Genomic DNA, 60,948 nt, shown 5'->3' with positions numbered 1-60,948 from the left:
CAATGATGTCCACTTACGCTAGTAAGAAATAATTGAATTTTGTTGGAAAAACTTGACTGTCTTTTGTATTTAAGTCAGAACTAAAACATGACAGGTGTTGTGTAATCAAAAAGAGAACACCCCTTCACAGTCTATACCACTTTATCCTGCATATAGAATCTGATCTGCAAGCTTTTGGATTGTGGGAGGAAACCCGGAGAAAACCTACCAAGCACGGAGAGAAAATGCAAACCTTACACACACTGCAGGAATCGAACCCGAACCCTAAACGTGCAAGTCGACACTAAGCCGTCATGCCACTTCAAGTCACGTCAAGTAAAGTAGGCTTTTATTGTCACTTTAACCATATACAGTTCAGGACAAGATGAAACAAAACAACGTTCCTCCAGGACCAAGGTGATTCTCACAACATCAATCCTAACTAAGAATCCTAATTATCTGACTAGCTGAGACAAAACAGATTACCTTTATAAATGAACAAAAACTATCTAAGTCCTATACAGAAAAAGACAACATAAAGTGCAAATGTGCAAACAAGAGCGAAAAGATAATATGTTTCAAAAAGAATACTGCAAAATAATAGGCGTTATTTTTGTTTTATTTTCTTTTTATGTATTTATTTGTGTTTATATATGTGAAAATTGAATGTGAAAAAGACATTTAATTCTGGTATCTTTTGGTCATTTTTTGTCATTTAAACTTTATTGTCACAATAAGTGTCACAGCGCCCTCTAGTGCCCGAGATGTTAAATAATAAAATAATAATAATATTAATAATGAAAACTCTAAATCATAAAACGTGCGTAATTTTCTAAACTAAAATTTAGTGTAGGTCTTATAAGCTCTTTAAAGTCATAAAACATTATTATGCCGTTAATTTAATTTGCTTGTTAGATAAATGCGTTTACACGTATGTAGTTATAACGGTGAGGCAAATGTTTCTCTTCAGAAAAAGAAAAATAAAAGTTCACGACACAAATACAGAACGTACACTTGTCTTAATAGAAGTGAAATTCAAAGTGTTTTTTTTGTTTTGTTTTGTTCAACAACATCCTTTTTTTCTCTCTTTTTCTTCGACATCCTCCCTGTGGTTATCTGTTTAAAACCACCAGCGTTCCGTCGGGCTGTGTTTCAAGATATCGGGTTAGGGCACTACATAGGGCGCGTGCACACTGACCTCCCCCGCGCTACGCAGGGCGCTTAGATGCGACGCGGACCCCGGATTGAGACCCCGCCCCCTGACTTCCGGCTCCTGAGTCGGTTCCGTCAGTGTTTGTTTCAGAGTGATGCTCAGCGCGCGCGTCGGCTCGGAAGAAAGAAATGAATGTTTCCGGAGACGACTGATCAAAGTGTTCCTTTATTTTATTTATTTATGTATTTATTAACTTGCACATTATAGAGTCCGTACATTCATATTTATATATTTATATAGATTGATTTTTGGGGGAGGGATCATCGTGCAACACATTGTTTAAATGAATCTTGTAAGGTAAGAGGCTGATTAATGCGAGTCGCACCCTCATCATGTCCATTCAACATCTGGGCAGCTTTTATTTATGTTTATTTTATTTTATTTATTTTTCATATACATTTGCGACAGGTTTGTAAACAAAGCGTCTGTTTTCTCCCAAACGTTCAATGCAAATGGTAAAGATGCATGACGCACGTGCGTTGTTATTTAATTAAAGGATTAATTAGTAATCAGGATATCCATCAATCCAGATGTGCATTCTCGTGCATTGCTATCTGGATTACATAACTCGTGCAAAGGTTGACTCGTCTGGAATTGCTTTACTGAAGTCAGTTTGTCTGTGAAATTTTATGTAATCACATCATGATTTATTCCTGCAGCTGTGCACATCTGGATTTCTTCATCCAGACATATAAGAAATAAATTAATATCTTTATATTATCATCTGTACGGCTGCAGATCTAGATCACCTACATCTGGTTAGAATTATCCGATCGATCAATTCATTCACATATGTACTGGATCTTATTATGGATTTTACACATCTGCATTCCCTTATTATAAATGTTTGATCTGTTGTGCTGTGCACATTTGGACTGGTTTATGCACACATATCCAGATTGCCTGAAGCGTCTAGATTATACAAGGATCTCTTTAGTCTTACACATCTGTATTCCTTTATCCCGATATCTTGATCTGTTTAACTCTGCACATCTGGAGTTCTTCATCCAGATTTATATTGAAAAATAATGTCTATACTGTGATCTGTATGGCTGTAGATCTAGATCTCTGCTTCCACACTTACATCTGGTTGGCATTATCTGATCGATCTATTCACAATACATATCGGATCTTATTCCGTACACGTCTGCAATTCTTCATTATAAAAGTTTGACCTGTTTTGTTGTGCACATCTGGACTGATTGGTCCACACATACCTAGATAGCTTAATGTGTCTAGATTAAGTCACCGTTTCTACATATACAGAATCTGGATCTCTTTAGTTGTACACATCTCTATTCCTTTATCCTTGTATCTTAATCTGTTTAACTGTGCACATCTGGAGTTATTCATCCAGACATTTATTGAATTAAACAAGTATCTGGATATTATGATCTGTACGGCTGTAGATCTAGATCACCTGCATCTGGTTGGCATTATCTGATCAATTTATTACATATGTACTGGATCTTATTCTGGATCTTACACATCAGCATTTCCTTATTATAAATGTTTGATCTGTTTTGCTTTGCACATCTGGACTGGTTTATCCACTTGTATCTAGATGGCTTGACACATCTAGATTAAGTCCCTTTTCCCACATATATCCAAATCTCTTACACATCTGTTACACAGACTGTCTTACACATCTGTTTTCCTTTATTCCTATATGTAGATCTGTTTAACTATGCACATCTGGATGAAATCATAGCCTTGTATCTAAATTTCTTTATATTCATAAGTATTAGTGCTTGGATCCTTTTATGCACATACATCTGGATTAGTTCATTCACATATATCTAAATTGCTTTATTCTTACACACCTGGAACGTTTTTCTTATCCACATATATGTGTATCTCAGTATATTTGTAACATCAGGATTGTCAGATCTACAGTATATATAGATAAATATATTATCTTTGCACATCTGGGTTGCTTTAGCCACCTATATGACTTTCTTACTGTTCAGGTCTACACTTTGCACATCTGGTCTCATTATTATTATTATTATTATTATTGTTATTATTATTGAGGTGCACATCTGGACAATTTTATCTATATATTTATGCGTCCATTGACCCTCATGTGTAAATTGCATTTTTAAAAACAAGAGCGTTCATTTTATATATGCACGTCTGGATGATAGCAGCTTATAAACTGTACAGTCTCTTTAATTAGACACACCTGGATTTATATTTTTAAAGAAATCCCACATGTTATTTTACCTGTGCACATCTGGATAACTTTAGCCACAAGTATAAAAGATCATGTTCTCTATTCTAACCATGTCTTTCCATCCGTAACACACCTGGATTGATTCGCTAGTACACACATTGGGCTTTTTATCCACACCTTTATACACTGCAGCTGGATTATTCAGACAGGTCCTACACATCTGTACTCATTTTCTCCAGAGCCTAGGCATCTGGATTGTGTTGTCTCTACAAATCCAGCTGACTATTCATTTATCCATGTGGATTGAATATTTTACCCCATGGTGTAACGCGAGGCCTGTTTACTGTAACAGCACCTTGAGGTTGTCTTCACCAGGCCGTTTATTTAGGTTGCTGTATTGGGTCACTATGAATAGAAATTAGAGCGCGTGTAGGATGTGAGAGCTGGGTAACTGGGATGTGGGAGTTGTTTACGGCACTTTTGTTCTTATCGTCCTTATGAGACGTCTTATTATACTTGTTCTGATTCCTGAGTGTGTGTTTGTGTGCATGCGTATACCTGTGTGTGTGCGCATGAAAACCACTTAAATAAAAGGTAAGTCAGTTAGAGCCTCTCAAATGACAGAAGCCAAGAGACAAAATGGAGCCAAAGCGGTGTACGAGGAGAGTAACGTGATGCCGCTGTCTGTATCCGCATCAGTCTAGTGCTCCGTATATGTGAGGTGAGTTAATCTAGAAATGGGTGTGATCTAAATCAACGGGTTTTTTTGGTCACTCAGTTCCTGTTGTCACTGATAACACAAGTGCAAAGATCTCCACATCATTTTTTCAATTTCTTTCAAAGACTTTCTTGTATTTTTAAAGTAGCTTGAGGATTAGTTGGTGATTAGTTCCTGCTGATACTGAATGCTGAGTGGGTGGAACAGACGAGAGGGGAAATGAGGTCGCTGCTCAGGCTGTTATGTACGCAAACAACACGTTTTTTAAAATCCATCCTCAGGCACTTTGCAGCTCATATTATTTTTTTATACTACTCATATTATTTGCAGTTCATCAATTACAGGAAAAAAGCCACTAAGAGACACCATCGCCCATCCCTCCCCCTCCCCCCCCAACCCCCACCAAAGTCTAAAAACTTCAGTTTAGAGATATAGATTTTATTGCCTGCTTCTCCTTTTGAAAATGTTTAAGATCTCTGGCGTGTTGCCAGTTTCACACCGCATACCACAGTGATGATGTGGTCCGGCTGTCGTGCACTCTCACCCTGTATGAGTTTACACTGCAGCGAGCCGTACGTGCAATCTGCTTTCATTGTTAAAAAAAAAAAAGAAAAAGGAAAAAAAGGAAGGAAGATTTGCACAATACACAATACACACGATACATTACCGAAAAGGATCACGGGAAACAGTTCACGTCCAGTGTTCTCAACAAACTCTGCGTTGCTGCCCGAGTGTCTGAAAGTCCCATGTTTCCATGGCAACCCTGACATCATGTCCACATAAAAAGAAAAAAGAAAAAAAAACAGTAGAAATCCTCAGTCATCCTTCACCATGGTTACCAGCTGTTGCCTAGCAACTGTCAGACCTGGCACTGAGCAGCAGCCTCAGCGTAACTCGACTGGTGATCGGTCATGTGACCAGCCGGTTCAGCGATCACATGCCGTGCACACACACACACACAAAAGGTTGTACAGAGAAAGATCTTCGCAGTTTATTAGCATCATAAATAAATTAAAAAGAAACTTTCATTTCATGTTTAAACTGATTTTATGGATCACCGGTGATGTTACAGTAAGTCTCCATTGTGATTGACAGATCTGGCTAAAAATGTGATATTAATGTGCTCGTCCTAATCCAGTATGTTAGCATTTCTGAATTAGTAGCTCATTAGCAGGAATTAATTAGTAGTTACTGCGGTGAAGTTTTTATAGAAATATTCGTTTATGGACGGAGTGTCTAGTGTGGCAGCACGGTGGCGTAGTGGTTTGGACTTTCACGGTGCACCTCCAGGGTCCGGGTTCGATTCCCACCTCAGGTCTGTGTCGAGTTTCCATGTTCTCCCTGTTCTTGGTGGGTTTCCTCCGGGTGCTCCGGTTTCTTCCCAAAGACAGATTAGGCCAAGTGGTGTTCCCAAATTGCCAATACTGTGTGTGTCCCTACAGTAAGTTGGCCCCCTGTCCAGGGTGTACCCCGTCTCGTACCCTTAGCCTCCTGGGATAGGCTCCAGGACCCCTTCACAACCCTGAATACAGGATAAGGTGGTATAGACAATGATAAGTGAGTGAGAGTCTCCTGAGTGGTTTATACTTTTATGGTGTTTAAGATAGAGATTTAAATGGTTAAGATAGAGATTAAATGACGCGGGTGAGGAAATTGCTGTAATGTAAGGCTGCACAATGAATCACATTTTAATGTAATGTTTTCTTTCCTTCTAGATTTATGAACAGCCGGGCACCAGCGAATAAGAGGTATCAACCGACGGAATATGAGCACGCAGCTAACTGTGCTACACACGCGGTGAGCCACTAGCATGCGCTCAAAACTTTTAAACTGCTCCGGTCCAGACTACAGACGGTCTCAGTTTATTTTTATTTTCCACCTATAATTGAAATAAAAAAGGATCATTATCATGTAAACACTGCAGTCGGAACAGTCTAAACCAATCTACAGCGCCTTGCAAACGTATTCACACCCCTTGAACGTTTACACATTTTGAAGAGGAAAAAAAACAGGTGGAAGAAGGTGGTCTGGCCAGATGACACCAAAATTGAACTTTTTTGAAAAACCCAAGACTGCACATCACCCTGAACACAACCATCCTCGCTGTGAAACATGGTGGTGGCAGCATCATGTTGTTAGCACAAGGAAGCTGGTCAGAGTTGATGGGAAGACAGATAGAGAAAGGAAGACTTTACTTTAGAGGATTGAAGCAACGGTTTACCTTCCCGCAGGAAAATTACTGTACACCCAGGTGTATTTTTATTTTGTGTTTTTATTTTGTGTTTTATTTTAGGATCATTTTCTTTCCACTTCACAATTCCGTGCCACTTTGTGTTGGTCCATCACATAAAATCCCAATAAAATACATTTAAATTTGTAGTTGTAGTAACCTGACAAAATGTGGAAAAGTTCAGGGGGTGTGAATACTTTTGCAAGGCGCTGTATCCCGAAACTCCAACCTCAGAGTTGGAGAGAATGACTTTGTGTTCTTCTGTTATATTTGCAGCAGTTTAACAACTCTGTGCCTGTCGAGGACTTTTATTCTGAAAAATAAAAAACCTTTTATTTAGAAATAAAGACTATTATACAGAAACTACCTTAGAAATAATGTAATGTTTAGGTTAGGGTTATCAAAGATTTATTGCTAATGCAGAAAAAAGAACACATCAACAGTTTTTTTGAATGAATTTGTTTAAATGTACATTAAAGCAGATATAAAATAAATATAAACTGGAAAATAAATCATTAACTGTCTAAATCGGTTGTTTTGGAAAGAGACGCGGTTACAGATCAAAACTTGTTGCTTATTAATCAAGAGTTAGAAATTGTTATTTATGACTTTTTTTTTTTTTAACTCAATCGATTTTAATTTAGGACACTTTTCTCTTTACCGGCCGTATGCCTGACCCCTGGTCTAATATCTAATTTAATATCTGTATGTGTTTTCCGTAGCTCTGGATTATCCCCAGTATTGTGGGCGGACTTTTGCTCTATTTCCACTCGGATGATCACTGGGAGGAGATCTCGGCGTGGCTCTATGGCGCCGGCTTGTCCAGCCTATTTATCATCTCCACCGCCTTCCACACCATCACCTGGAAGAAGAGCCATATGCGGTACACACACACACACACACACACACACACAGACAGACAGTCTAAACCAACTAGTCTATAGCATCAAATAGGGGTTAGCTCAATCTAAACTTAAGGATAAACTATAATAATAATAATAATAATAACGTCCTGCACTGTGATCCATGTAAAGGTCAACAATTTCTCGTAACAAAAATTAGCATTAAAATTTAGCAGAATTAAACTTTATTAACTTTATCGACAAAGTTTGTTCTGCGTAATACTTACAGTATCTGACATACACCGATTAGCCATAACATTATGACCACCTGCATGAATCATTTTTGGTTTGTCCTGACCACTGTGGACCTGGAACAGTTCTGGAGTTGCTTCGTCCAAGTCGTCTAGCCGTCACAATTTGGCCCTCGTTACAGTAACTAAAGTACAAATAACTTGTACGAATGGCACCGGGAAGTGGGTGACTCAACTCAACTCAACTCATCTTTATTTGTATAGCACTTTAACAACATGAATGCCCATGAAGTGCTTCACATAAATAATAAAATAACATTGTAATCTAATAATAATAATAATAATAATAATAATAATAATAAAAAAAAAATAATAATAATAAAATGAATAAAAATAAAATAAAATAAAATAATACAAAAATAAAAGATTTTTTGTAATAAATTGTAAAACAATATGTAAAATCAACATGTCATGTTGGTTTAAATGCCAGGGAAAACATGTGAGTTTTATGATGGGACTTAAACACCCTCAATGATGTGGCCTCACGAATGGTCAATGGTAAATCATTCCATAATTTGGGAGCCCCCACAGAGAACGCCTGATCACCCCTGAGCTTGCATTTGGTCTTGGGTACCATCAGCAAACGTTTATCTGATGATCTGAGAGACCGGGGTGGGGCATAGGGCTGGAGCAGTTCTGAGAGGTAGGGCGGGGCAAGGCCGTGTAAACATTTAAACGTGACCAAGAGAATTTATTCAGTACTGTACCGGGAGCCAATGAAGAGAAGCCAGAACTGGAGAGATATGTTCTCTTTTATGCGTAGACGTTAATAGTCGAGCAGCAGAGTTTTGGATCAGCTGTAGCCGATGTAATGCTGTCTGAGAAACCCCAAAATACAGAGCATTACAATAATCAATGCGAGTGGTGATGAAGGCGTGGATGGCTATTTCGAACGGCCTAAAGGACAAAACAGGTTTAAGTTTTGCCAATTGCCTTAACTGAAAGTAACTGGACCGAACCACAGCACTAATCTGTTTGTCAAATTTAAGGCCATGATAAAAAATATAACCCCTAGATTCGGCGCTGTAGGTTTAACATACTGCTCCAAACCACCTAAATCCAGAGGTGGAACTTTACCCCTGGCACCAGGACCAAATACCAAAGCCTCTGTCTTTTTATCATTAAAATAAATAAAAAATTGGGCTAACCATGCCTATATATTGTCTAGACATGTTAATAACGCTTTGACAGAGTAGCCTTCCTTCTGTTTTAACGGGAGATAAATTTGACTGTCATCTGCATAGCAGTGAAAGGAGATACCATGATTTCTCAGGATATAGCCGAGCGGCAACAAATATAACGAGAAAAGAAGGGGTCCAAGGATAGACCCCTGTGGGACCCCATATGTAAGAGGAGCTGTTGATGACTCAAGATCTCCAAGGCTAACAGAAAAAGTTCTATCAATAAGATAGGACCTAAACCAGTCTAGAGCTGTCCCCCTAATTCCCACCCAGTGTTCTAAGCGTGACAGAGGAATGTCATGGTCTACTGTATCAAAGGCAGCTGTTAAATCAAGCAGCAGAAGAATCACACAATTACCAGAATCGGTAATAAAATAAATATCATTTAAGACTCTTAACAGAGCTGTTTCAGTACTGTGAAGAGCCTTGAAACCAGACTGAAAAACTTCAAGCATTCCATGCTCACCAAGATAACTTATTAGTTGTGTGTAAACTAATTCTCCAGAATCTTAGACAGAAATGGTAGCTTAGAGATTGGTCTGTAATTAGACAACACAGACGGATAAAGATTAGGTTTTTTTTAATGTGAGATACTGTATATCAGGCAGCAAGTCAACATTTTGTCCCTGAAGTTGATGTGTTGGAAACATAATAATAGACAGACCTAAGAATTCAAGTGACTTTGACAAGAGCTAAATGGTGACGGCTAGACGACTGGGTCAGGGCAACGCCAAAGCTGCAGCTCTTGTGGGATGCTCTATGGTTGCAGTGGTCAGGAAGTATCAGAAGTGGTGCAAGGAATTAAAACCGGTGAACCGGCGTCAGGGTCGTGGGCGGCCAAGGCTTACTGATGCGTGTGGGGAGTGAAGGCTGGCCCGTGTAGTCTAATCCACGGGGAGAGCTACTGTAGATCAGATTGATGAAAAGGTTAACGCTGGTTGTGATAGAAACGTGTCAGAACACACAGAGCATCGCTGTTATGGTTGCAGAATGGAGACCCACTCGATACGGCCATGAAGATTGTAAATACACATAACTCACGTAGAGATTAATCCGGACACCACAAGAGGGCAGACTTACAATTTACAAAAACCCTACAGATTAGTTTTTCATTTTTAATTTGCTGTCCTGTTTTTGCACTTTTTTGTTCTTCCAGTTCTGTCGAGCAGTGTTTCCACATGTGTGACAGGATGGTGATTTACTTCTTCATTGCTGCATCTTACACACCCTGGTGAGAGCTTTATATACACACTCCACTCAATCGTTATTATTATTATTTTTTTTCTGTTAATTAAAGAAATTTTTCTGATTGATAAATTAGAAGGTTTTTTTTTATCTCTGGAGTGACTTTTTTTCGTGTGTGTGTGTGTGTGTGTGTGTGTTTAACAGGTTAACTTTAAGGGAACTTGGTCCATGGGCCGCTCACATGCGCTGGGTTGTCTGGGTGATGGCCTCCGGAGGAACGGCATACGTCTTCTTCTTTCATGAGAGGTGTGTGTGTGTGTGTGTGTGTGTGTGTGAGAGAGAGAGAGCGAGAGAAAGAAATTGTCCCTGTTTAATCATTATGCAAAAGCTGTGCTGTGGACCTTCACCATTTGTTTTGTGTTAACAGCGGGCATTTAAAGTTCTTAAAGCACTCAGAAAATCCAGCCTGTGGTTCCTGTAGAGAGATTCGTAATCAAAATTAAATACAACCTGCAGAATTATTACGGGGTAAAAAAAAAACAGAAGTATGCATTACAGAAACGAAAGTCTAAGTTAAACTTACATAACTGCTCGAGCACTTTAAGACATTTCGACATTTAATAGGAGGAATAAAATCAGATTAATGTTGATCCATTTATCATTAAACCTGCTACTGCTCTCGCCTCTATATTAAGAGGATGTTCACATTGACGTGTACGTGGACGCAGGATCTACATTAAAAACATGAAATGTGAACTCCCTAATACGGCCAGGTTTCTTTATAAGATGTATAGAAGGAGTCTCCAGTGCAACGCCTGAGCTCCTCTGGTCTAAGGGTGTGAGAAAGCTTTACAGGAAATGCTCGTGCTCATCTTTAGCCCTGTATGTGCCGTATGTACAGTATGAAGTAAATCTATAAACGATCATGTATCACGAGAATGCTTGAAAGCTTTTAGTCAACTTCCTGTACGCTCTCTTCCTGGACAGGTATAAAGTGGTGGAGTTGGTGTGCTACACGGCGATGGGTGTGTTTCCGGCCATGGTGGTTCTGTCTATGGTAAGAAAGTATCCGGTCACATGGCTGAAAATTATCCAGTTTCTTTGCAGGAATATAAACTTTTGCATTCTCTCTATCTGTCTCTCTCTGTCTCTCTGTCCCTCTCAGGCGGACAGGTCGGGTGTGTGCGAGCTGTTGGTTGGTGGCGGGTGTTACGTGTTGGGGATGGTGTTCTTTAAAAGTGATGGAGTGGTGCCCTTTGCGCACGCCATATGGCACCTGTTTGTTGCCATGGGGGCGGGAATCCATTACTACGCCATCTGGAAGTACTTGTACACACCTGGCAATCAACAGACCAGCACCGCCCGGTGACACACACACACACACACACACACACTAATACACTGATACACACTTAGACACACACTATCACTTCTGCTCTCTCTCAGTTTAGTATATATAAAAGTTTAAAAACTGAACAAATTTAATTGAGGAAGGGAAAAATATTTCATTCCGAATTGGTTTACACGGTGCTGGCGGGAAGCACAGCTACACTCGTTGTTCTTATTGATCAATCAGGGACTAATCAGTGGCGGCTATTTAAAGATCAGCCATTTAACAGATCTTCATAACGTCCTCATGAACACCTCCATAACGATGACCTCTTTAGTTTGATGTATTTAACAAATGTAACTCCATGGAGTTATTACTGCACCTAGTGTTCAGAAATGGGAACTGCAACAAGTGTTAATAGAGGTCCAACGGGGCAGGAATCACGCTGCCCCATGCTCGAGGAGGAGCAGCGAACAAGACAGTTAATAACAGGGTTGCCAAGGTGTTTTCTTATTGTAAAGCAAATTAATTTAATTCATTTCTGCAGACAAAGCAGAAATATGAAATTGATTATTTGATTAGTTAGAAATGCATAGTGACACAAAAACTGAGAAAATGTGTCTCAATGCTTGCTTATTTATTTATTTATTTATTTATTTGTCTGTTTGTTTGTTTATTTATTTATTATACTTTTTTTTCTCTGGAAATTCTGCTAAAACCTGGCAACCCTGGTTACAAATATTTTGCACGCCACTCACTGATGACTTGAATGAAGACAGACCTGCTCCATGGAACACAATTAAACTGAAGAACATCTACATCCATTCAACACAAGCTACTAGATTGATATCCACATGTGCTCGAATCTCAACTGCCTGTTAAAGGGTTAAAAAATTTATTCATTAATAACGTCACATTATAAAGCCTTTCAACTTAAGGCTATGACGTTATTAATCTACACTCACAAGCCATACTCATGCCATAAAACTGTAATTGGCTCCTGTGAACATGTGCGAGTTATAACATGAGGCTTTTCAGATTCTGGACGAGGTCTGCGTTTCTATACTGTTTCTGACCTGCCCTTGCTGCCCTCGATCGCAGTGTACTCAGGGGAACCACAGTAGGCGAGGTTGTAGATATCACTCTCAAAAAAAGAAACACTTAGATCTTAAAATGATAAAATAATAACATTTTTCTTTTCAGGACAAGTTAAATAACAGGTTGAACTTTTCTATTCATTAGGGGCGTAACAGTCTGTTTAGTGCTCCAAATAATAATAACTGAACCTATTTACAGTGGTACCTTAGCATAGAAATGTAATCGGCTCTGGAGGCGAGTTCTTAGGTGAAATGTTATATTGTGAAACGCATTGTCCCATATGAAATAATGTAAATGCAGATAATCCGTTCCAGCCGCCCAAAAATATTACCAATATTACCAATTTTCAACACTTTTAGAGAAAAATATAAAATTATTAAATATTAAACCTCAGTTAGCCTTAATTTATGACGTCTCTTGGCACTGGCTGCTTAAAAAATTAAACTTAAAGCGGCTCCATTTTTTTTTTGCTACTGTACCGTCTTTGATACTATTCCTGTTACTCATGGTGTTACGTCCTCACGAAATCTTGCACAAAATGCAAAACAACTCAAAAAAGAAATATGAAAACTCACCTTACTTGGCTTTCCACTGATGCAAAACCAGTTTTGAACGGCTCCCGGATGTACGCGCAACTTAGCCAGCGGTCGGTTCGGTTTGCTCACTCGTACGCTGAAAATGCTTCATATGCGGAGACAAATTTTGTGCACAAGATTTTTTTAGCCTTTCCTTAAGGCTAAAATTCATGAGTCGGGGCGTTCGTATGCCAAGGTACCACTGTATGTAAATTTCTTAACTATATTGCTTTCAGTAAAAGCTTGTACTTTACGATTTCTGACCTCTGACTAGGAAAAGCCAAAGAAATCCTCTTCCGAAAATGAAATTCCTACTTGGAAAGCTGAGAAGGTGTCCTCAAACGTCAACAAATTCAATTTATATCAATAACTTTACAGTTGCTGTTTTGAGGCCGAAATACATCATAAAAATATGATCGATAATATAAGCTAGGTATATAATATAGCATGTTTTCATGGAGGCGGCCATGTTTTTACTCCAAACCTCGTTGAAGGTTGGAAATGCTAACGCTAGCTACAGTATGTGGTGTTTCTGGATGTGAGCAGTCCATCAACGTCGGCTGCATCAATCCAGCTTGTAGTTCATCTCTACTCGAATGCAATCTTCATCTTTGATTGATTTCTATTACACATGGAAACTGAAAACGCTTATATAAAACTTAGAAACATGAGATGTTTGTCTCTCTGTGTAAACTGGGTGCTAGGTAACGAACAAAATCCTTAGGCAATCTTTTCAGGTAGGACGTGAACAAACGTTAAGGGCGTGGTCAAATGCAGTATCGAAAACATGCACAGTCCAGAATCAACCCCACCAGGAACAAACACCGATGCGTGAAAAAGATACAGTTTAAGAGTTTATGTGTGACGGCCTGAGAACAAAAAGAACGAAAAAACTTGAAATGAAACACATCATAAACCTTTAGACTTCACTGATCCAAGGTATGACCACGTCTCTACGGTATGTAGCTCTCCAGGGTGGCATGAAGTCACATGACTTATTGCCCTGATCGCTTTTTGGGTGCTCAAACATCTGTTACACAACATTATTTTTACTAGGCAAGGTCAGAAATTAGACAAAGTGAGAACATTTCCTTGGTAATTAAGTGTGAGCCGTGTATATTGTCCTCTTTGAGACGATACAACACTAATTCGAGTCAATCTAATATGCTTTGGTTTAGGTGTGATACAACCTGATTAGCAAAATATCTACCATGAGGTCAGAAACAGTTGCAGTTATCGGACAGTCTGTAACTTACAGTATATCTAGCTAACAACAACTAGCTGATGCTAACCAAATGCCGTTGTAGTTTCTTTTTCATTTGTGGATTTTAACCTGTTAATGTTATTTTCCAAACAGCAAATGACTTTTAGTCAAGTTATTTGTTTCCGCAGACCGCCACAGAAATATTAAATATGCCATAAATAAATAAAATAATAATAATAATGCAAATTACAAAAATACAGTGCAGTAAAAAGTACAACAGATGAAGAAAGATACTTGAAATATCTAATCACTCTTCCTGCCGCTGCCAAAAAAGAAAGAAAAGGGATTTCTCTTGTATTACAGTTTACTGTTTGCGGTTTGAACGCAGTACCAGTCAGACCGCTGTATTCATAGCATCACTCGTCTGGGTGCATCCTCGCATTTCAGTGTTGCGTCTGTGTCAAATGCCGAAAGTGCTTCGAGCTTCAGTCACTTGGTCTAGTCATAGTTTTGTGTCTTTTTTTGTTTGTGTGTGCTTTTTTTTTTTTTTTTCATAAAAAAAATCCCAACCTCTGACATTCCCCTCTGTCCCATTTAAGTAAGAAGGATGTAATTCATTCATCCAAGTCGCAACACAGTTCCTCAGGACCGCCGATTCTTATAATGATTAGCCAGACCACATGAAGTCCACAGTTTCGATTGGCTGATTTGGCCAAAACTTTCTTCTCAGGGTTTAAGACACTGTCCGGTGCCATCGCCATCTCTCCTAAACATTCCACTGCTGTGCAGAACAAAAAAAAAACATTCTCATGAAAAACCAAAAAAAAAAAAAAAAAAGCTAAGTAATAGATTAAATGTTTTTTCTTTATTATTTAATGGCTTATTATTTATTTCGAATTATGAATATTATTATCTGTAATAGTTAAAGTGAATCTGTAGTGAATGTATTATTTGCAATATCAATGTTTAAAAGATTTTATTTATATGATCGCTTCAATGCACAATTCCAAGTCTATCAATACCTGAGATCATCAGTATGCTGATTGTATTATGTGTTAATTCTCATGGGAGGAACACAGAAAATATTGAAGGGGCGGAAAGTAAAAATGAAGCGCTGAAATCCTTTTTAAGTTTTAATAAGATATGAGTCTATATTTGGCTTGTGCAATAATGATATTGTTTTTTCTGCGTGTGATTTAGCATTGATTATGCATAAATAGTGAAACTTGATTATACTGTATGATTAATTTGTTAAGAAATAGTAATGCGTTACAATTTCTAAATTAATTACATGCATTAACATGTTAATTTTGAGAGCCCTAATAAAAAAATAAAAAAATATATAATAGCTCCAATCATTAAAGCATTGATTGGTAGATTTTGGTGATTCTGCTTTAATGTGGAGTAAACAGTGGTTACGAAACACAACAGTACATTTACAATATCATGTTTTTGTGAAAACAACTGTTGAATATGTCCACATGACGGATGAACTCGCCTGATGCATGATCATCATTTTGTGGGCGAAGTTCACAAGTTCCGTACTTGAGTAAAGTAGAGATCTCCCAGGGAAAATATTACTCAAGTAAAATTCCATTTACATTTCAACTTGAGTAAAAATACAAAGTATTCACGTTCAAATTTGCATAAGTATAACAAATTATATTATTTGCTTGTATAAGCTCATTGTAGCCTTTGACACGCAATCGATTGTTTCACGGAGGGAATTCGGATTATGCAATTATGTATAATAATCAGCAGGTGGAGACATTACAGCTTCATGTACCACACACACACACACACCTGTGTAACGCAGACGTGCAGAAATGTTGTGAAGCACAAGTAGAGATGTTTGTTGGAGGCTATAGTGGAGTAAAGGTCCCAGTATCCGCTAACAAAACTAATCAAGTAAAGTACAGAAACATGCAAACTATACTTATGTACAGTAATGACATAAAGGGTGTTAGTTAGTTAGTCTTCCTCTCAAAGCAGCCTCTGTTTGCTACCTGCTGCAGGAAAGCATAGCAAATAAATAAATAAATTAATTAATTAATTAATGAAACACATTAAAGACACTAAGAACACATAAGATGAGGAAGGGTCAAAGGGCTTTTTTTTACTGTCTACATAAATACGGCAGTGTTTAAACCATTTACAAGTATTAGCCGTGTTTTTGGTATATTTTTAACTACACTTATACTAGCATACTGTGTATATCACGACAGCATAATATCATCTAGCACTGATATGATTGAACTGTTATATTGCACAAGCCTAATATATGCTACTGTATATATATATATATATATATATATATATATATATATATATATATATAAATTTATTCCTTAAGAAATTTGCCTTTGGAAACAAAAACGCATGTAAAATATGCTCAAATGCCTTTTAGTTTTCCTTTTGCAGTGTTATTTTCTCTCAAACTGTGCTCCTGTACAGTATTGCCACCAAATCACGAGTTAGATCCTTAATACTAATGTAGTGTTACTTGTTGTGTTTCCACCACCGTTGCCTAAACGTTTATCCTGCTCATGTTTGCTAATTTGTATAAAAATTACACTTCTGAATGTTTCGCTTTCATCTTACGACTTATTAGCACTATAAATCGATTTTTCATTGAAATAAATATTATAATATTAGAGCTTTAAACTTTTGTGTGGCTCTAGGAACATTGCGTAGTTTACTTAACTTTTAACACATTTACAACGTTTACTTACATCCACTGGAGTAACTGCCTGGATTCTTATGTATCAAAATATAAATATATTCAAAAAGTAATCAAAAATCTCTATCTAAATAACCACTCTGACCTCAATATTTATTATTTATTTATTTGCTTATTAATAAATGATATCTGGATTTTTTTTGTTTGTTTTTTTTGTTTTAGTTTGTTTTATTTTAGATTTCCATGTGTAGTTTATTTCTAATCATCTTTTTTTGTGTGTTCTCTAGAAGTCGATTAAATATTAAATAAGATTTAATTTCTCATACAAAACAACAGCTCTCACTGCCACATTCTGTACATTAAAATATTTTATTTTTTAACCTTTTTTTTAAATTGGGCTCATTATAAATTCAGGTAATTGCGAATTTATTATATTAAAAAAAAGTAATAGAATAAATTTACCTGATACATCCAAGAATTAAACATTAAACATGCCTTATTGCTCAATTCTAATTCTGACTTTAATGGATCATTTTAATCTAGAGTTTAGTCTCTGAAATAGTTCAAGCTTTGATTCATGTCAGAACATATCTCAGAGGTCATTGTAAATATCATTTGTGCCTTTTCGAGTTTCAGCTTCTTTTCAGAGCAGGGTTGTTTTTTCAGTTTCTTTTTTTTTTTTCTTTTTTGGAGGAGTATTAAGTTTGTAAAGTCTATCATACTGCCAAAACTGCACAGTATAAACATTATGAACATTATTGATGATGTAAGTCTAACATTCCGGTGCGATTTGTGATTGTTTACTTTGCTGCAATGTTTGTATTTCTATTTATGTATCTGTACGTGTGCATTTTATAAAGCTTGTCATTTAACAAAAATGCATTTCATAAAGAATAACTCCGCCTTCTTGTTGTCATTATTTCAAATGACATGCCATGCTTTTGCTCTGTTTATTTTGTATAAATGCCCATGAAAAAGTTTACCATGTTAATAATAGCATTTTAATAAACGACGTACAGTAGGTGTTTTTTTTAATAAACGTTGTACAGTAGGTTTCAGGTTTTTGAGCTCCAGTTATAGAAAATAATTAACACATTCTGACCAATCAGATTCAATTTTTTGATGTTGCTGTGTTATAAATTGCATTTGTTTAATGGCATTTTTTGGGGAAAGATAAAATGCAGTAAACAACACATAGAAAATAGCTTTTCTGTTTGTATGCACACATACACCAATCCAATATATATTTATATATATATTATATTCAATATATATATATATATATATTCCATTATGTAAGTTTTTATGGCTAAAAAGGTAATGTAAGGTCTTTTTGCATTGCTTGAACTGTACAGCAGGGGGCACACACACTTGTTTTACATTTTCACTTTGGAGCATTTCTTAAATCATCCTTGACAGTTTGCACAGTATGTACAGCACCACACATTTAATTACCTTCAAAAACTTAAAATATGCTGAAAATGCTTAGTTTATGTCTGAAAAGGTCATTTCAGAGAACATGCAAACTATGGCTAAGGTTTCAATGATGATAATGATGATGGTTGCACAAGGCTGCACTTTTTTCTGTATGCCATATATCAATTTCATCAGTACAAAGTTAAAGATAACTGTATGTTAGAGACTAATTACAAGTGATTGGACAAGATACACGTTTGAATGTTTTTACCGTTTGTACTGTAATTTGTTGATGGTCCATACCATTATTATGCAGAAAGGAATGCGACAAGACTTTCTACATTGTCTGTTGTGATGTCTTCACATGCTGCATTTATGGAGGGGGTCATCTGAGCATGTGACTGATGATTGTAATTCATTTGACCTCCATACTGAGCAGACGTTAAGGGATGTGTTATACAGTAGGTTAAAAAAAAAGGCTGTTGGGTCACAAAACTATTGACTAATGGTGTGTGAGTGATGGAAGCTTACGCTATGCCAAACAAAAAAGGTACTTTGCTTAAACACACTCGAATAAGACTCTCCTCATCAAGGATGTGCAAGCGCAGTTACTGTCTGCACTTAGATCCTCTATCTGTACTACTGTATGTAGCTCCTTTTTTTTTCTTTAATTGGGACATTAATATATATATTTTTATAATATATCTACCAAACGGTTGAGATTACACTTAATGGTAAAACTATTAATATATTAAAAATAATCATTTAAAATGCTAACTTGTTGTGTGGTGGTGCAACAGCATAAATGTAATCGGGAATTACATCCACCCTGATATGCTACAAAACAGTTTAAAGGGCATACATACGTACAGTTCATGAAAGACACAACAACATGTGAATATTGTTAGGTTCATTTTTTAGCACAGAATACTTTGACAGAGTGGGAGAGATGACTCCGTTGGGTTCAAAACATTTTTCATTAAGATACAGTGGCTCGAAATTCATTCAGTTCAATTCAGTTCCATTTATATTGTGCTTTAACAATAGACATTGTCACAAAGTATTTTTACACAAATAGAAATGTGCTCTACCAAATGGTTGAGCAGGACATTAAAGGATTAAAACCCTTCATCCTACCACATATTAAATATGTTTACACTGAAATGTTTGTAATGTGTTCATGGATTATTGTGCTGTTTTTTAATTGCTTATTTCTGGGTTGATGTTGTTTCCATGAGAAAGTCTTATAGTACTTAACAAAATAATAAATTTAGTTACATTTAAAGTGGATTTACGAATGTAAATTTTAAAACACATTTGCACAACTATTCCTCTGTCTGATTGTCTCCTCGTCCCTCTCTCTCGCTCTCTCTTTCCCTCTATCTATCTGCTGCTTTTATTTCTCACTAGCCAGTATCCATCTTTCTTTCTGTACTGTATGTTTTTTATTTGTTCCTCTCTTTCTGTCTTTTGCACCTTTTCTGTTTTGTCTGTCAGTCTCTCTGTCTCTCTTTCTTACCTTTTCTCTCTATTTCTTTCTGCAAGTTTCTCTTCTGCCACGTGTCTCCTTGTTTCTAATTCTCTCTACCTCAGTGTACAGTATGCCCTGGATGCAGAGCCCGCAAGACAAGAGCTCTCTTGATTACATGAGTGATGTTTATACCAGTCGAGAGTAAGCGAGATGCCAAGGGTTCCAAGGCCGACTAGCAAGGATACACTGGCATGGCATCAGGTGTGTGCTGGCGATTGTTGCACAGGTGGAGGAGGTGCAGTTGAAGATGGGAGAACAGGTTGACTGTAAAAATATCTTCTTTGCCTTCCCGAATAAATAAAAGCTATCAAGAAGCATAAGACGTTGATTGAAAATGGAGCATTTGTAAACAGAGACACTGTATAGTATAAGTCCTGCAACACCAAATTATTTTTTCACTGTTCACTTTAATATAAACACTTAAGAATCTGGGACAATCGTGAGTACATACTGTTCTCCATCAAACTAGACAGCTGAAGAATTGAAAAAGATCAGATAGCTTGTGATAGATCATATGTGGTTTTCTGCTGTTGTAACTCATCCACCTCACAGACTAATGTGTTGTTGGAAGCGCACCAAAGCTGTAACATGTGCTTATATGTGTTACTCTGTGTTCCTGGCAGCTCAAATTAATCTGAGCAACTCTTGTAAACAAGGCATTTCCACCCACAGGACTGTTACTTGCTCGTGTGGTTTGTTCTTTGCACAGTTTTGTGTAAACTCTACAGGAGATCAGCAGCTAGTGAATTACTCAGAACAGCCCATCTGATACACCCATCCACAGCATAGACATCAGATCAGATTTTCCTTTATTCTGATGTTTGATTTAAATAATAAATGAAGTTCTTGAACTGTATCTTCAACTGACTGGCTGTTAATGAGCAATTCGAATAAAAGGTCTTCCTATTACAGAAGACGGGGAGAGAACAGCCATGGCCAAAAGTTTTGAGAATGACACAAATATTAATTTTCACAAAGTCTGCTGACTCATTTTTTATGATGCCAATTTTCATATGCTCAAGAATGTTATAAAGAGTGACCAAATAAATTGCAATTAATTGCAAAGTCAGTTGTTGGCATAAAAAAAAGAAAAAAATATTCCACTGCATTTAAGTTCTGCAGGATAAAAAAAAAAACGAAAAGGTAAGCGCTACCATCAGTCCTGTGTCACACAAACAGTAAAGCGTCCTGGGACCATTCATGGGTGTGGTTGCTTCTCAACCAAGAGACTGGGCTGTTCACAGTTCTGCCTAAGTACACAGAATGTGACAAAAACATCTTTCGAGAGCAACTTCTCTGGTGATTAGCAATGCCTTTTCCAGCATGCCATAAGGCAAAAGTGCTAATTAAGTGTCTAAGGGAACAAAACTTGGAAATTTTGGGTTCATGGCCAGGAAACTCCTCAGACATAATCCCATTAAGAACTTGCGGGCAATCCTCAGAAGATGGTGGTCAAATAAAAACCAAGAAACCCTGACAAACTCCAAGCACTGATTAGGCAAGAATGGTCTAATTATCAATAAAGGTATAAATAAATATTGTAATTGTCAATCAAGGTCTTTGACACTTATGAAATTACGGATACTATTATATCTACAAACACTGAAGCAGCAGACTTTGGGAAAATTAATATCTGTGTCATTCTCAAAACTTTTGGCACCGCCTGGGTATATGTTAAGCAGTAAAGGCATCTTAAATGTCAAAGCCTCTCTCTCTCTCTCTCTCTCTCTCTCTCTCTCTCTCCCTCTCTCCGTGTGTTTTCGGCTGTTTCCGTACACACTCGGCTCCTCTCCTCTCTCCAGTCATACACGCCGGTGTGTGTGTGCCCCCATGGAAACAGCAAATATAACGGCGACAAAAAGCAATGAAATGGCGACCACGGTGTAGATGAGAGACGGGACCGATCCCACCGCGCTGTGAAATCCCCGCATTAAACCCGGGAGTGAAGCCGGACAGATCCGCAGCTCCGGGATCTGCTGAAGCGCATCGGAATGATCCGTGTTACTGCAGTCACTGTGAGTATTAACCCGAGCATTAATGTTGTTAGGGAGAGAAATGAAGAGCTTCGGGTAGATAACTGTCAGCGCGAACTACACAACTTCTGGGCGCTATTTCTGGGATCCAGCGCTACCTGCCCATCACAGGACACTGGACGAGACGGTGTCGCATTCCCCGCGCTGTAACCGGACTAACCTGGGCTGAATCAGGTAACACACACTCGACAAGCGTTATTTATTCATTTTATTATTCATTAGTATTGTTATTTATTAGCATTGCCCACGCAGCGTTAAGGGATCAGACTGTGACCGTTAAAGACCCACAAGCCGATTAGAGCTCACGAGCACAGTGAGGCAGGGTGGTTTTTTTTTTTTTTTTTCGCCCCACGCGCCGCGTTGCCAATAGCGACAGAGCCGCAGTGTAGAAGTGATCCCCCGCGCGCACGTGCCAGGGATCATCAGTTTAAAATCCGAATAATGTAACGGTCATAACGGATTTCTGATTCAAATCAACAGAAATTATAGTCAAAACGCGACCTCGCGTTAATCAAAAGCGACTGACCTTGAAACGTTTTTAATGAAGTACATCAAAACTTTAATGAAAATCCAATTTAGTCACATCGAAAACAATTCAAACTGTGATTAAAGAGCTTTTCCACAAACTGTACTGCATATAAAGCCTTAAACAGGACAATCTGCTGTATAACTGTGTGAATAACTGACTTCTGTATTCCACAGTAGGGTTTACACTTGTACATTATCCCCAGATAAACTCAACCACATTCGAAGTGTGTGTGTGTGTGTGTGTGTGTGTGTGTAAATATGCGGCGTGTGTGTGTAGAGGCTGAGGAAAAGATACGCTAGAGTAGTTTAGGGCAGCGTCCCAAATACTAGCGCAGTGAGCACTGGAGCCCTGTCTGTACAGCACGAGCTCTGTGTTAGGCTGACCTACTAATGAGTGTCTCATCTATCTATCTATCTATCTATCTATCTATCTATCTATCTATCTATCTATCTATCTATCTGTCTGTCTGTCTGTCTTCTATCTGTCCGTCCGTCTTCTATCTATCTATCTATCTATCTATCTATCTATCTATCTATCTATCTGTATTTCTGTATACTAATCTATCTATCTATCTATCTATCTATCTATCTATCTATCTATCTATCTGTCTGTCTTCTATCTGTCCATCCATCCATTCGCCCGTCTTCTATCTATCTATCTATCTATCTATCTATCTATCTATCTATCTATCTGTATATCTATCTATCTGTCTATCTGTCTGTCTGTCTGTCTTCTTTCTGTCCGTCCGTCTATCTATCTATCTATCTATCTATCTATCTATCTATCTATCTATCTATCAGTCTGTCTGTCTGTCTGTCTGTCTTCTATCTGTCCATCCATCCATTCGCCCATCTTCTATCTATCTATCTATCTATCTATCTATCTATCTATCTATCTGTCTGTCTGTCTGTCTTCTATCTATCTATCTATCATCCATCAATCCATCCATCTATCTATCTATCCGTCTATCTGTCTGTCTGTCTGTCTGTCTATCTATCTATCTATCTATCTATCCATCCATCCATCTATCTATCTATCTATCTATCTATCTATCTATCTATCTATCTATCTGTCTGTCTTTTATCTATCTATCTATCTATCTATCTATCTATCTATCTATCTATCTGTCTGTCTTTTATCTATCTATCTATCTATCTATCTATCTATCTATCTATCTATCTATCTGTCTGTCTGTCTATCTATCTATCTATCTATCTATCTATCTATCTATATGTATCTATTTGTCTGTCTGTCTTCTATCTATCTATCTATATATATATATATATGTATCTATCTGTCTGTCTGTCTATCTATCTATCTATCTATCTATATGTATCTATTTGTCTGTCTGTCTTCTATCTATCTATCTATCTATATATATATATATATATATGTATCTATCTGTCTGTCTGTCTTCTATCTATCTATCTATCTATCTATCTGTTTGTTTGAATTGATTTATTAATTTTATTTATAATATGATAATAACATGAAGAGATCAGACCAATCTAATCCTGAGTTGACTAGCAGTGTGTCGCAGTGTGCTGTTCTGGTTGTGCACATATTTAGTTTGATCTGCTGTTGACGTCTTATTTGTGTAGGAGACTGAAGTGAATCCTGTGTGCAGAGATAACAGCCTGCTCTTTTATTCCCATTTACCTCGTTTCCATTAGCTAGTTTTCCATCAAATACTTGGCAACATCCATGTTTGCTTTCAGACAGGCCCATCCTGTCTCTCACTGTGTGTGTGTGTGTGTGTGTGTTTGTTTGTGTGTGTGTGTGTGTGTGTGTTTGAGGGGGTTAAATATGAATGTCATTCTACTGTACTGTATGTAATGAAATGACACTACAGGTGATTGAGGAAATAACCACACAGAAAGCTTTGTTGGAAAGTCTTTATCATATATGCACATGTAATAATAATAATAATAATAATAATAATAAAACATCTGGTGCCATTGTTAATGAAAGTAGGTCATCTTGAAACTTATTTATATTTTAATAGAAATATGAAAGGGATAAAATTTTTGCTCCTTTCCCTTAACCGCTAGTGGAACACATTAGCGATCAATTATCAATTAGTCATTAATAATTAATGATAATTAGCTGAATTCTCAGTTGAAGTTTGATTTAAACAGTCTTGGCGAAAATCCCAACAAATTAGCAATGTGAGACAGATGAAAGAAGCCCAAATAGTTTAATCATACTTCTACTACTACTAATACTACTACTAATAATAATAGTATAAATAATATTGTTTAAGCCTGCTTTTATCTATCTGTCCTCATTCAAAACGGCAAAAATACCATGGCCGGTATTGTGGAGCGCCTGAACTCGTGAATTGCAAGCACATTCTTTTTTCGTGTAAATGATAAAAGATATGTGTATTAAATAAATATTATTAACAACAAACATTATTGATCAATACATTTTTTAATCGGTTAACTGTTCATGGCAATTAACCAATTAATGATTACCCATAAACATCACAATATTTGATGTGATTGTGGAGTGTGTGGAGCGTCCTTCAAAAGTTTTCATGCAGGTGGCCAAAACCAGTGCAGTAAACAATTTGATACTGTTACTAAAACAACTGCATTATTTTATATTATATTATATTATTAGTCTCAGAGTAGTGTATAGGTCCATGTAGGTCCGTGTACATTGCATGTAATTGACGCATACTACTGTTTTTTAGCAATATACAGTATAAGTGTAGATTAAATGAAAATACCCACTGAGGGTATACGCACACACAGTGTGAACAGAGTCATATACTTTTCCTGTTTCTTCACTAAAATACTAGATAACATTAGCTACTGTAACATCACAGAGCTGAGTACTTTTGCCGTCGTGCCACAGTGAGGGCTTCCTTTTCCAAGCACATACTTCTTCAGATTAGCCTTACATCAGGCATTACTAACTGAAATCTCTTCTTGTTACTAGCTACCATGTAATTTCACAATTTTGTCTCTGTATGATTTCTAAAGCGGAAATAAACCAATGAAACATACACGGACTAACCTTGTCAATATACAGCATACTTAAGGTATTGACACAGCTACCTAATCCTAGTCCTAAATAAGCCCTGACCTTTACTTCCCCCAAACACTACTACCTGTAAGTTAATATCATCCATCAGATCCCAGAATGTTTTGCTCATGCTTGTCCTTATATTCGAAATGGGTGATTTAAGGTAGGACAGAGGCGCTGATATCATTCATGGAGAATTACAACCTACAGTAGCAGTATGCAGCAGTTAGTCTTGTTTAAGGTGTGTTAATTTAGGGCCCTAGGACAGGGATCTGTAAGACCCAGATTCTGAACCGCTCTCACTCTTTGTTTCCTTGATTAACCTTTAATCTTTTGGTTCTACCAGTCCTAGTCGCTCCAGCCCTAAAGTTGTGGCACCATGTTCTACGGCTCCTCTTCAGCCAGCATGTCACTGCCCTCAAAGAGCCGCCTGAAACGCCAGAGTCGCACCATCACGCAGGTCCTGTACCGAACCCTGAGCTACCGGGACCGTCGCTCGGTTACTGACCTGCCCGACCAAGTGCGGGACGACCCCGCTGAGCTATCTACGCAGACCTCAGCTCCAGGCGTGCTCAAGATCTTCGGAGATGAAATCAGCAGCGGGGCAAACTACAAGAGTGTTTTGGCGACTCCACGCTCCAGCGCACAGGAGCTCATCAAGGAGGCACTCGAGCGCTACTCACTAAACAAAGGTTCAGCCAGTAGCTACGTGCTGTGTGATGTGATCGGGCGGTTCGAGGGTGCCGAGCGGCGGTGGAGGACAGAGTGTTTGCGGGCACTGGGCAGCAATGAGAAGCCTCTTCTTCTGCAGGAGTTGTGGAAGCCGAAGGAAGGATTCGCACGGCGCTTCGAGCTCAGGCGGAGGGCTGAAGTGGAGGAGCTAGCGGCTAAAGAGAAAGACACGGTAACTGCAGGTAACTCTGGACAAGAACAAACAAATACTACACTGTAACATCTCAGACACTTTTAGGAAATAGCTTTTTGTAGTTTTGCTCATCAGTTGACAGAAATTTTTCAGCCAATCGGAAACAAGTGTAACTGAACAGCGTGCAGAGTTTTACTGTTTACTTGGTGCAAATCTAGGCAGAAAAGACACATATTTGCAATTTTTCAATAAAAACTCAATTTCTTTTTTCTTGCTGTTGGAAATTTCCTAGTAGAAGTATTGGCACATATGACCTTTAACCCCCCAATCGTTGGTTCTGAGTTTTTGCAATATTGATTTTTTTCCCTGCTCGCGGTTTGCCATTTTAAATAACTGAACTCGAAATATTATTGAAAAAGTAAGTCCAAGTCGAGGTCATGGGAGATGGTGGGAAGTTTAAGCTTCCAGGTGCTGTTGATAAAAAGCTTAGTGTGGGTAAAGGTTAATATCTATATTGTTTTAGACTGCAGGAAGCCTAGCACCAGGTAATACAGTAGCATATTCTGATGTTTAATTTGCAGAGCAACTTTTCATATATAACGTTATAAAAGCATATCTCCACTCTATATATACATATATGTAGTGGAGATACGCTCTTATAACGTCTTAAACGTGGGTATAAAGATCTACCCGTTTTCTTTTGTTCAAGGTGTTAAAGGTGATGGGACGTCCAAAGCCTGAGGAGCTGTCTGTATTGTTTTTGCCATTTCCTCTATCCGTGCCCTCTCTCTGTCTCTCCCCCTCTCTCTGTGTTTCTCTCTCTCTCTTCAGCTGTATTGTCTGCCTCAGCATTCACTAAAGACACAGCGAATCTCCAGAGACTTGTTTGCACTCGGGCAGGAAGAAAAGATTCAGCGTAGCCCGCAGTCTTCATTTCTCTGCTCTCCTGACACTGCTTGCACCATTCAGAAACCCAGATTCCCAGATTATTAATGTTTCCCTTTGGTTATAATAACCGTACAATAAAAATACAAATTATTTCTTTAGAATACACCCAAGATGCATTTTAATGCGTTCTTCTTTCGTTCCCCTCCTATGAGGAATTTTAATATTACAATATTAAATATTGCATGCCTATGCGTTTTCATTACCCAACCAAACCCAAACAAATAATTCCGTATTTTTCCTAGAGAACTAAGAGCACAGGCTTATTTGTTTTATCGTTATTGAGATTAAAAGCATGCCTCAGTTTTCTCGCTTCCTCTCCCCTTCCTTTGTTTGCTATAGTGCTAAATTAGGAATTTAACAAGGTGGCCACTGAGCCAAAACACAAAGTGGAGGTCAAAATCAATATCCGCAGTGTTGCTCAGGATAATTTATCCTCTGTTTTTTTTTTCTCGGCCCCCACAAAGCCTGTCTGCGTGTTTACGTCGACAGTCTGTGGCCTCGCTTGCTGAACAGACAAACCACAATTGTGCTTCCGTATTTGCGTAACTCGACTCTGCTGTTATTTGGCGAGCTTGTTAACGTGATTTTTTTCGCCTGTTTAATATGTGCTGATAGAACTCCTGTTTCATTATGAAGTTTTTGAAACAGAATGTGCCATGGATTTGGAAACGCTATGGATGATCCAAAATAGAGACATCAGGAGATTACACTTGTCGATCACCAGGGCTAATCCGCATGTGCACACTGACGCACACCAAACACACATTGTGTGACAGAAGTCAGGTGGAAGTCATGGATGTACAGCGTTGAACTATTTAACAACACTGACACCAATATCTCATCAATATTAGACGAACACAGAACAGTTACTGTACGACACGCTGCCGCCGGATTCTCGAATCTGATTGGCTGATCATGACCTGCAAAATATGCATAAGGGCTTATCTGTATATAAAAGAAGTAAGGTATCTCCAGTTTAAGTGATAATAGGGTTTTATATTTTACTTATAGTTGTTTAAATCAGACAATTTTAAATACTTGTAAGTATGAATTTTATGTATGAATCTAATTTGAAGCTAGTAGTTTCAAGTTTTATTGTCATATACAGATAACAATGAGGCATCATTACCGTAATGAAATTCTTATACCCGTGTTCCCCAACTTTACATAAACATAAAAATATAGAAAAAGTGCAAGGTGCAATGAAGTATTTTGAATATAAATTTAAAGTGGCATTGTTTAAGTGACCTTGTTAAGAGTCCAGTAGTTGTGGTGAATGTGTATTGGTGTGTGCAGAATGTCAGCAGTTCAGAAGCCTGATGGCTTGTGGATAGAAACTGTCTCTGTATCTGCTGGTGCAGGTCTTGATGCTCCTGTACCACCTGCCCGACGGCAGGAGGGTGAAAAATCTGTGGCTGGGGTGGCTGGGGTCAGAGAGGATCCGCTGCGTCTTCCTCCTACAGCGCTGTCTGTAGAGGTCCTGCATGGCTGGCAATTCAGTCCTGGTGATGCGCTGTGCTGATCTCACCACCCTCTGCAGAGCTTTGCGATCTAAAGCATTACAGCTGCCATCCCAGGTGGTGATATAGCCAGACAGAATACTCTCGATGGTGCATCGATAGAAGTTTGTGAGTATTTTGGGGTCCATGCCGATCCACCTCAGGCGCCGCAGGAAGAAGAGCCGCTGTCTTGCCGCTTTTGTGATCACACCAATGTGGTGTAACCAACTCAGATCCCCGCTGATATTGATGCCCAGGAATCTGAAGCAGCTGACTCTCTCCACCTCTGCTCCCTCGATGTGGATGGGGGTGTGGCTTCCTCCCTGCAGTCCACGATGAGCTCCTTAGTCTTGCTGACATTGAGCAGCAGGTTGTTGTCGCGGCACCATGATGTCAGGGATCTCACCTCTGCCCTGTATGCCGACTCATCATCCATCAGAAATGCAGCTGATGATAATGGTGTCGTCTGCAAATTTGATGATGGTGTTGGAGCTATGTGTTGCTATGCAGTCATGGGTGACCAGGGAGGGGGCTGAGCACACATCCCTGAGGGACACCGGTGCTGAGTGTTTGTGAGGATGAGGTGATGTTGCCGATCCGAACCACCTGAGGTCTGTCTGTCAGGAAGTCTAGGATCCAGCTGCACAGGGAGGAACTGATGCTTAGGTTGCGGCGTTTAATGACCAGTCTGGGTGGTATGATGGTGTTGAAAGCGGAGCTATAATCAATGAACAGCATCCGCACATATGTGTTCCTCTAGTCCAGGTGGGAGAGGGCAGTGTGAAGTGCAATTGAATTCTGAACCTAGTTTTTCTCAAAACATAAGTTTTCTATCTGTTTTAGGAAATAACATTTAAACGACCTTCCTACAACATTGCTGCAACATTAATGCTAACATTAGTACAGTGTGAAGTTGTATGAGCAATTAATAAAAGAAACACATTAATTCCAGATTACAGGAATTACAGGAAGTTTTTTTCAAAAAAAATTTCTTTCCCTTCTTAACCAATTTGCTATGAAACATGTCTATAGTGAGCATCTTTTCACCATTTTTACCTTGATGTGTCACAGATTTCCCAGTGTCAGGGGACCTTGGTTTAGATGCCAGGAAAGGCTTCGTGAAATTGCTGAGTGTCACATTTAAAGGCAGTATTTCAGCATTTTTTAAAATTGAGAGCAATGCAGTGATTATTATCCATTGTGTAGGTCAGGCTCCTTCATGTTCAATTCACCATCTCCTAAACACACCCACTCAACCTAGTTATGAACTGATCAGAGCAGAAGAATCAACAAACTGTGGACATTAACAATCCAGGACTGGAGATGAAGATCCTAGATATACAGTAGGCAAAGCAAAGGGAGTTAAGTAGACAGAAGGAAAGTCTTGGAAAAAAAAGTTCAAAAGAAGTTATAGAAGATAAGAATTTCTCCTGAAATGTAAAAGAGGAAACAAGGTTTAGAGTCAATGGAAAGAAGACTAAAGCAAATTAAAGCAAAGTAAATTTTGTGGTAGCACTGTGTGGTAGCACTGTGATGGCCTGCCTCCAGAGTCAAGGGTTTGATTCTTGCCTTTAGGTCTACAGTATGTGCCTGGAGTTTGAATGTTCTCCTTGTGCTTGGTGGGTTTCCTCCGGATACCTCAGTTCACAGTTCACAAATTGGTCTGGACTTGAACCCTGTGGAAGGTGTACCCCGCTTTGTGTCCTCCTGGAATTTTTGTTGTCGCTCCAGATTCCATGCTCATGAAATGGATTTGACTTTTACACTTCAAGCTCCTAGTGTTTCTGGTATAAGTGTTGAAAACATGGCGTAGTGATACCCATGCAAGAGTTTTGCCTCATAGTGGAAACAACACATATTTACAAATGACTTACATACACACAACTGGCTTAAAATGTACTCCAAACAATTTCTTTTTCAGATCATGCATGTCTGAATGTCTTTCCTATACTATTTTATTGATGTATTTTACTTTGCTGTGTTGTGCACCTGCCCCCAGGGCCTCACACACACTCCCCCGTCTTAACAACCACCCTGAGTAGGGGGGCACATGGTAAATGTCAGCGGAGTTCCCCCCGGGGCTGGCGTATGGTCCTGCCCAGCACTCCGAATCTTAAAGGTGGGGAATGTGCTCAGGTACAGCGTCCACCACCAGCCCCACCAATTCCTGCCTGATGCTCCACCACATATTCCATATACCTTTACATTTACCACCAAAATCATTCAAAAAAGATTGATTGCAGCTAGGTTAATGTCATTGTGATCATTAAACATTGCATATACCGATTGCTGTAAAAAATGCTGTTTATTTCCTTTTGGTTACATTTTATGGTTGTCACCTATGAAATGCTAAACATCAGAGATTAGCTACATCCTGGAAAAGTGGAAAATTTGTTTTCTCTGACTAACCACGTGATTAATTGTATGGGTCAGAGTTGTATTAGAGATTAATATGACTATTTATGTAGCTCTAAAATGCTGTGTACCCATTTAACCAAGATATTAACTCAATATACACTCATTTTGTGTGATCATAGTTATAGTTATAGTTGCTTTGCATAAATATTCACCACATTGTAGTGGAGCATAATTGGGAGCGAAGCATGGTGGTGGCGGCATTACGGTTGCTGCTTCGATAAATGCAATATTTGAGATTATTTATCTTGAATCTACACAAAATATTCCCGAATGTTAAACCAAGTGGGTAATAGCAATATAGTTTATGCATAAAATCAAAAGAGTTTGTAAGATGCCATAAGTATTCACCCCCTGTTGTTGAAACCTAGAATTACTGCTTGACAGCTGTAACTAATTAAGTGGAGATCACCTGGGTTCAATCAAAGCACCAGAAGCATTCAGAGATCGTTATTAGATCGAGCAAGGCTAGAAAAGTACCGATCAGGATTTGGTTACAAGGAGACATCTTAAATTTTAAACATCACAGAAAAAGAAGGAATATGGCGCAACAAGGATGCAAAGTTGGTTCTACCGTGTCAGTTGAGGTTTGAGTCCTTATGCAACCAGGTTAATTCCAATTAAGTCCATTTTAGCTCCAGGTGGTTGCACTAAAACACATGGGGAAACTTCAAATGGGGTGAATACTCCTGCGCTGCACTTTTTCTGTCATTTATGCGTTTATCATAAACACACTTTAGCTGTATGCAGATATATCAATAGAGAAATAAATATATATAAATATTGTGATATTCCCTGTAATAAATCCTTTCAGCATACTCGCAAGCTCCATTTCCCCAAACCGCAAAGGTTTAAATAACGTCTGGGGATAATAATTCCTTGGCTGTCCCCTTGTCCTTCACCAACGACGGAGCACTTACTCACCTCAGGAAAGCTGATACAGCGCCATCATCCTTGGCAGTTACTTTATATCAACCACTAAGTGCCTTATACGTCACCAAACCACCAATAGAGTAATGCTACTCTAAAAGTATTTAATATGTTGTAATGCAGGCTATGCCATTTCATATGTCCCTATACCTATTATTACTTAAATACAAAAGTCTGTTTATTTTATTATAGCCTCAATATGTTTTATTAGATTGATTAATTAATTATCCTTTAGATGTCAATTTGCACATTTAACTTCATTGTCCGAAAAATGGACCACTCACTGCAAAGCCATAATATGTGATCAACGGCAACAGGAAATAAATTCCCAAGTGTAAATATTTATCTGAAACTTTTTGCTTTATTAATATTTCATAGCGCCATAACCATAATGGGTCAAGATACGCGTTCAGCCGAGTATGCTAGTACTGTTTTCCTTAGACTGTTCACTGTTGAAATACACTACTGAAGATAAAAAGGTAGAATTGGACAATTTTTCTAAGATTTAACAATTTTTTTTTTCACTTTTTTTTTTTGCTACTAGATTTTATGTTACATTCAGTTCTGTTCAGGCTGGGCTCATTCATAGCACATTTTGCTTGATTTCTTTATTTTTTCTTAAATTCTCATCATCTGCAACCCACAGCCTTGTGTTAGTGCCACTGTATGTTGAGAATGTTTATCGCGTATGCGCATTTGCATCATTAAGGTTAAAAGCTGATAATCACTAACACTATGTGATAACCCTCATTCTGGCCGAATCACTCTCTCCATGTGATTAATAAGTTGCTTGTTAATGAAAAAGGATTATGATGGCTCCTTTCCTGATTCTCTTTCTTAGATATAAACGCACAGGCACGGAAACTTCAGCGGAACCGTGCTAAAGGAACGATGAACCTGCAGCATGGCTCGTCCTTATGCCGCAGCCTCAGTGAGACCAGTCTCAACCTGGTGGGCGTGACAGGGGAGGAACCTAAGCGCTACTCTACACTGCCTGGGTCAGGCCGAGGGCGCTCGGATGGACGCAAAGATGGGGGCGGAGTCAAGCATTCTCTTTACCAGTCACCTCATTTGCTGCTGCTGCAAGGATATAACCGACAAGTGAGTGATAAACTCTCAATCACTCAAAGTGAGGAAGTTGCACAAGTGCAAGTGTCTCATGAAGTGTCGGTTTTCAGACCTCAAATTCAGGTTTAAGCTCTACACGTAGCAGATAAGTGCCTGCTCAGCTTATCCTTCAAATTGTCAATCTGTCTTCTGTTTGGTGTTGTATTATTTATACATTAATTCATTTGTTGTCTGTGGCCAACAGGACTGCCTGGTTTATCTGCTGAACAAAGAGCAGCACACGGTGGGTCAGGAGACGGCAAGCACGCGGCCAAACATCTGTCTGTCATCTCCGGACATTCTCCCCCTCCACTGCCGCATACGCCGCCGCCGCTCGTCTTCCTCATCCTCCTCGTCCTCGTCCTCTTCCTCTTCCTTAGATCATCGACTCTTACTGGAACCTGTTAGTCACGGCATCGTGCTGATCAACTTCACTCGTATCGAGCGTCCCACTCCTCTGCGTCACGGTGACCTACTGTCATTCGGTGCCCATTACATCTTCCTTTACAGGGACCCTCTGAGCGCCAAGCCGCTACCAAGCCACACCCTGACCCGCCTCCGTGCCCTCGGCTCACTAAACAGGGAGACGTGTCCGACGTGCGGAGCCGCCCCACGAGAGCAGACAGAATTTCGGCAGAGTTTAAAGAATACAAAGGCGACGAAGAAAAGGAAGCTGGTGCTGGAGTTTGAGCGGGCCCAAGAGGACGCACTGGTGAACCGAGTGCTCACGCTGATCGAGCCGAGTGGCGATGATCACAAGCTTACTCCTGCGTATCTGCTTTGCTTGTGCATCCAACACTCGGCTCTATCGTTCCCACCCGGAAGCTTCGGGAAACTGCTCCTCAAAATCGCTAAGAAGATCCAGAGCATTGCATGGGTTGGTTTTTTTTCTCTTTGGCAAATTTTATTCTTTGCCCCACTAAATTTTTAGCAATGAATTTTCCCATGGTCTGGATTATATATGCAAATGTTTGACCTTCCCCAAACACTCTTACTCACTCATCATCTATACCGCCTAATCCTATATTTAGGGTTGTGGGGGCCTGGAGCCCGTCCCAGGAGACTTGGGGCACAAGGCCGGGTACACCCTGGACAGGGTGGCAATCCATCGCAGGGCACACACACATACACACACTTATTCACACACTACGTGTAATTTTGGGAATGCAAATTAACCTAAGCTACATGTCTTTGGACTGTGGGAGGAAACCGGAATACGTGGAGGAAACCCGCCAAGCACGGGCTTATAAACTAAATATTATGTTTGGACCCCACGCTCCATTCGAACCCAAACCGAACCTTTTCCACAAAAAATTTAGAATAATAGTTTATAATGTAGAGATGAGGTGGGTGGAGTAGGGGGGTATTAATCAAGTCAGTTACGAGTTGCAAATCTTCTGTGTGGTGATTCATGTACACTATCACCAAACTGATTACTCATTAATACATGTTTACAGAATTTAAAACATGTCATTCTGATCCAAAATAAAGTTTTTGTACTGATTATACACACATTTAAAGTTTTTAAAAATTACAGTCCTTTGTTTTTTGAGTTAATTTTTGACCCCATAAAATATGCCAGTTGGACTCCAAAATAAATAAATAAAATAAATAAAATAAATAAATAAATAAATAACATAGTTGAACCAAAATCTTAAAAAAGATTAAAAATAAAAAAATAAATAAATAGAATTCTTTAAAAGAAGTGTTTAAAATACACTATTTTAAGGCAAATCGAACATTCTACTGTAAACCAAACAATCTAATGATGACGTTTTTATTATTTTACATGAATTAAATTTTTTTTTTTTTTTGGTTTTACAAAATTATAATCATACTGTTTGTATACAATCATACTGCAAAACTCACTATTTTAACCAAAATACACACTTTTACCATTTTAACTGAAAAAAAAAAAAAAAAACATTCTGTGGGACTGGATTGAATAATTCCACAATAAATATATAAATTTTTCATTCAAATATAATCTCTTGATATTTAAAAAACTGTATCAGACGTTTTCATAAAACTACAATTTTATTGTAATATAAAATGCAAAATTTGTCATAAAATAAAATTTTGTTTTTTACACCATTTTGACCCAAATGTAAAAATTTTAATGTTTAAAAGTAAAAAGAAAATAGTAAAGTTAAGTATAAAACATTTAGCATTTTGTCCTTAATTATTTTTTTTTTTACTGAAAAAAAAGGAGGAATCCACCAAAAGTAGTTTAAAATTAGGCGTTTTATAACCAAATGAATCATTTTTGACAAACAGAAAACATTTTGTGCGATTGTTCCACACGGTTTAACTAAAGTAAATACAAGACAAAAAGGAAAACGAGCATCTGTTCCCTGGTTAATCTACAAAGAGGCAAAAGGGTGGGGCGGTTTGTCCTCTGTGAAGGTCAGAAAGGTGTCTCGTTCGGCGTCTCGTCTTCGCTCCCCGTCGGCTTAACATTTACCCCAGCCGCCGGTCAGCATGAGGAGAGCAGGAGGAGGGGTGTCACGTAGTGTAGTTTGGGAATCGAGCGAACGCCCCTGAAAGCATGCCGAAGCATTTAATGACTGCTCCATACACCCAGTCCCTTAACTGATTAATTATTAAATTCCAATTACAGAAGGTCGGTTTTGTTCAGGCTGAATATTAAGAGAAGAGATGTGCAAATAAAAGAATGAGTGGAGGAGAGAGGGATTGTGCTGAGCAGCATCGTTCCTCCTATGTGAAGCTATTCAGAGCTATTCAAATTTTAATGACACTAATTATGTGTGTGTGTGTGTGTGTGTGTGTGTGTGTGTGTTTGTTACAGGAGAAGACAAAGGAATTGGCACAAAAGCAAGCTCAGCAGTGGGTATCATATTTCACCTTGTAGCAATATGTGTGTGTGTGTGTGTGTGTGTAAGTGGGGGAGCGTATATATGTGTGTGCATTCACACGTGACTTTTCATGGTCTTGTATTTCTATTTAAACCTCAATTCATCCATAGCTTAATCATATTATTTGCTATTTTTTTCCTTCATGCAGTAATCGTGTTTGCAATAATTTAATTGTATGTGTGTGTGTGTGTGTGTGTGTGTGTGTGTGTGATACAGTCAGGATCCAGCCACTCTGTCACTGCTTAGCATCTCTGACCTTGTGCCGGATCTTCAGGTCATTTTCTTTTGGATGGCGAACGCCATCGAGATCCTGTACTTCATTCAGCAGAAATCACCGACATACATGCAGAATATTGAAATGATGGACAGCAAAGGTGCACACACACACACACACACACACACACACACACACAGACACACTCGCATGTGACGTACAGTACGATACACAACAATATAAATCCCATAACAAGATTGACTTTCATCTGTCATTCTCCATCAAATTAGAATATCAATAAAATCTGTGCAGGAGGAGAAAAAGTCAAACTCTATTAATCTTGAATCTGTTCTTCTTCCATAGTATAATAGCGGACACTTGAGCACTCTCTCTTCCCTGATTAGCTATTTCAAGCTAAAAGCAAGACTACGATCCATGAAGTTTGACGTATAACGTGTACAGATTGTGTTTCCTCCTCAATAATCACGTCAACTTACACGTAGCTTAAATATTTGATATATATTTAATACACGTTGGTCGCTGACTTTATTTGTCTTCTGGTATCCATTCAGCTGGATCCAAAGAGTCGCTCCTCTCGGCAACAATATCAGCCAGCGAAGAGGTGATGACTATACTGGAGGAAGTTATCATGTACACATTTCAGCAGTGCGTCTACTACATCACAAAGGTAAAAGAGCGATGTAGCGTCTGAGGAATATCTGTGTGCGAGTGGTTTATGGAGAGAATAAAGAATATTTTTGCATAGTTTTTTTCAAGCCATAAGGGTCTATTTTATAAGATGAAATAAATGTCAAAATTATAATGTGTGCTGATTTAATATTATTATTATTATTATTATTATTATTATTATTGCAAAATGCTATAAATCCACCTTCCACAAAACAAGACAACACAAAAAGTTCACTTCATAACGTATCATCAGCCAGTTCCACTTAAGTAATTGAAGACAACGCATTATTAAAGAAGTTCATGACTGCTGGGGAAACTGCATAGCAGTAACAGGCTGCACACATCCTGTTTCTTTTTTTCAAATGCATATACTGTAGGTCATTCACAGGAAGCACTTTTTTGCCTAGACAATTGTTTCCATTCACTAATCACACATGTGATTTGGTCATTCTCTGTTGATTCCTAAAATAAAAATATATTTCAATTTCCCCAAAATTTAAGATTTGATATCGACAACTTTATGTATTCAAGGAAAATAATTAGCCTAATTGAGCCTGAAAATGGCATTTATTAAGTTTTGCAGCAAATACAAACCATACAGTGTGGTCAGGTTGAAAAGCAGCCCAACAAAAACAAAAGAACATGTGTACAAGAAGATTAGTGCTGTACTAAACTTTATCCAATTCTGAACAGCTAGTTTTGATTATGTAAATTACCACTATGGATATAGTCACTGTTTCCATGATAGCATCATAGCAGAACTAAATTCCTCACCCCACTCTATATACTGTATGCTTCAAATACAGTGGTGTGAAAAACTATTTGCCCCCTTCCTGATTTCTTATTCTTTTGCATGTTTGTCACACTTAAATGTTTCTGCTCATCAAAAACCGTTAACTATTAGTCAAAGATAACATAATTGAACACAAAATGCAGTTTTTAAATGAAGGTTTACGTTATTAAGAGAGAAAAAAAACTCCAAATCTACATGGCCCTGTGTGAAAAAGTGATTGCCCCCCTTGTTAAAAAAAAACTTAACTGTGGTTTATCATACCTGAGTTCAATTTCTGTAGTCACCCCCAGGCCTGAATACTGCCACACCTGTTTCAATCAGGAAATCACTTAAATAGGAGCTACCTGACACAGAGAAGTAGACCAAAAGCACCTCAAAAGCTAGACATCATGCCAAGATCCAAAGAAATTCAGGAACAAATGGAAGTAATTGAGATCTATCAGTCTGGTAAAGGTTATAAAGCCATTTCTAAAGCTTTGGGACTCCAGCGAACCACAGTGAGAGCCATTATCCACAAATGGCAAAAACATGGAACAGTGGTGAACCTTCCCAGGAGTGGCCGGCCGACCAAAATTACCCCAAGAGCGCAGAGACAACTCATCCGAGAGGCCACAAAAGACCCCAGGACAACATCTAAAGAACTGCAGGCCTCACTTGCCTCATTAAGGTCAGTGTTCACGACTCCACCATAAGAAAGAGACTGGGCAAAAACGGCCTGCATGGCAGATTTCCAAGACGCAAACCACTTTTAAGCAAAAAGAACATTAAGGCTCGTCTCAATTTTGCTAAAAAAACATCTCAATGATTTCCAGGACTTTTGGGAAAATACCTTGTGGACCAACGAGACAAAAGTTGAACTTTTTGGAAGGTGCGTGTCCCGTTACATCTGGCGTAAAAGTAACACAGCATTTCAGAAAAAGAACATCATACCAACAGTAAAATATGGTGGTGGTAGTGTGATGGTCTGGGGTTGTTTTGCTGCTTCAGGACCTGGAAGGCTTGCTGTGATAGATGGAACCATGAATTCTACTGTCTACCAAAAAATCCTGAAGGAGAATGTCCGGCCATCTGTTCGTCAACTCAAGCTGAAGCGATCTTGGGTGCTGCAGCAGGACAATGACCCAAAACACACCAGCAAATCCACCTCTGAATGGCTAAAGAAAAACAAAATGAAGACTTTGGAGTGGCCTAGTCAAAGTCCTGACCTGAATCCTATTGAGATGTTGTGGCATGACCTTAAAAAGGCCAAAAACATGCAAAAGAATAAGAAATCAGGAAGGGGGCAAATAGTTTTTCACACCACTGTACGTATTATCTCTTTTAATTTACCAACGGTTTATTTTTTAAATGTCATATTTGACATAAATATGATAGTTGTTCCATCAGTTTGTTTCCCTTTTTAGATGTTATGCAATTTTAGTGCAGCATACACACCATGTACTGTACATATTTTGCTCTGTTAAATTATCATTGCAAATTGCAAAACAGGAATGGCAGCAAGCACTTTTAAAAGCCCATTGGAGCAGGAAGCATGCTGCCCCATTTGTTGGCGAAGCAGCTTTCGGGAAAATGAACGAATTTGGTTGCTATGGTATGGTTTTGCTGATGGACTGAACAAGGCCTCGACAAACCCTCTGTAATGTCACCCAAAGGTTTTCTGAAGATTAGTTTTGACTAAAGAGTGGGAGCTCTGGTTGTCACCATCTTGGCTGGAGCTGACTCCACCTAAACCCTGGTTAATCTATGAACAGGCAAAATGGGCGGAGCGTACGAAGCCTGGCTGTTAGATCGAACATGCCTACTTACTCAGTCAACAAAAGCTAGTTTTAGCTTAGCTAAAATGGTATGATCAGTACCATTAATTTGTATGCTGATGATAGTTTTTATTCGATCTAACTTTGTCATTCGTTCCCTACACGTCATCACTCGTCAACTCCTACATTTCTTGTGGTTAAACTTTAACTACAACGATTTCAGATAGTTGATTAACTAAAGTGATGCAGAGCAAACAGATAGCGGTTTGACACCTGCAATGCCTCTGTCACTCAAATCGGGCACGTGCCTGATTATGCATAATTTTATGGCTTAATATAGTTTTAATGTTACATAAAATGTCCCGACCTGTACAGTTGTCATCAATGGGAAATCTAGCTGTGAATATGTACCATACCAGCCAAATAGTGAGAACGAAATCGAATACATTTCGGCAAATGAAGGCAAAGTGCAACCTTCTAGAACCGAAAAAATAACATTTTACTCAGGGTGGGTGTGATCATTGTTCTTATCATCCTTTATTTCTTCTTTTTCATGTCTTTGCGTATTGTGTCCCCAAAGCTGTTTGGATTTGTCAGTGTGTTTGTGTGTGTGTTGTGTTTTTTGTACAGTCCTTGTACGTGGTGTTGCCAGCCTTACTCGACTGCAGACCATCGTCAGAGGCATGCCGGCAAGCGACCAGCGCACGTACGTGTGTGTGCAGTGTGGGTGTCATGCCCGAGGCTGTGCGTCGAGCTCTGTGTGTTTTTCAGACCACGGCTGAGCTTATGCAGCAGTATCAAGTCCATGCCGAGATCCAGAGCCAGATGTTCGCCTACCTGTTCTTCTTCACCAATGCCTCACTCTTCAATCTACTCATCGATAAAGGTGCAGGATGCTTGGATGAATGGATGGTTGGATGGATGGATGGATGGATAGATATATCACATTCTATCGGTCTGTTAATACTATCACATAAAATGTTGTCCCCACACTTTTGTCCCCAATGTTGTCCCCAAGACTTTTACACTGCACTGATACTGGAGACTCCTTCCATAAATGTGTGCTTAAAGGAAACATCACAATATCAATAATTACACCTTTTCTGCATGTTTTTTTCTTTTTTTGTACATTTTACAGTATCCTACAGGCTGTTTGACAAACACTTCCCACAACACACTTGTGTGCTTGCCTGGCCATATCCGCACTGTCATATGTCTTCATTAGGCATGTAGACAACAACTGCTCCAGTGATAATAGAGAAAGAGAGGGAACGAGAGCGGTAGGGCAGGTAGCATGAAGGTGAAAGGGACGGACAGAAGTAGAATGAGAAAGTGGACATACAGGAGAGAATGGAGACTGATGAGGTATGTTGGAGGTTTTAGCATGACCTCTGAAGGAGTTGCCTAAAATCACTTGAGTACGTACTTATTCTGGCTTGGATGGACACATGGTGATCCACGGTACGGATCCATGCACTTAGGGCAAATTTAATACTGTAGCAGATAAACCTGGTAAATGTGGTAGCTTTGCGATTTTTACCCACAAACTTTTATAGAGTTAAATCAGAATTGTGTGAAAAACAAAAAACATCCAGTGAGCAGCAGTCCTGTGGAAACAGAACTCGTTAATGAGATATGTCAGAGAAAATTAGACAGACTGGTTTGAGCTCAGAGGAGTGACTAAACTAACCACTCTATAAAACCACAGTGAGCAGAAAAGCATTTCTGCTTATTGGTGTGTGGCTACACCAATAGATCACATCACAAGCCAATCCTGTCATACAGCATCTGGACTGAGTCTACAGTAGACACAGACTTACCAAAACTGGTCATTTATACAATTTATTAGTTATTTAATAACCATTTATCCATTATCTGGTCTGGGAGTAAGTGGGTGTAGCGGAGGAGAAGAAGAACCGGCAGATGTTAGCAAGCAGGTTGGTTGGGACAAAAACTGAAGCGTGCAAGCAATCAAAAGAACTTATGGTCAAAGCTTTGGCAGATGTCCAGGAAAATAATTTCCCACTCTATAAATTTTGGCCCGTCCAGTTTGTCCCTTTTCATCTGGATCAAGGTTAAATGAAAAGCATGCATGATGGAAGATGAATACTAAAAACAGCATAGCAGCAAGTTGCAAGTCTAAGGTAAAATCTGTTGTTGTTGCTGTAGTTTGGACGTTAAACAGGATTCAAGCAATCACAACCAGATCTAGAATTAGCTAGATGGAGCACAGCTGCAACCAGATGAATCTGAATAGACGTGTTCTCCGATACTTTCTAAGAGATAGCGTGGTTAAGACACCTAGACAGGAGGAAGATCATTTTGCAGACTTGAGTCTTGTATTGAAATGCTCCAAGTTTAAAACAGGGGTATTAAATATATTATATTATATTAAATATCAAATATATTTTTATACTTCACTTTAAAAAGTGTTAGAACTGAATAAAACTGCTAGGCCCAATACTTTTGCTAGATGGGTGCGTCACAGCCAAGGACTACCGAACCATTCTGGAGGACCATGTGCACCCAATCGTTCAAACGTTGTATCCTGAAGGCTGTGCCATGTATCATGGTGATAATGCACCAATACACACAACAAGACTGGTGACAGAGTGGTTTGATGAACATGAAAGTGAAGTTGAACATCTCCCATGGCCTGCACAGTCGCCAGATCTAAATATTATTGAGCCACTTTGGGGTGTTTTGGAGGCGCGAGTCAGGAAACGTTTTCCTCCACCAGCATCACGTAGTGACCTGGCCACTATTCTGCAAGAAGGATGGTTTAAAATCCCTCTGGCCACTAAGCCTGACTTGTACATGTCTTTCCCAAGACGAATTGATGCTGTATTGGCCGGAAAAGGAGGCCCAACACCATACTAAAGAATTATTGTGGTTTAAAACCAGGCGTTTTAGTTTCACTGTCCAACCCCTGTATGTGTACTTCACACGGTGAGGTATTTGTCCATTTACAACCAGTTAAAAAGAGTTGGATCAGATCTAGATCCACCCTCTGAACCCTTTAGTTTAAAATTGCACTTGGATTATGTCCAACTACACATCACAGATGTTTGATTTTATTTTGGCAAGGCTGGACGAGCTGGACTAGGACTAATTCTACTTCCTAGCATTTTGGTTTGATCAGAGTGCTACAAGTCAGAGTAGCTGGATTAAGTTTGATAGCACCCCCTGTACATTGGGTTTTACTCTAAACATTGGACGGACATGGATTCTGTTTGATTTGATTTCAACCTCCAACATTTGACAAGGTTTGAGGTTGGAGATCCAGATTGGGTTCTCCTAAATCCCCAGGACATTAGGGTTAACTTGGGCTAGGTAGGAGCTGCAGGATCAAGTTAAACCTCCTTTTGGTTCACTTTCGAACAGGTTGGAAGAGCTGGACCAGGTTTAACTCTGGGTGGGACATCTAGATCTCTTTCAACCTCCAACTAGTTTGGAGGATCTGAATCAGGTTTACCTTACCCCTTAGCAGTTGTGGTTTAAATCCAACTACTTACTTCACCCCATGGTTTAACAAAGGTCTTTTTAAATATTTAAATTACATCCGTTTCTACATTTAAATGTAGACAGGATAGCTGATTGCTGTGATTTGAGGGTTTATCCGGGCCAGTCCCTGCCTACAGACAGTAGTGTATTTAAAAAAAAAAAAAAAACTTTGTTCCTAATTTACACTCACTAGCACGTTCTTCCCATTGCAACTACCAACAGCTGCCAGCTACAGTCACAGTCAAATACAGAATTACTGGTTATGTTCAGAAAACATGCAAAACATTATTGTGTAAAATGTTGTCAACATGCTAATTTTCCACTTGAGGAGGATGGAGAGGGAGGCAGAGAAGCTCCAAAATGGCAGATTAACTATGCAGGAGGCCCGAATCAAAGACGTCCCCGCTGAAATCGTTCCAGAAGCTCGCAGATGACTTGCGAAATTTGAAAATGAAATTTGTCAAATGTGTAACTGTGTGTGAATTAACGTCCCACTGAAGAGTCCCTACTCCAGATTGTGTGTCATGTGGAATTACATCACTTATTTCCTTTTTTAAAAGGACAGCTGGGTGGCATATGTTCCCTAAGAGGGCACCGAGAGGCCATGGTTATTTTTTCCAGACGCCCATAATCCTCTTTGTGTCATAACAGACAGGACGGTTAAACACTTTGCTTAAACACACAGAAACACAGACAGATGTTCAAACAGATAACACAGCAGGATACGGATTTATTTTGTAGCTGAAATATAAGGTGTCAGGCGCAACCATTTATTTTGTTTAAAACTGAAAATAAAAGGGGAAATATGCCATTGTTTCTTTTAATGTGTGCGTTTGTGTGTGTGTGTGTGTGTGTGTGTGTGTGTGTGTAGGTCCTTCGAGGGGCTGGTTTCAGCGTTGCCAAGCACTGCAGATACAAGCGTCTTTGCGGATGCTCCTAGACTGGGCGAAAGGAGCAGGACGAGCTCAGATCGCTCAGAAGTTTTTCGCCAAACTGTGCAGCTCAGTAACCATCCTCATCACCCCCGCCCCACAGCTCTCACAGGTTACTAGATACTATAGCAGGGAAACACTAAACTGTGTACCAATCTAAACAATGAATTCATCAGTCAATCCAGATTATATTCTTGCAGCAAATCTCTACGTTATATTTTGCGTTGTGTATAATCTTATGTTATATCTCCTCCTGTGTATTTATTGCGTGTTTGTGTCGACAGATGAGTTGGAAAGTGTTGCGCACAGAACATCCGTCTCTGAAACCAGTCCAGCTTCACAGAATCCTTACGCAGTACCAACTGACTGCCGAGGTGGGACCTGTTCCAATCTGGAAACCGAACAGCGAAGATGAAGCTTACGTTTACAGAACAGGTAAGGGATCGACCATTGTGGCCTTTGCTCTTTAAAAAGAAAGAAATCTGTTCCATTTGTAAAAGTCTGACCCCTACTGGGCAGACGAAAAATAAGATACTCTAGACACTCACTCACTCATCGTCCATACCGCTTTATCCTGTATATTCAGGGTCGGGGGGGTTGGAGCCTACCCCAGGACACTTAGGGCATAAGGCGGGGTACACCCTGGACAGGGTGCCAATCAATCACAGGGCACACACACTCATTTACACACTATGGTCATTTTGGGGGGAAACCAGAGTATCCCGGGAAACCAGGAGAACATGCAAACTCCATGCACACAGACCTCGAGGTAGGACTTGAACCCAGACCCTGGAGGTGCAAGGCGACAGTGATAACCTTTAAGCCACTTTGCCACCAGATAGTAAACATTTTAGTGCAAAAATCATGTGATATGTGTTGTGTGTGTGTGTGTGTTACAGTGGATTTGTTGGAGAGCTTTGATAACCACCCTCCCATTGTGCTACCCAGCGCTGGGTTTAAGGTGGACCTGGAGAGTGAGTGTGTAGATGACAGCATATACAGACAGCTGCTTTACATCCGCCACTTTCTGTGGGGCCTCCGCACCAAAACCCACAGCAGCACGGACAGACAGGACATCCAGGTGTGCTCCTCTCAAATGTATCGCTTGTGTTAGAAGTCATCTGTTTTAACCCATTTGACAATCAGTGGTTTATGCTGCATAAAATACATATTTACATTTCATTCCCTCTAAAGTGTAAAACATTAACCTCACCTTAAAAAACCTCAAAGTAGACGCATTTGTGACAATTCTGCCTAACATGTATAATATTTTCACTGTATTTCCCTGTTGTTGTTGTTGTTGTTTGAAAATAGAATATAATTCTCCATGAAACGATATGGTGTGAATCACTTACACATGCCACTTCGATTTCTTTTTCAGCCTTCGTATGCATTTGAGGCTCGTTGGCTTACATTAGGTTACATCCCGCAGTTCTGTAGACATGTATGAGCAGTGCAAGACAGGTCCCTTATTACTAAAAAGGAACAAGGCACAGATAAGCGCAGTCCTCTGCTGACTATTACACAGTCTAAGAGTGAATAAAGTGGAAGAAGGTATTGCAGTATAATAAATATACAGTAGTTGCAAAACAACAATGATCGGGCCCAAGCACCAGAGCTATTGCCACCCGGCTGCACCAGAATGACAGTGGGCACAGTGGGAACATGCATTTAGAGGGGAATTTTTTTTAGTCCAATGACATAATATATAACTAGATACAGTCTAACTAAGGAAGCTATTGGCCACTTTAGCCACTCCATAAGTTTATAGCATCCCCACGTCAGAACCGTTTGAGATATCAAAAATCCCTTAGAAATTCTGCATCCTCAATGTCTTGAGATCATATAGTCCCGGTTGGGTGGTGATCGTACAGATCTCCAAGGAGGAGTATATCAATATATACACACTTATTAACATTTTTTAATAAATTTTTTATTTATATATGTCTGCATTTGAGATGGTAAAAAAGGTGATCCGGCCCCTACAGTAGGTTGTGTAATGAACTTCTTCTAGATGTCTGTATAGCCGTGTCACGAAACGATCTGTACCGTAGATATTTAGGTTAATCCGCCCTATCCTTCCCAACCGTGTTTGACTCATGGTACTATAGATAGTAACCCAGTGAATGATCTTTCTAATGCTGGAAACTTCAAAGCATTGTGTTAGTCGCTCTGGATAAGAGCATCCGCCGAATGCCTAAATGTAAATGTAAATATAAAATGTTGCAGTTCCTCCATCATCCTACAGGTAGTGCACTTCACACACTGGCATGCAGCACACGGTCTCGTGTGGTAGAAGTGAATTATTTGTGAGGTTTGTTTAGAATTGTAATAACATCTGTTTAAAAAAAAAATCTAATTAGGATATTTATTTACAAAAATTGTGATACTTATAGTACAAATAAATAAATAAATAAATAAATAAATAGAAAATAATAAATTGTTACACTATTGATTGATTTATATGAATGTGGAATTGTTGATTCTGAAACTGAGAGCTCAGACTACTGATGGTGGACGTGACGTCTACAGCGGTGTCTGGGAGGATTTTCCACTGTGTTTAAGTCCAGTCTTATAAGCCACGTAAACAGGTTTGGCTGGATAGTGACGCGCAACCCGCGGCTCTGAAAGTCAGACTATTTTCAGCTAATATAAAAAGGTCTGCCATAGAGTTTTAACGTAACAATGTATTCTGCATGGAAGATTCTGCAGTGAAACACAGCCCAGACTTTATTTATTGGCAGTCAGCTTTTTTTTTTGGCACAAATTGCTAGACAGGCGACTGATAAATCTGCTTAAGGGATTAGCGCTGTAATACAGTGCCTATCTGATAGCAGGATTATAGATAGCATGTGTGTGTGTGTGTGTGTATTAATCTCTTTTACACCACTCGGCAGTACTTTATACAGAGATTATGCAAAACATGAGCGCAATTTGTTCGCTCTATTGTGTGTAGAGTTACAGTGTGTGTAGTGTAGTACAGAAGCCGCTCTGTAAGCTCATCATGTCTCGATGTTAATGCTTATAATGAATCTTTTTGTAAAATGATAAAGTGATATTGACTGATTATTTGTTTCTATATCAGCGTGCGGAGGGAGAAGGAGAAGGTTGCGTTTCTTCTCTCGGAGGACGAGGAGAGAGCGCGGGAGCTGATGAAAGACCAAGAGAGCGAACACACACATCCCATTACAGAAATGGAACGAGCGTCCGGCACGTCGCGGATCCGTCCTGCCTGCCCACTCCACCTAACACACCGCTGTACCCGGAATTCACACACACTCTGTACAATAAACACTCTCAGCAGGAACGTGTCACGGCCAACGGGTGTACACGCTCCACTCCTGAGCACAAGAAGATCAATGGATACATCAGTAATGGTACTGAAGGTTGGCTACAGACAAGTGTGTGTGTGTGTGTGTGTGTGTCTTTTAGATATTTCACATCCAACATGTTTTGTGTTTGTGTATCTATTTTTGTAGTGTGTGTATGTTTTACACTTTGCATGTGTATGGATGTGTGTGTGTGTGTGTGTGTGTGTGTGTGTGTGTCGTTCCCCAGGCCCTCTTAATGGGTGTGGCTTTCCTTTCCCCATCCCTCTGGCCCAGACCCTGGGCAGTAATTCTGACCCTGTGTGTTCCGTCTTTGTAGTGGACTTGGACAAAGGACCCTACGGCCTCGGGATGGGACTCATTGACGGACTCGTAAGTGCCGTGATTGTTACTCTGATATATCCTTAAACACTCATTATTGAAAAAGTAGAGGAAGGATTCACCCCCTGTTACTTTGAAACCCTTAAGTTTGTCACGGATCAATGGGAAGGCAAGTAATTAGGTAAAAAAAAAAGTCAAGCTTCAAGGGTCACATGATCTTAATTTAAATACACCTGTTCCTGGAAATTTTTTAAAGATCAATGAAATGTCAAACAAACTAAATATCACAACAAGTCAGGGACTGAGATGTGCAAAAGGATCAGTCATAGAGTTTGATAAGTTTTAACAATAATCAACATTCCCTCTTCATGTCTTCAAGTCTATTATAAAGCTTTGGCTTGAACCATGATTATAGATTCTGATGGAGCAGGATGGCATCAGTTATTATATACAGTACTAGTCACTAGTGTGGACACACTTGTTTAGGCAGGGGTAGCATAGACTGCTATGGCACTGAGTAACTGATCAGAGCTAATCACAAAATAATAAATATGAAATCCCTCCTGTTTTATCCGACCTTGGGACCAGCACCGCATCCAGTGCCGGCGTTTGGGAATTGTGGCTGGGAATCAAACCCATTTATTTATTTACTGTATATGTTTCTGTTCATTATCTTATGTCCTGTCCATTGCACCGTTTCCTTTAAAAATGCTCGTATAGCATGGGGCAGCACGATTCCTGGCCCAGTGGTGCCCTGTTATCATTTGTCGTAGTTCAATTTTTGACCACTAGGTGTAATTGTAAATAGGGCAATCTGCGCATTACATCTGGCAAGTTGATCAAAATATGGAGGAACAGCTTTATGAAGATCCATGTGCATAATCTCATTCTGAATTAACTTTTTTAGTTGGTATCATATTTTGTGATGTGAACGTTGATCCTGAAAACCACACACACTTCATCCTCTGCACACAGCACACTCCTCTGAATTCCCCGGGGATCTACATCCGCACGCTGATCCCTGACGGACCGGCCGCTTCGGATGGACGGCTGCACATCGGAGACCGGATCCTGGCTGTAAATGGGAAAAGCCTCATTGGAGCTGATTACCAGAGGTTCCATACACGTTTTAATCAAATCCACAATTTACCAACAGACAGAGATTTGTCGTTTATCAGGCTAAAAACATTCACGATGCAGATGTAGCAAGTAGTTTTGTGTACGCAGACAGGATATCTGACTCTTCAACTGTAGAAGGAGTCTCCAGTGTCAGTCAGAGGTAAAGGTGTAAATCTTCAGGACAGAGAAGTTTTGACAGATGTCTAAAGTTTAAAGGGATTTTATGGTGGTGACATGGCGTAAGTGTTTTGTCTTTCTACCTCTCTCTTTCAGTGCCGTTGATCTGATCAGGCTGGGGGGAGGACGGCTTCGCTTTCTCGTGGCTAAGTCAGATCCTGAAGTCTCGGACAAAATCAGCGCCTCTTCCTGCTGAGAGAGGTTCAAAGGTGCACTACTGCAAAACACGTCGACCCCAAACGTCCTCTTGGTGCTGAGGATAAAGAGAATAAGCACATGAATAAGATCACTCAGCGACTCCTGTCCTTCACCTCGGCCTGCACTCAGGAGAGAGCCTTAGCACAGCGACGGTGTTTTCACACTGCGGCCGTCACAGCGTCATCTTCTCTTCTTCTCTTCCTCCTCGCCCAGGAGAGTTATCATGGAAACATCAATGGAAATTTAACAGAATGTAACAAAAGACACAATATATCATGTTTACAAACATTTCTTTCATGTCAATTTTTGGGGAAAAAAATCTTATCGTGTTCTTGTACCTGAAGGTAAAGATAGCGATACTGAACCATAAAATGCTAAAGTAAGGAACGACCAAACCGCTTTACTCAGTTTGCGTATTTATTATCAGTGCAAACCCTGGATGAAGATTTCTCTCTTTCGCTTCTTTCCTATTATTTTTTTATTTTATTTATTGCTGTTTTTTGTCTTGTCTTTTTTGTCTTTTAACTTGTTTCATCTTTCTTTTCTCTTTGCTTCCATGTTGTTTCTTTTTTTCACCTTTTTTTCTTTCTTTATTTTGTTTCATAAGTTTTTTCCCTGTTGGTTTCATTTTTATTTTACATATGTTTTCTAATTTATTTTTTTTCATTAACATTTCTTTTCCTATTTTTTTTTTTTGCCCAAAACTTTTTTCTTCTCTCTCATTTTTTTTGTTCTCTTTTCTTTTCTTTTAAATCTCATCTTAGAGATTGTTGAAACAGTGGCCTCAGTGGCGACTTTACCGCACTGAATGTTACGCTAGCTTACCATGTGTACATTTCAGATGGAGCAAAAATGGCCTGCTGGTTCGATTTCTGATCAGCGCTTTAAATTCAGTCACATGATCTCAACATGGAACAAAAAGTGTTAAATAAAATACGCAAAAGTATGACGAATGAAAATGCCATTAATACCGTTTTTAATTTGTATTTTTGAGAGCGGGGCCTGTTAAATGCACAAGTTTTTACAAAATTATGCAAAAAAAGACCATTATTTCTTCCATAAATCATCATGTTTGTATGTAATCTGTATTGATATATCACATAAAGGCATTTTTGTTCTTGACTAACTTGTATTTAGAAATATTTATAAATGTCAAAATGCATTATGAATAAAATTCTAATTCTAAGAAAGTCAACTTGTTGTCTAATAACTTAAAAGTATATAATGGATATTTTTTTTACAAAAAAAGTGATAGAATTTAATCAGCTTGTGGATAAGCTTTCCACCAGGAGAGGGCGCTGCAGCTTAGCATTGGGACTATGGACCACATTTTTTAGCTAAACAAAATCATTTGTAAGAATAAGGATACACCAGATGTTTAGTAGTGATTCCAGAACGTTGTCCAGAAATATCTATCTGATATCTGATGAAAGCGGTAAAATCAAGAAGAAACTAACATCAAAATCTTAACACCACATATCTGGTGGCTAAAATCTAATGAATCTAATTAACAGTATTTCGAGCATTTCAAGGGAATATAAAAAAAAAATCAAAAAGATTTTATCACAAAAATATTATAATCCTGATCTGATTCTTGTTTTGTTTTTTTGTCTATAATTTTGTATACATTTTCTAAACTTAACACTGTGTATCGTGTAAAACTGCTCGGATGCACACTTAAAAGATAGCATTATTTCACTTTTAACCTGAATTCTGAATTCTGATTCACTGATTAATTTTCTACTTAAGGATCACTGACTTCACTTTAGTTCTAATGTATTTATTGGGATAAAGCACGCTTTCATAAATGATGCCTGAGATACTTTTAGTTTTAAAAAAAAAATGCATGTGGAAAGAAAAGGAGTGGACCAATAATGCAGGACAAACAGAAGGAAAGTGCTTCAAGGAATGTTCATACATGTAATTTCAAGAATTATTAAAAGGAAGAGAGGGAATGAATGCACAACATGAGCAGATCATCAATGTTAAATGCTTGAAATACATCATCTAAATCAGAGCATAATAAACTAATGTTTATCAGGTTTGTTGATATAGAAACATATCCTTAAAAATCCCTGAATTATAAATTGATTGCAGATGGTTTATCTAAAGTCGTGTAGATAATCAGGACAATTTTAAATGTATTGGTAATTTTTTTAAGTACAGTATCATTCCAACCACCTAAAAAAACCTACAGAAGTAGAAACAATATTCTAGATACAAGTACTGACCGTACTACGCTGGCTAAGTTTTTGTTTGTTTGTTTGTTTGTTTTGTAGCATGAGGGTAACTGTGGTATTAAAAAAACACGTTTTTAACAACTAGCTACGTTTTTTTTTAGCATAGTACTTCTAGAAAGCTGGAATTTTCCAAATGAATGATAAATGCTTTAGTCATGTTTTTGTTTCTCTCTTACATTTAGGCATTTGGCAGACAGTCCTATCCACAGCGACTTACAAAAGTGCTCTGAAGTTTCCATCATTTGATAGTACCTTGCACTGGGTTACTAGGTTACTAACTAAGTACCATCAGTCAGACACTGCTGGGAAGGATTTTTTTTTCTTTCTTCTTTTGGAGGGGGTTAATCCAAATTTTCTAAGAAACCGAAAGGTCATTAGTTATAGTTTAGGATTGCCAGTGACTCAGCTGTACAAAATTAATTTTGTTTTAATTTACAAATTAAAACAAAATGTGAAATCTTTATTGTAGCGTAAATTAGTTTAGAGCTTGTAGTAAAACTAGCAGCAATATCATAATGTTAAATTAGCTATTTTAAAATTATTAGTAGCTTGTGGCATGACAGGTTGGTTTTGAAAGAAATGGACAGCAGACTTTAACGTGTAATTAGAGTCAAATGTATTTCTGAGATGCATGATATCACCCCTTATCTATAACTTGCGAAGTATGTTTAAACAACATAACATTATTTTGTTTTTTTGTTTTGTTTATTTTTTAAGTAAAATTTTATGTAATTTTTAATGCTTAAAAACTGGTAGAACACCGCTTCGTATTGCGAATGGATAATGACCCAAAACCTACAGTAAAAGCTACTCGAGAGTTTCCTTCCTGAAGATAAGATTGAAGGATGGCATCTAAAGAGAGGAAACTCACCATCGGTCAGGTCCATGGGTCCCAAGCTTCGGGCAGACTTTGACTGCAAAAGATTTTCAGTCAAATATTAAAAGCAATCCTTATGTTTAGAATTATGTTGGTTTGCTTTATTATTTATGAACTCTCGAATGGGGATGTGTGTCTATTCTTTCTAAATGGTTAATGCCACATGATCTTTAATCATATAATCAAATTATCTATTTTGAAAAGTGTATTCTTTCATAAACTTTTATATGAACAAAAGTATTTGCTCAAACCTGCAGTGACATTGTATCAAAATACATATACTTCAATATGTAGTTGGTCCCCCTTTTGCAGCTGTACCAGGTTCCACTCTTCTCAGAAGTCTGTCCACAAGATTTTGGAGTGTTTCTGTGGGAATTTGTGCCCATTCATTCTGTAGATCGTTTATAAGGTCAGACACTAATGTTGGATGAGAAAACCTGACTCACAATCTGACCGTTTCAGTTTATCCCAAAGGTGCTCAATGGGGTTGTGGTCAAGCTCTTCCACACCGAACTCATCAAACCATGTCTTTATGGTCCTTGTTTTGTGCAGTGGGGATACAATCATGTTCGAATAGAAAAGCGCCTTCAACAAACTGTTGGAAGCATAGCATTATCCAAGATGTCTTGGTATGCTGAAGCTTTAAGATTGCCCTTCACTGGGAATAAGGGGCTTGATTGAAACACCTGAATTCAATAATTAACAGGTTTGGCCAAATACTTTTTGTCTAAATGGTGCACAATGATATGATATGATATGATATGATATGATATGATATGATATGGTTAGATAAACTGTTTCTGATTAATCTCATACATTATCTCTTTCAGAAATTAAATGAAATCTCAAACATGTTGCAGGGGATTAGAAAGTAAATGTAAGCACAGGTTTTGCGGCTCATTGATGTTATTCACAATTATTATAAATCAATAAAATTCAACATTTCTACAGTGATTCTAAAGTAATAAAAAAGTACATTAGTCCAGAAATGAAAATCTTTTTTTTTTAAACATTGTCCAAGAGAGGGCAGTCTTGTAATAGAAATGAGCAGTATAACCTGTGTATGTATTGCATATTAAATTGACTTTCCTCCTTGTTCGCATACTTAGCAAATCGTTTTAAGCGTTTTTTAAGCGAGTTTTTTGTTGTTTCTTTTTTTGTGGACAATTCAAACAACAAAACAAAACAAAAACAAAAAACAAAAACAAAAAAATCCTGGGTCGCACAGAACCCAAATAAAAAAGGCTTAATAAAAAAAAAAAAAAAGAAAAAACAATTAATGATGAGAGAAAAAAAAAAACATTAGGTAGAGAGAGAGAGATGAGTGTGCTTTGTCTCTGATATCGTACATAATTTAGCAGTTTTACTTAAAGTAAAAAAAAAACATATATACATCCTAAAAATGGAGATGTTTGATTTGATTCGTGCGGAGGACACCAAGACAGATTTTTCAGAGATCTTCTTGACAAAGTGTCTGAAATTCGGAAGCGATAAAACACACAGGTGTGAGGTGAACGTGGTCTTGGCAGCCCGTCGGAATTTCAATTGAGTCTCCCGGAGTCGCCTAAAGGGCCCCCGGCTGACAGGTGGAAGATTAACTCGGTTAGGCGCGGGCTCGTCCGTGCGCAACAAATTAAATTAATGGAACAAATTTCCCCTGTAATTAAGATAAAAATTCGTGTCAGCTATAACCTTGCTGAGCGCTAATTATGTACAAATGATTTATCATCTGTTTCGGCTGGAATATTAATCTTCGCCTCTTCTCCTGGTGTTAAGAGATGAGGCTTGATTAACACTGACAGTTTTTGGTAAAGGGAAGAACGCAGCGCTCGGCCAGGCTGTGCAGGATCGCCTCCTTAGTTCAAGCCTCACTCAATTAGCAGCTAGTGCATGTGCAGGCAAGCAGAACCCTTCTGCGGTGACTAAACACCCGAGCTTTCACACACAGCCACGTTACAAAATTGTTGCTGTTGTCGGCACAAAGGCTTCCACACGCATACATGATGAGAGCAAATAATAATAATAATAATAATAATTATAATAATAATAATAATAATGGTTACATTATGAAATCATTTTAGAATGGGGGAATTCCAAAAAGCACTCAGATGCTTAAAAAAAAAAAAAAAAAAAGCATCATGCTATGATGTCACTCAATGTGAAGTCATTCAATATGATGTCATTGTTATCAGCTGAATCGTTTAAGATATCAACATTCGCAATTTTGTATCCTCAATGTCTTCAGATCGTACTGGCTCGGCTTGGTGGCGATTGTATAAATTCCCCTGGTAGAAGTATATCAAATTGCATTGGGTGCGTTTTGCAAACAACTCAAAATAACTGACTTCCTGTCGAGTAGAGCCCATGACATGACATGACAATAGCAAAAATTGTTCAGCTCAATGAGATCGAAATGCGTACAGAGGTTTGCATGTATGTGCTAGCAGCTCTTCGTTTAATTGAGACCTCCAAAAGATGCTGGAAAAGAAGTTATGTAGTCATAGGGCTGTTGTCCCATAGGGCTGCATGGGCCCTTATAATAAGAGTTATGTATCAGTGTATATCAGTGGATCAGTGTGTCAAGGCTTTGAGTTACTGATTGGTAGGTTGATGGTTCGAGCCCCAACTCTGACAGATTGCCGGTCTTGGGCTCCTGAGCAAGGCTCAAGTCTGCTCCAGGACACTCTGATCCCAGCCTCCTAACAAAGCTGGGATCTGCAAGGAATAAAGAATCTGACTGTGTAGTAATGTATACATGACAAATAAAGGCTAAACTTGATTATAATAACAATAATAATAATATAATAAAATCTCAGACACCTTACAAACTATAAAATGGTTGTTTTACAAAATTAATGAGATAAAAAAAAACAATATTTCATTTGTTGATTTGCAAAATATCTTTGAAACGTAACAGCGGTTTCCTCACACAGTCCAAAGACATGCAGATTAGGCTAATTGGTGTTTCCAAATTGCCTGTAGGGTGTTTTACACAGTTGCAAAATGTTGATCGGAGGTCCTACTACGGCTGTAAAAATGGGAATAAATACAATAGTATTTATCATTGGCCTCCACAGTTCCTAGTTAGACTACAGAGGTCCCTACAGTAGATGGATTGGATGGATGAATAATGTATATCTAAAAGCATGCTAGGTTTTTGCATGAAAACAGCTGCTTCTTTTTCTTTATTAGTTTACAAAATATGTTTGGCACATAAAAGCCTTTATTGCTTTATTTGAGCAGTTAATTGCTTTGTGGTTAGAAGATTAGCTGTGTGCGCAAGATAATAACTTGTTCCCACCAGATGACATCTACTGCACACAAGTTTAAAAAAAAAAAACAAGAAAAAAATAGTTGGTTTTGTTATAGGAAATAAAACCGTTACATGTTAACAACAAGAAAATTATATATATATATATGATTTTCTAATTTTTTTGTTATTTTTTTTTAACAATGTAACGTGTGACCATACTTTTTCATCCTTTTACAGTTATGTTTAATGTTATGGAATTTCTGTATGTAATTTTTTCGCTTTTGTTATATGAGCTGTAAACAGTATAAATGGTTTCAAAAGCACAGCTCGCCACATTACCAAGCAACTGTAAAGTGTAAACTTATGTGACCTGAAGCTGTCAATGTTACACAGCTCTGAAACTGGAGACTCCTTTATAGTTGCTTAATAAATATTTTGTAAATCTACTTTTCAGTCTTTCAACAATTTTAGAATAAGAACAGGTTCACTAATATACACTTTGCTGTCAGAACTACTATGGTGCAGTTTTACCAACTGACCAATCAAACGCATATTTGGCTTGAGGTTGCTTATATATATATTGGATAATTGCACTACACCACATTGGATAGGTTACACTACTGTACTGTAAAGTTGGCATTCCAACCAAACTCATCCAAGTCACTTCATCAGTCGAGACCAGTATAGTTGACATGAATCTGCTTCCAGACTAATTTACCTGGACGAGTCAGAATCATCATCAACACTTTGGTGGAAATTGATCATTGGTATATTTGACAAAGCGTGAAAGCTGCCTTCGAGCCAAAGAACCCGAACACTGGTCCTCGTAAAAAAAAGTGATCTGGAGCTCACATAAGGTGTCAAAGCTATCACTGAAACCTGATTGGTAAGACGATCATGTTGCTTCCTGTTTCAAGTTTGATAAATGTTGTTATGGTCAGCGGAGGAAATGAAACACCTTTATTAATACATAAAACCAGAACGGAGGGCCATAATTAGCTCACCTCTGTGGTGCTAAATCGTTTTTTTATAGTGTACAAGGACAGCTTCTGGTTTGCAGGTATTCCTGTACAATGACATGTCAACCATCAAAAATAAACTGTTCTTTAAATAAATGTATGAAGCTAGTGCTTTGCATTTTGCATGCTTCGATGTAAAAAACTGATTTTTAATACATGATTATTCCTTTATATTATTAAGCCTTACCCCTAGCCAAACCCAGGCTCGGTCCAGGGTGCTGACTTGAGCATATCGAGCCAGGTATTTTGTACCTTTGTATGAGCAGTATCAGCTTAAGTGACATCATGAGTACGCCTGATGGAGTGTGATGTTAGCAAAGAAATCACCAAATCACTAAACTATATATGCTAAGAACAGGTTCAGTGCTTTTGAACTCACTCTCTTTGAAATACCTTCGTTTTTTTTTTTTTTCACGAGCAACTGTTTCGTGAAGCAGGATCTTCAAACATTGGTGCTCATTCCCAAACGGGAGGGGGGTTTTGACGTGATGATCAGGCAGCGCCAAGGCCTGCTAATGGCGGATCAGTTTGAGGCAGAAGGAGATTTATTCAGGGCTGCTGACACTCGCTCTATATACCGCTGATAACAGCGGAGACCCTGGATACTGCGCTCAGCAGTGGATGATGAATGGAGTGCCGAGCTGTAATTACTTATCGTTTCAGCCTTTTCTTCTCTTTCCCCCATCCCTCCGCCTCCTCCTCCTTTCCTCCCGCCTCCTCCTGCTCCTCTTCTTTTCTGCAATGGAAGAACGCTCTTTTTTTTCTCTCCCCCACCAGCTATCCTTTCTCTAGCCCCCCCAATCTTACTAGTAGTAATTTGGGAATACGCGATTACAGCACATTGTCTTGAGGCACTAATTAATTTATGGAGGTCCAGTGAAAACGGTGGCATATCGTACGTATTATATTCACGACTTGTCACGAGGCTTAGGAATGGATAATAGTTAGGAAGTGAAGGAAGGAACTTAACTTTCGTGGGTGCACCCTCGATTTTGATTTGCCCCCTGACACTGGAATTCCGAACATTTGGAAATGTTACTGCAAATGGCTGGTGTTCCTCCAAGCTGGTTATGATCAGTGCTTTGGCTGGCGTGACCTTTTCTTTTCAATGTTGAGAATGTTCGAGGTTTATTGGCATGTACTTCAAGAAAGGCGAATCCAATAAAGGCTACAACAATTCCCTGGAACAAACCCTGTATGGTTTGTGTTAGTTTTATTTTTTCCTTTACATCAGTGCTACATTCCAGTTAGTGCGTATTCCAAACAAGTTACTAGAACTTTGTTTACTACTGTAAACAAGACAACAACAAACTGGGAGAGATTGAAGGTCTGATGGTCATTAGTTCCAGACCGATGTCTGATTTTATCAGGGTGTTGATGGAAGTCTGGGTAGAACGTCAACGAAGGTTGCTCAGGTCAACACAACACCTTTGACGGTGGATTTGTATTGGTATAAGTCATGTAGCTACAGACACAATCATCATATTAATACTAAATAAATAAATAAATAAATAAATAAATAAATTGGAATACATCTCCAATTATGTAATGAACTTCCTGTTTAATTAAGCCACATTTCCTTTGGATTTGTAACAAAATAACTTCAATATTACACATTACATAGTAACCAAAATTCCATTAAAATGCAAATCCATGAATTTTTGAGAGATTTGTAAACTGGGGGTTTTTATGTCAAATTATTTTTATTCTCATGTCAAAATGAACCCAATATATCCAACAGCGTTCTGGTTGAAAGATGTTGATTAATATTTAATAACTGCGGCTTTGAGGGTAGGTATCATATTCTATAGTAACAACTTACACACTGACTTGTACTGCATGTCCAATACGCCACAAAAACAAATAAAAGAATTCTGTATTTACTAATATGGAGAGGTTTTTTTCTAATGGGGTTTGGAGTTTTTTGGTAGGAGTCTCCAGTGTCAGTGGTTATGTTGTAACATTAAGTCTTGGGGACAGAGGGGTTGCTTTTTTGATAAGCTGCTTTTTTGTCACCTGCCTTCAAAGCATAGCCAACATACTGTATAGGGACCACTTTATGTCATCTCGAGTCAGCATCGTCATTGTTTCTTCTATCCGCAGCTCATCCTCAACCATTCGGAACTTAACCAAACCTTCATTAAACATTCGTTGGGATGCAAACCTGACCAAACCTTTGCCATCTTCTAGAGGAAGCAAAGATATTTCATAGCTATTTAATCTTGTAAATATAATTTACAATATAAAAAATATTAAATATATATATTTAATTAAATAATGTTGAAAGTTTAGTAATGAGGCTACCTGGAATACCAAATAACAGCACAAGGTGGTTCTTCCTTTTTGTTGAGGTAGACTATACGGTTCAGAGAAAGTGTTGCTGCGATGCCACTCTCATTAGCCACCTAACTGAACTTAGATTGTCCTCAATAAAAAGTGGTGCAAGAAGTGATTACTATATTCTTCATTTCATGTATAACAAATGTCGCCTCTCTTTGCTAACTTGCACTCTTGAGACTCACGCTATCTACAGACTTTGGCTCACCACAATAAACTACTAAAGATTGACGTTCAATATTCAAATCTCATATGAACCAGTCAAATAGGAAAATAAGCACCTCATTCATATTATATACATGTAACATGAAAACAACAACATTATAGCAGGTTGTAAAAGAGGACAGAGCCTTTTGACCAAACCTTCACAGGACTTATTTATATAAGGCACAGATGCGCACCAACTATTTCATCCTTTATAAGTAGCACGTTCTTCATTGGAAGACTTGTAAATTTTTGTTTTATTAGAGAGACCAAAGTGTGGCTAGTGATCTGGGGAAAATTAATAGCTACTCTGATGGAAGTGCGGAGAAAAAAATCGAACTATCAATGGATAAATGTTTAGAGTGTGTTGTTCTTTATTTAATAAAAATGTTGACGTTGTTTAGCAAACCCAGCTATGTGAATGATACTATACACTGTGTGTGTGTGTGTGTGTGTGTGTGTGTATGTTTGTGTGTACATGTGTCATAGGGTGAGGGCACATACACTTGATCAGGAGGGCGACTTGTCTCCTGCCGAGGGTGAATAAATCCATTTTTAATGACAGTTGCTTGTAGTAATAATCCTCCCTGCAGCAGGTAGACTATAGCATATGGGGTGATGAGCACAATCTCTCCAGTCACTGAGCATGTGTGTGTGTGTGTGTGTGTGTGTGTGTGGGCCAAGGTCCAGCACCTGCCATGTAGGCTGTCCTTGAGGCTGAATAGCAGGGGAAAATACACACACACACACACACACACACGCACACACACACACACACACACACACACACCATGCCAGCATTGTCGTGCCTTTCATTTAACGATAATTGATCACCACTTTCATACATTTTTACACCACAGAGCGGCTCTGGATTGTGATTGGTCAAGAGGTGTTGGTTTGTTTTCTATAACAGAAGCAGACAGTAGTGCAGCTGCAAATCACAGCTTTAATACAGTGTACACTAATTGTTTTAATACACTATATCAGTTCTCATTCACAAGACTTTACCTAAAAATAAATGGATTATATATGGAATGAGTCTCCAGTGTCATGTGTGAAATTTAATAGAATAAAAACCCTATTAAGTCAAATATTTTATAACTTTAAAAGCTGTAAAGGATTTTAAGAAATTTTAATTTGATATATTTATGTTTAATTGATTATATACAGTACTGTTCATTACTTCATTTCTTTATATAAGATTAAATGAAACGAAATGATTAAACTAAAGAAACTGGAATAAATGTTTTACTGCAACAGGCTGCAAAATGCATAAATATATAATTTTAAAAGATTTTGTAGCAACCTCAGCAGCGACCTCATTACCCCTCTCGTCTATTCCAGCCACTCGACATTCAGCAACAGCAGTATACTAATCACCGGCCTGATCATCTGTCATCATATGCACCTGTTTCTCACTGGTTCAGGCCTTAAGTTAGATGCCTGAACATTCATAGGTCACTGTGTGGCTTAACAAGCACAAAACATTCCTTTGAAACTGCGCAGGGACAGGGACTGAAAACGAGAGACAAAAAAGTTCTTCAGGAAGCCTGGAGAATTATTCCTCAAGACTACATTAAAAATACGACAAAGAAAGTCTTTTTGGAGAGATAACATGTAGAAATGAGAATGGACGGGGGGGGGGGAGTAAATTTTAATGCAAACAGTTAAATTCCTCAGCCTTTGTCCATGTGATGCTGCGTGTATGTGATTGAATAAATTATAGAAATGGATATCTAAGATTCACAAACAAAGTTGTAAAGTTAGAATTGTAGTGTCAGGCCTGTTAGATTGGACTTACAACCTGTTCTTACAACAGTTTCAACTGGCACATCTGTTCTGTACAGACCCATTAGGAAACTGTATGCACTGCCATCAAGACTCTTGACTGAACTGTCATCATCAGTGAGAACTTGTGTCCAATACCACACCTCATTAATGAAAAATGCCAAATGCTTTGGTTTACGTTAACTGATTAAAATGGAAGAGGCCAATGTGTTTTAATGATGTTAAGATGGTGCGAGAGTGATACACATTCAGTACATAGCAAAGTACCCAGTGTTTAATTAACACATAGTGTTGA

General features: G+C 38.5%; 2 protein-coding genes across 7 annotated transcripts; both read left to right on the top strand.

Moving 5' to 3' along the window:
- The first annotated feature begins 1,297 nt into the window (after window positions 1–1,297).
- LOC128506839 (monocyte to macrophage differentiation factor 2) lies at window positions 1,298–16,305 on the top strand. Its single transcript, XM_053477437.1, has 7 exons — window positions 1,298–1,489; window positions 5,802–5,883; window positions 7,039–7,199; window positions 9,807–9,881; window positions 10,040–10,141; window positions 10,823–10,892; window positions 11,001–16,305. Exons 1-7 carry the CDS (start codon window positions 1,476–1,478, stop codon window positions 11,202–11,204), a joined length of 708 nt encoding a protein of 235 aa, XP_053333412.1. The 5' UTR covers window positions 1,298–1,475; the 3' UTR covers window positions 11,205–16,305.
- Window positions 16,306–21,504: 5,199 nt separating this feature from the next.
- radil (Ras association and DIL domains) lies at window positions 21,505–49,404 on the top strand. 6 transcript variants are annotated; one of them, XM_053476572.1, is made up of 16 exons: window positions 21,505–21,684; window positions 25,611–26,178; window positions 30,576–30,695; window positions 32,763–33,022; window positions 33,234–33,905; window positions 35,838–35,875; window positions 36,121–36,278; window positions 36,691–36,806; window positions 39,986–40,241; window positions 43,731–43,903; window positions 44,076–44,226; window positions 44,691–44,872; window positions 46,877–47,177; window positions 47,350–47,492; window positions 48,417–48,556; window positions 48,834–49,404. In XM_053476572.1, exons 2-16 carry the CDS (start codon window positions 25,644–25,646, stop codon window positions 48,931–48,933), a joined length of 3,345 nt encoding a protein of 1,114 aa, XP_053332547.1. In that variant the 5' UTR covers window positions 21,505–21,684; window positions 25,611–25,643; the 3' UTR covers window positions 48,934–49,404. The 6 variants fall into 6 exon arrangements, with proteins under 6 accessions (XP_053332547.1, XP_053332549.1, XP_053332548.1 ...); XM_053476574.1 differs by having other exon boundaries at window positions 21,505–21,876; window positions 46,877–47,168; window positions 47,440–47,492; XM_053476573.1 differs by having other exon boundaries at window positions 21,505–21,876; window positions 46,877–47,168.
- The last annotated feature ends 11,544 nt before the right edge of the window (window positions 49,405–60,948 follow it).

This window comes from Clarias gariepinus, chromosome 18 (genome assembly GCF_024256425.1).
Source record: "Clarias gariepinus isolate MV-2021 ecotype Netherlands chromosome 18, CGAR_prim_01v2, whole genome shotgun sequence".
Lineage (NCBI taxonomy): Eukaryota > Metazoa > Chordata > Actinopteri > Siluriformes > Clariidae > Clarias > Clarias gariepinus.
The sequence above is the reverse complement of the archived record's forward strand: the minus strand, read 5'-3'. Positions and strand labels throughout refer to the sequence as shown.

Coding starts and splice junctions, on each gene's coding strand:
- LOC128506839 (XM_053477437.1), top strand. Junction 9,882..10,039: donor GCTGCATCTTACACACCCTG/GTGAGAGCTTTA, acceptor TGTGTTTAACAG/GTTAACTTTAAGGGAACTTG. Junction 10,142..10,822: donor GTCTTCTTCTTTCATGAGAG/GTGTGTGTGTGT, acceptor CTTCCTGGACAG/GTATAAAGTGGTGGAGTTGG.
- radil (XM_053476572.1), top strand. CDS start 25,644: ATGTTCTACGGCTCCTCTTCAGCCAGCATGTCACTGCCCTCAAAGAGC. Junction 33,906..35,837: donor AGATCCAGAGCATTGCATGG/GTTGGTTTTTTT, acceptor TGTTTGTTACAG/GAGAAGACAAAGGAATTGGC. Junction 44,873..46,876: donor CGGACAGACAGGACATCCAG/GTGTGCTCCTCT, acceptor TTTCTATATCAG/CGTGCGGAGGGAGAAGGAGA.